This window comes from Pituophis catenifer, unplaced genomic scaffold (assembly GCF_029215685.1).
Source record: "Pituophis catenifer annectens isolate HBS135680 unplaced genomic scaffold, rPitCat1.0.hap2 SCAF_1, whole genome shotgun sequence".
Taxonomy (NCBI): Eukaryota; Metazoa; Chordata; class Lepidosauria; order Squamata; family Colubridae; genus Pituophis; species Pituophis catenifer.
Window position 1 is genome coordinate 90,471,039 of NW_027256881.1, and position 72,089 is coordinate 90,543,127.

Below are 72,089 nucleotides of genomic sequence, written 5' to 3' on the forward strand. Positions count from 1 at the left end.
ACCGTTATTTCTTTCAGTTTACCATACATCATTGGTGAATTCAAATCAAAACATTCTCAGACTTCCAAAAAATTGGTCTTAATCATTGTTATCAGTAAAAAAGAAAAGAAGAAAACCAATCTGTTAGGCAGTATTTACTTACAATTCTCCTACTCCCTCAAAAAGGCATTTTGTGATTTCAATTATATACTTTCGAAGAAAGAAGGTACCGCTATCTTCCTACTAGACTTAATCTTATGTGACAAAAAGGAATTCCAATAGAAGAGAATTGGAATCCCTGTAACTCAGGGTTGAGCCCTTGGCACTCTTTGAACTTGGATGTTTATACTAAACAGGGTGCAAACCCGGGTGAAATCCAGCAGGTTCTGACAGGTTCTGGAGAACCGGTAGCGGACATTTTGAGTAGTTTGGAGAACCGGCAAATACCGCCTCTGAGTGGTATGGGAGTGGGGTGGGAATGGAGATTTTGCAATATCCTTCCCCCAGGAGTGGGAAAGGAATGGAGATTTTGCAGTGTCCTTCCCCTGGAGTGGGGTGGAAATGGAGATTTTGCAGTATCCTTCCCCTAGAGTGGAGTGGGAATGGAGATTTTGCAGTATCCTTCCCCTGCCACGCCCACCAAGCCACACCATGCCCACCAAGCCACGCCCACAGAACCGGTAGTAAAAAAATTTGAATTTTACCACCCACGCTTACCAGCACTGATGATATTACTTAGTTGGATAATGAAACATCTTGGAAGCAAACAACAAAGCTCAGAAGGCATCAAGTTCTTCACACAAAAAAATCCTTTAGTTGTGTCCTGCTATTTCAACAGACAGTTGCCTTGGAAAAATTGTCAGGGTTCAAAATTCAACAAAGGAAAAAAATGTATCTGAAAATATTTTTCAGGAATAATCTTTCTTTATACAGTATTTAAAGATGGGAGCTGTTTGTATTGCATACAATTATTCCTTAAGTAATCATAATCCTCCCCTCCCCTCCTCAAAATAGGTATGAGACTTTATTGTTACCTGCCATAAGTGTTTTTCTGGCCTTCTACTGTCTTTAGTAACAAGGTATTTTATTTTCTGATAAATGGATCTTGTTAACAGTCAGCCTTCATTCAGTCCCAGAAAAGATGTTTGGTATAAACATAAGAGTATTTATTACATGTTTAATTCCTATTGACACAATATTGTTCCATGAAACTTGCTACAGTATAAATCTCATCCAAATATTATCTTCCACATAAACTTGGAGAAACCGTTCTTCAGTCTACCCTCATGGTCCTTGTGATACATGGGAAGGACCTTGACTGTTCTACAGCCTCCCTGTGATTTATACTGCTTATTAAAGTGCATTTTGTAGTCAAGAATTTTTTTTAAGCCAGTAAAGGTAAAGGTGAAGATTCCCCTCGCACATATGTGCTAGTCGTTCCTGACCCTAGGGAATGGTGCTCATCTCCGTTTCAAAGGTGAAGAGCCACCGTTGTCCAAAGACGTCTCCGTGGTCATGTGGCCGGCAAGAATAAATGCCAAAGGCGCATGGAGCGCTGTTACCTTCCCACCAAAGGTGGTCCCTATTTTTCTACTTGCATTTTTTACGTGCTTTCGAACTGCTAGGTTGGCAGAAGCTGGGACAAGTAACGGGAGCTCACCCCGTTATGCAGCACTAGGGATTCGAACCACTGAACTGCCGACCTTTCAATTGACAAGCTCAGCGTCTTAGCCACTGAGCCACTGCATCCCTATATTTAAGCCAGTAGAACTGGAGAAAAAAAATTAACTTTACTGAATAAAGCATTATTGTGAATAAAATTTGCATTTCAGTTACTGACTTCTCATATTTTTTTAATATGTTGTTCATCATCCAGACTGGCATAGATAATTGAGTTTATAAATTGAATAATAGAGTAAATGAGTTTTATTCTATGGGACGTTTATTTATATAATTTATCCTATGCACTGCAGATGGGGACTGCAGCCAAGAAATTAAAAGAATAATGCTCCTGGGGAGAAAAGCTATGGCAAATCTAGACAGCATACTAAAAAGCAGAGTCATCACCCTCCCAACAAAAGTGCGTATAGTCAAGGCTATGGTTTTCCCAGTTGCAATGTATGGCTGTGAAAGTTGGACCATAAGAAAGGCTGAGTGCCAAAGAATTGAGGCATTTGAACTATGGTACTGAAGAAGACTCCTGTGAGTCCCTTGGACTGCAAGGCGATCAAACTGGTCAGTCCTAGAGGAGATCAACCCTGACTGTTCTTTAGAAGGCCAGGTCCTGACAATGAAACTCAAATACTTTGGCCACCTAATGAGAAGGAAGGACTCACTGGAGAAGTGTCTAATGCTGGGAAAGATTGAGGGCAAATGAAGAATGGGACGACAGAGAACGAGGTGGCTGGATGGAGTCACTGAAGCAGTAGGCATGAGCTTAAATGGACTCCAGAGGATGGTAGAGGACAGGAAAGCCTGGAGGAACATTGTCCATGGGGTCGCGATGGGTCGGACACGACTTTGCAACTAACAACAACAATATATATATATTTATGCCTAACTTGGCATATCTACTAATCCCCACTTCCACAAAACGAAGGCCAGAAGTAGTGTGTTTCAGTGGTGGGATTTCTTCCACTTGGGAACTCAATCTGTCCTTACATTGTGGTCTTTCCATAAGCTATTAAAAATGGAGCTTTTAAAGAAAACATTAGATATGTGAACCGACAGTTTATTATTCCACTGTTTATATTATGATTTTTTAAAATTATACTATTCTGTATTATTGTACAGTGTATGTTTGATATTTATGTGTTGATAGAAGTTGTAAAATGTGAAATGTCTCGCAGACAATGATGAGATTAATCCAATCAACCAATCATTCAATTTGATATTCACTTTGCATTCAGCCACAGAACATACACAAATCTTGCTCATGCCTGTTCAGATGTATGAGTGGCTAATCAAATATAGCAGTGGTCCCCAACTTTTCCAGCTTTCCAGCAATGGTGGTGGCAGCAAGGGTAGAGGAAAGGGGACGGTTTCACATGTGCTCCCGTTGCTTGAGCAAATGGAGCTTTGCATGCTCATGCTTACTCACTGCTTGCGTAGATCAGTTCCTAACGGGCCACGGACTAGTACTAGGCTGCAGACTGGCAGTTGGGGACCCCTGAAACAGTATCTGGGGATATGGTGGCAGTATCAAAATCATGACATGAACATTATGTAAGTATTGACCAACACGATGCAATCATCTTTTATGTTTACAGCAACATGCAGTCCACAGTATATTAAAGCTGTAATCCTATAACCATGCAACTGAAAGTAAATCCCATTAATCTTAAAAGAACTTCTGAAATGATATGCATAAATGTGTATGATATTTCCCTCCCAAAAAATTAAGAACGTCCATTAAATTATATTCTATTTATTAAACAGAGTGAAAAAAAAACATTCAGAAAATGACAATTAAAAAAATGTTGTATATTACTTATAACTTTTGAAATATACATGCCAGTTGGGTTCACTTGCAGTTAATTTGCTCCTGCCTCTGTGTAAAAAAAAATAACAACAACAACTCAGGCAGAATAAAGTAACTCCTGAACACTTTCTATACTGTTGAAATCATTATAAAACTGATGGGTTTTTTATCCCATTTGATCTGTTGCGTTGATGCTGCAAACAGGCTTTTAGAACAGTATAGACATTTCTATCACATTGAAGAGAATAATAAGGCTGAAAGCTATTTGTCTCTGATATAGGTGGTCCATTAAATGTCCCTGAGATACAAAATGTGGCACAGTTTCTTCCTTGTTCCCATTTTGCTCCAAGTATCTTCTGAAAATCTTCCAGCGTGTTTACGAAGCTGTGATCTAGTCTCTCTTTTCTTTTTCTTTTTGGTACAGAAACGCAACAATGTTAAATTCTGGCTTTGTCAAAACTTGGCAAATATGTTTTCAGCTGTAAAATATCACCCACAGGTTGCTTTCCTTCATGATAAAAGCTAAGTCCTGTAAGAAGTTCCACATCTCTAACTCGAGCAACATGAAATCTCATTCTTTCTTCGACCCATAAGGATTCGGGTTTGCCAACCTGTTGGAAGAAAGAAAAAAGTATTTTAGTTCATGTTGCAGATATTTTGAGATAGCAATAGCACTTAAGACTTAGATACCACTTTACAGTGCTTTACAGCCCTCTCTAACCAGTTTACAGAGTCAGCATATTGCCCCCAACAATCTGGGACCTCAGAAGGATGGAAAGCTGAGTCAACCTTGAGCCTGGTGACATTCGATCTGCCAAAATACTGGCTGCCAGTGATCAGCAGATGTAGCCTGCAGTACTGCATTCTAATCACTGCGCCACTGCGGCTCAATATTTATATTTATATTTATTTATTTTATCGAGTACATATTAGATTATATATATAAGTATAAGCATGAATTGAATATAAAAAATGAGTACAATTAAAGGGAACATTAGGACAGGGACGGTAGGCACGCTGGTGCTCTTATGCACGCCCCTTACAGACCTCTTAGGAATGGGGTGAGGTCAACAGTAGACAGTTTTAGGTTAAAGTTTTGGGGGTTTGGGATGAGACCACAAAGTCTGGTAGTGCATTCCAGGCATTAACAACTCTGTTACTGAAGTCATATTTTCTGTAATCGAGTTTGGAGCGGTTCACTTTAAGTTTGTATCTATTGTGTGCTCTTGTATTGTTGTGGTTGAAGCTGAAGTAGTCATTGACAGGTAGGACATTGTAGCAATTTAAACATTCAATGCTAAATTTAAACATTCAATGCTAAATTGATAAATTGCTTTCAAGATGATTTGAGAAGGTTCTCCAGAGCAAGAAGGAATGTCGCTGGAAAGGTGAATCTAATAGTCCTTACTTTCAACAGCTCATGACCTATTGACCATAAGGGGGCAGCAGAGCTTAGCTAGAGAATTAAGGGCCTGTTCTGTATCACTTCTTTGTCTATCATTCTACCTCTTTTTTTTTAAAAGATAAATGATTCAGGACACTTCCATTTGCCTATATTCCCAGGAACTTATGCAAAGAGAACATGACTTGACTCTCTTGTTACTAGAACATAATTAGCTGGGTAGAATTTGCCTATTCCTATAATATATTTCCTAACGAATTAAATTCTTTTCTGCTGCAGTTAAAAAAAACCCAGGTTATTGATCATTATTTATGTCATGTTCCCACTCTCGGGAATGCTCAAATGCAAACAAAGAAACGTTGGCCTTCAACAAAGGATTTACCTTCTCCCTGTAGCAATATGACTACTTTGTATAAGTGTATCAACTACACAGTCGTAATATAGCAATTTAGCCTGCTTTTCCATAACAGCGGGAACTGAACAGTCATGGAATTATAATGTTGAAATAGGCCAATTTAATTCAGTGATCCTATCCCTGCTCAGTGTGGGAGTCCAAATTAAAGCAGCAGGACAGATGGCTATCCTCCTATTGTTTGAAAACAGTCAGTGGAAGGAAGCTCCTCCATTTTTCCTGGTAATTGCTTCTACTGTTAAACAGTTAACACTATTTAGAAACAGTTCCTGATGATCAGTTAGAAATTACTTCCTTAAAGCAATTATTCTGTGCGCCGCAACAGAACGCAGAACTACATCTTCTATGTGACATGTCCTTAGATGCTTTAAAACCATTACTATATGCTATGCCCATGATGGCGAACCTGTGGCACGTGGAGCCATATCGGTGGGCACACGAGCTCAGCTCCGGCGTGCATGTGTGCGCTGGCCAGCTGATTTTCGGGCCTTTTTGGCCCACTGGTAGTCAGGAAAAAGGCTGTTTCTGGCTTCCGGAGGGCCTCCAGAAGGCCATTTTTGCCCTCCCCAGCCTCCTAGAAAGGCTCTGGAGTCTGGGGAGAGCAAAAAACAGGCCTACCTTGCCATCGCATGCCAAAAGTGGGGGGAGGGTGGGGTGGGTTGCACATGCATGCACGGAGGGTGGGGCGCATAGAATTAGGGGTATGGGCACGCACGCGAGCGACCTCACGCACTCCCCCACTTTTGGCACGTGATGGCAAAAAGGTTAGCCATCACTGTGCTATGCTAACTACTACCATCATGTGACCACTATCTAAGGAATAAACATGCCCAGTTCTTTTAGTCTCATCTGTCACATTGTTGATTCATATTCCATTTATGAACAATTATCATTCCAATATCTTTTTTCAAGTACAGGTAGTCGTCAACTTAAAGTTAAAGGTCCCCCTCGCACATATGTACTAGTCGTTCCCAACTCTAGGGGGCAATGCTCATCTCTGCTTCAAAGCTGAAGAGTCAGCGCTGTCCGAAGACGCCTCCGTGGTCATGTGGCCGGCATGACTAAATATCAAAGGTGCACAGAACGCTGTTACTTTCCCACCAAAGGTGGTCCCTATTTTTTCTACTTGCATTTTTTACGTGCTTTCAAACTGCTAGGTTGGCAGAAGCTGGGACAAGTAACGGGAGCTCACCCTGATACACAGCACTAGGGATTCGAACTGCTGAACTGCCGACCTTTCGATCAACAAGCACAGCATCTTAGCCACTGAGCCACCGCATCCCTATTAGTCCTCAACTTATATGACCACAATTGAGCCCAAAATTTCTGTTGCTATGCAAGACAGTTGTTAAGGGAGTTTTGCCCCATTTTATGACATTTCTTGCCACCAATTGTTAACTGAATATCTCCAGTTGCTAAGTTAGTAACGTGTTAGTAACGTGCTTGTCAGAAGGTTGCAAAAGGTCATCACAGGGCCACAGGACCCTGCATCCATCATAAACACAGGAAGTCCTCGAGTTATGAGCCCAGTTGAGCCCAAAATTTGTGTTATTTTTCTCCTGTGTTTCTTTTAAATTAAATTTTATTATTTTCAACTCACTTTTTTTTGGCCAAGATCTCTCCAAAATCTAAGACTTTGAATATTTTTTATTTCACCTAGAGTATTAACTATCCACCCCAATTATCAATTTCATATTTGATATGTGTTTACTTTACCCCTATTTCCATGATTGCTACTTGCAGCCTGAATATCAAACTTCAAAAAAATCATGACAGAAATCTCTATGTGAGATCCATTGGGGGGAGGGGGGGAATGATTATCTAAGGGCAAAAATAATTTTGTGGCAATATCCCAATTATTTATATACTGAATACTTGTAAGAGCCCTATGACATAAATGCCCACATCAACCATAATTAGGACTGTGCTAATGTTGTGCTAAAGTTTATGCCAGGGCTAGAAATGAGGCTTTTTATATTAAAAGCTATGCAAAACATCCTTCGTGTTTCAAAACTTTTCCCATATATTTGTCACATTTTCAAGTCTCTGCCCACACCTATTATAAAAACTAGAAACTTGCACTTTTAAAAAACAGCACCTTTTGTGCTTTATGTTTCATATATTAACAGGTTGAACTCACTGTGCAACTTTCACTGTTCTCTTCTCTGTGAGGTAAAATGTAAGATATAACGTCAAGGGATCCTTCACATTGCAAAGGCGTCTGGGAAACATTTTTACAACTTGTCAATGTAATGAAGTAGTGAGTGGGAATCAGGACCGCTGAATTAGTGGAGTGCCTGAAATTTAATTTTAAAAGAGGGGGGAAAAAAGCAACATTTTCTTGTTAGTTGTACTGAGCATACTCCATACACCAAAGAAATATACATCTATTTGGTTAAACCAAAACTATAGCTTTAAATGATCTACTATTCCAGTAGATATAACCCAGGGGTGTCAACCTCGTGGTGTCATGTTTTCATCATGTGACATATCGTGACTTTTTTCCCCTTCACTAAAACAGGGATGGGCATGGCCAGCGTGTGATACATCCGGCCTGTGGGCCGCAAGCTTGATGGATATAATCCATCAGGATGTATCAAGCATAGGCTAACTTACACTTGACTCTCCAATGAAGTAATGCAGTCTCTTAGAGGGAACAGATCTCCCTTACTAAACTAATTCCACAAGCTATTAGTGGAATTATTTCCAGGTACATTCAAAGAACTGGTTATAAACCTTTAAAACTATATGTAATGAGGCCAAACTATTTGTATGAGAATATTTTTCCCCTTTCAGTCAGTCTGAGCTTCACAATCTTCAAGCAAATTTATTTTCTCAAATCACACTATTGAAATTAGATTTGATAGATACAGAAATCATGGACTTCTCCATTTTCTGTTCCAATTGGTAGATATCATTTTAATGATGTGCGAATTATGTTTTCAAAATCTACCTGAAATGTATTTCTCTTTTCTAAATCTTATAATTACTACTAAAATGGTGATGGACATTCTTTACAGAAAAGTGGTGTATACTTTTAATACAGCAATGAATAAGATACCTCCACATCAGGGGTGGGTTCTACTTACCTTTACTACCGGTTTGCATCGCACCCGCATGTGCGCGCTGGCTTCACTCGCGGGCGTACGTTCTTCTGCACATGTGCAGAAGCTTCTGCGCATGCACAGGTCACCTATGATGATGTCTGGGTTACTGGGCGGAGCCTCCCGCCAGTTTTACTACCGGTTCTTGTGAACCAGTCCGAACCTGGGGCAACCCACCACTGCTCCACATGATTTGAGGCATTCATACGATAGAAGCAGGATTGCACTGTTGCAACACAAGATCTACTAGTTTCATGGTTATGCGTGGATATCATGATGTGCATGTAAAAGGGGTGACAAAATACTTCTTCATTATTTGTTTCTCCTTTGATATCCCTCCCCTGCTTCTCTATGGATGCCTCCGATAAGGGCTGCCCACAACACTGTTAGAATGTTGTGTTGTGTTGTGTTGTGCTGTGCTGTGCTGTGCTATGCTATGCTATGCTAGAATGTAATGATACCAACTTGAACCAATACTCTTAGATTATTGTGAACATTGAAATAGTTTCACCCGCCAGCTTTTAAATACCATATCAACATATCTTCCATACACTTTGAAATAAAATACGTATTAAAATACTTATTTGAATGTTATTTTATTTTTAAAAAGAAAATAGTTTACACATGTTAAAATCCAATACAGTGCATTGATACATATGGAAGAAGTCACAAAGGGATTGAAAGGCTCAGTATAAATGGCTAATTGTCTCATGTCTTCAGGACATACATTCTGTTAAGTCAGAAAAACATATTCTAAAGGAGGTTTGTTCCTGTAAATTAAATTAAAGCAGTTATTTCAATACACAGTCTCTCACACACAAAAAAGCTAAGAGAGATATCTACCTACCTTCTTATTTTCTCTGGTGTATCATATAGGCCATCGTAGTCATAATCAAATATAGGACCTGTGATCACATTTACACCATTCCTGGCTGCAGCATATGATGGCAGGAGGACAGCATTAAAATATTCCCAAATCACTGAAAGAACAAGGGAGAACATCACTAAGAAAATGTCATGACCTGAAGAGAACCAAGCCCATCAGTGACATTGCTGGTTGAAGGTCTAGTTTTTTGTTATTGTTATTCTATGACCATGGGCTTATTTATTTTATGTATCAAAACGGTGTAAATTTCTTAACTATTTCCGAGTATGTTGGAACTACACAGTCCTACCCAATATTTTGTGCTTGGCATACTGGAGATCTGGAGCTTGGCATATGAGCTTTCAAGTCCAAGAGATATTTATGAATGAATTTAACTTTGATGTGCAACATCAGGACTTCCAAATATAAAGCAAACAATGACATTTGCTTTGACCGTCTTTTTTTTATAATTCTTGAATGCACTGACATTCTTTGCAGGGGTGATCTACAATCCAGAAATTCTCCTTCTCTTTTGAAAAAGATAATCAATAGAAAATATTTCTTCCACTATAAACATTTTCCATCATGGTTTTACATAAAGACTATCTTGGCTAGTTTGAGAATCGTCCTTGGAGCCTAGGCAACCAAGGAAGCACAGTGCTCAATCCATGGCCATAGGATTATCCATCTCTGCATTAAAGAACTGAAAACAATTCTTGATAGATCTATTTAGAAGTCCCTTTGAGCTCAAGGGGCTTACTCCGAAGTAAATAGAGAGATTATTTTAGCCTTCCAATTTTAGAAGTGTCTTGCTTGTATGAGTACAGAAGCTATATAAAGGAACAGAAGATCCATTTCTGTTTTGAGTTGTTAAGCCATGGTATGATCATTTGAGACTGGGATATGGTGGCTTAGTGGCTAAGATGCTGAGCTTGTCGATCGAAAGGTCGGCAGTTCAGCAGTTCGAATCTCTAGTGCTGCATAATGGGGTGAGCTCCCGTTACCTGTCCCAGCTTCTGCCAACCTAGCAGTTTGAAAGTACATAACAATGCAAGTAGAAAAATAGGGACTACCTTTGGTGGGAAGGTAACAGCGTTCCATGAACCTTTGGCATTTAGTCATGCCAGCCATATGACCATGGAGACAGCTTTGGACAGCGCTGGCTCTTTGGCTTTGAAATGGTGATGAGCACCACCCCCTAGAGTCAGGAATGACTAGCACATATGTGCGAGGGGAACCTTTATCTTTACCTATGATCATTTGAAGTAGACTGCAGATATATAGAATCAAGAATGTAGGCATTCAGGAAATTGTTATGAGGCTGAAGAATTATAGTACAATGTAGAACACCATCATCATTCATTGGACATTACTACATGTATATTATTGCAGACACAATCACAAGAGCATAACTTTAGATAATTATATTTTATTAGCTTGCATTTTTCCCATAAAAAGAAGCAAAAACCCATAATAATTAACCTTTACCTTGAAAAGCAGAATACATTGGTGCTATGTTGCTTGAGAGAAGTCCTTCATAATAATTTTTCTTATCTTCTTTAATCAGATCTAGAAACATAAAAATATATAAGCAAGCATTTAAAACTGATGTATATCAATATATCAAATGACTGAAAAACCTTTCTAGCTTTTGAAATAAATACATGGTACCAAACATTTACGTCCAAATATATTCAAGACTCAAACAGACATGTTCACTTATTGGTTTATTTATGTGCTGTATGTATGTATGTATGTATGTATGTATGTATGTATGTATGTATTTATGTATTTATTTATTGGTTCAGTTTATATGCCGCCCTTCTCCGGAGACTCAGGGTGGCTTACAATGTGTTAAGCAATAGCCTTCATACTTTTGTATATACCTGCTTAGTAGGGCTTTCGGCCCCCCCTAAGCGGTGTTCTTTTTTATACAAAGTCAGCTTATTGCCCCCACAATCTGGGTCCTCATTTTACCTACCTCGGAAGGATGGAAGGCTGAGTCAACCTTGAGCCTGGTGAGATTTGAACTCGCAGTAATTGCAGGCAGCTGGCAGCTAAGTGCTACTTAACAGCACTTTAGTCTGCTGTACCACCAAGGCTCCATTTTAATGTACAGGCCACCCAATACCTAAGCAACTCCAGGCAGCTTAAGATATTATATATTGTTACTAAATATTCTTAAGCCAATATACCAGTACAAAGGCATTTCCGAGATGGGTGAGCTACATTTCCCAGAATGACCAACTAACATGGCTATTGACCTGTTGACTGGACACTATAAATCTTGTAGTCCCAATATATTTAAAGGATACCAAATTCTGTGAAGCACTGTGTTTATCAAAGAGACCATTCCAAAATTTCCCAGGAATGTTGATAAGCATACTGAACTCACACAGGAGCAAAAGGCAATTCCCACTTAAAAGTCAACATCAGCTGCAAACAAGAGGATGCAATCTAATTTGGGGGTTGTGTTTATGACAAGAAAACATCCAATTCATAAATAACTTGTAGAATACAAAAAAGAAATCAACATTTAAATATTAAAATAAAATTCAGATGGCTGAATTTCCAAAAGCAAATATGGAACACTTCAGAATTATTTTTTTGCATATGCCTTTCTGAATTAGTGGTTTTCAATGTCATCTGGCCACTGTTACACACTATACTGTATTGAAGCTCATTCTGTGAGAAATTAAACATTTTAACATTTATGTACCACTCACAGCTGTATACGGGTATTTATTTTAACATTAAAATGCTGGTTCTTTTGTAGTTTGAATTTAAAAGATAAAGGGTGTCTTGTACCTTCTATCTGCCAATCATAATTCTATAACACTTTTTTTCGAACTTAGTAACATTTTGTATAAATATCAATTAAAGATTTTCTAAGTTAGCTATGGATTATATCCAATATTTAATTCTTATATATAAAAGAAGATTGTTCACACATTTTAAGAAACAGAAACAACAAGCTTTATTTTGGCTATTAATTAATCTCTGCCATGGCTCATCTCAAATAAACTAACTAGAATTGTACCTGGTTATTACCTTAACAGGAGAACTATAAGCTAAATTAGGGGTGTCAAACTTGCGGCCCACTGGCCGGATGCGTCATGCGCTGGCCACACCCATCTCCAGTTTAGAAAAGGGGGGGAAAGTCACAATACATCACATGATGATGTGATGCTGTGAGTTTGAGCTAAATTAACTAGTAAAACAATATAAGAGAGGAAATGGAATTACTTGGAGGAAAAAGAAATCCATAGTTAAGCTGAGAGTGCTTTTTGTAAAATGAACAAATCTGACTGCTGTTTAAGGAAATACGATGATCTGTGTAGAAGCAGCTTCTGGTGGCAGTTGCAGAAGTGTTCCAGCTGTCCTAATTAACAAAACAAAACAAAAGTACCAGTGGCTATGTATACGTATTGTATATAAAGAAGACAAAATATCTCCCTGTTCTTTTTCATAACAGACAATAAACCAGCTATATTATGAAAGAGTGTTTTGTTTTAGCTCTATTAAGTCTATATAGAATGTACCTCAGGCTAAGTTTAGATGCTTGAGGAGAGGATTTCTAAAGACCGCTCTATTCACAGGATTTATAATTTTATAATTCCTTTATATTTTCCCAAATCAAGAGTAGACTGATGTAGCCCTATGTTCAAATTGCTGTGTGCATAGGCCTTTACTTAGCAAAACACTGAGTAGTAATATGCATGTTTTTAGGATGCAATAGGACATGCCAATTGCATGGTCTTTAACAAATTCTATTTCTAATCCATTCAGAGATTCTCTGTGTGTGCATCCATTGGTATAGGCTGTGTTGCTCTCTGAATGCGAAGGGGGAAATGGACTTTAGAACTCATATAAGGAGGTTCAGAAAGTATCAGTCAAGAACATCTTAATTAAGCATGTCTTTTGCCAGGATTATCCTGAGCAGGAAAAGATGCAGCTGCTTTTAAAGTATTCCTAAAATTGCTACCTGTGCAGTCACACATACTTCCAATTACTATACATTGGAAGTATAAATTACTCAAGTATCATTATTCAAGTATCCCTGCACAGCATGCATTCATTCATATACTGAGAAATTATATTTAAAAAATAGTGATTCAATCCATCTGCCAATAACTCTCCCAAAACTAAGTTACAAATTTCTTGTTAAGAAAAGGAACTAACAAGACAGATCAAGATAAATAACGATCCTGATTTGGCTGGAGGATGATGCAAATTCAGAATTAAAAAATTCTGCAGGACATCTGTGAAGAAGCAACTGGGTTTTAAGTTTCCTGTTTTATGACTCAGAGAGAAGAATATGCTGAATTCTTATCTTGTATTTTTGCTGCAGAAATACATGCAAACATGTGGTCATAGTTGGTAAAGAGAAAAAGAAAATCAGAAAAAAATTCAACATATGTTTCTTGTATTTTATTTAAACCATTGCTGAAAACATGCACTATTTAAAAATGATTTATCACCATAGTCTTTGTTCCTCACTTAAATGAAGCCCACATCTGGCTTGCCACATGGTTGTTTTTCCGGCTACTCACTGCTTTATGTCTTTTTTCTTCAAATGAAAACTGAATTATCCACATACTGTACTTACATGTTTGTTAACAGAATAGCTACTCCACATAGGCATCTTGATGTTCTGGCTAAATCCACTGACATAACGATGGTTATGAAGAAGGCAAAACTTCTGCTTCTTTTGAAGTACACGAGGCCTACCAAATGGCAAGTTGTATTTTTCTATCTTCTTCACTACAGAAGGTAAAAGGACAAACTAGGTCTGCTATTATATAGTAACTTCCCAGTCAAGGTTTTCCGCTTAAGTTATCCATTTCTAAAAGCAGTTATAATTACTTACTTTCTGAAGTAGTAAGATCTACCTGTGGTTGAATCAGTGGCAAGCCCTAAATGTAAAGGAAAGCAGAAGATGGAAGTCATTTTTATACAGCATCAGACAGAAGAAACAAATAAAATATGTATATTTTTAAAAAGATATATAGTAAATTAAAAAATGATTGATAAATTGACGGAATGATGATATTGAGTTGCTTTGGAAAGCAAGATGGAAGGCATATAAATGATATGGATATAGAGCAAAGGTAGTATTCAGCAGGTTCTGACCAGTTCTGGAGAACCGGTAGTGGAAATTTTGAGTAGTTTGGAAAACCGGTAAATACCACCTCTGACTAGCCCCACCCCCATCTATTCTCTGCCTCCTGAGTACCAGCTGATGGGGAGGGAATGAATATTTTACAGTATCCTTCCCCTCAAGTGGGGTAGGAATGGAGATTTTACAGTATCCTTTCCCTACACACCCACCAAGCCACGCCCACCAAGCCATGCCATGCCCACCAAGTCACGCCCACAGAACCGGTAGTAAAAAAATTGGAATCCCACCACTGATATAGAGATATAGATATATGAGATGAGATGAAAATACACACACACACACACACACACACACACACACACACACACACACACACACATACAGGAGAGTGTGAGTTCTAGTTCTGCCGTAGCCATGAAAGCCAGTTGGGTGTCCTTACATCAGTCACTCTCTCTCAGCCCAACCCACTTTACAAGTTTGTTGTTTTTGTGGGGCCACCTTGAGTTATTTGTAAAAAATAAACTGTTTAATTTTTAGACATAAACTGTTTCTAGACATAAACTGTTTCAACCCCTACCCTCAAAACGACGCTATAGAGCACTGCACACCAGAACAACTAGACACAAGAACAGTTTTTTCCGAATGTCATCATTCTGCTAAACAAATAATTCCCTCAACACTGTCAAACTATTTACTAAGTCTGCACTACTATTAATCTTCTCATCATTCCCACCACCCATCTCCTTCCACTTATGACTGTATGACTGTAATTTCGTTGCTTGTATCCTTACGATTTATATTGATATTGTTTCCTGATTGCTTATTTCTACCCTATGACTATCATTAAGTGTTGTACCTTATAATTCTTGACAAATGTATCTTTTCTTTTATGTACACTGAGAGCATATGCACCAAGACAAATTCCTTGTGTGTCCAATCACACTTGGCCAATAAAATTCTATTCTATTCTATTCTATTCTATTCTATTCTATTCTATTCTATTCTATTCTATTCTATTCTATTCTATTCTAAGATTATATAGATGAGATAGATAGATTAGACAGACAGACAGACAGACAGACAGACAGACAGACAGACAGACAGATGATTGAGATAGATAGATCAGACAGACAGAATCTTAAATGAATTGTATCCAAATTTGTCCTTATATGCAACCATGAAAATGGGAGGCATTTTTAATTAAATATCACCAAAAATTCTAATTGCTATCCCTGAAGAGCAATTGTTGTTTCTTTAAGTCCTTACCGAAGATTTACATGAGCAGCTATGGCCATCAGTGGACGTCCTCTGCCCCGCCGAAGGGCATGTAGAAGGGCTGCTTTCTTCTTTGGGATGCTTAGGAATATAACTGGCTCTCTTCAGAAGGTGGTTGAGGCTTCCATGAGTTCCATTGTTAGGGGCTGGTGTTAAATGAAGAAGATCTAAAATAGTTGAGAAAATATTGAAGGTATGCTTTACATCACAATCTAAACAAAATTCTTACAATAAACATGATATGGACATAGATGGTCACTACTTATCTGTGTGCTAAATTTAATAGCAGGTTATGCCAGTTATTCCATAAAACTATAAGTATAAATAAAGCACGCTATTTAAAAAAATCCTAAGTACAAATATCTGTTATTAAAACATAATATAAATATAGACAGGAAGAGTTCAACAAATGGATCAAAATTAGACAGATGTCCCATAGTAGTTTTAAAGAATCAAAAGAGAAGTTTTTAAAGGAAAAGAAAGAGAATTAGATAGGACCAAATTCCACTTCTAATGTTACTTGGAACTGGCATTGGCAATGACATCAGAAATAATCTTTCAGCTTTTCAATATAATAAACATAACCAAAGTAAATACAGTTAGTCCTTGAATTACAACAGTTTGCTTAGTGACCGTTTGAAGTTGTAATGGCACTGAAAAAAGTGATTTATGACCATTTTTTCACACTTACAACTGTTGCGGCATCCCCATGATCACATGATTTACATTCAGATGCTTGACAACTGACTCACATTTATGACTGTTGCAGTGTCCCAAGGTCATGTGATCACCTTTTGCAATCTTCTGACAAGCAAAGTCAATGGGTATTGACTTAAGTGAACTAGGTTCGCTTAACAACCATATTACTAACTTAACAACTGCAGTGATTCACTTAACAACTGTGTCAGCCCTGGAGGCCATCTTTTTCTTTGGATCTTCAGGGCTGCCAAACTTAGTGCTGTGGAAAAACAGGAGGGGGGGGGGTTGCATGGAATTGGTGGAGATATATAGCCATAACAACATTCTTTTCTCTGGGAGTCAAGGACGTTAAGCCTGCACCTGGAGAGGTGTGATTGGGGAAACATCTCCAGTTGGGACAGTGGATTGACTGGACCATGTGATAAACATGTGGGGGCAGGGGAAGGGACTTTGACTTTGACTTTCCTTTAGGTGAGGAGAACCCAGGGACTTTCAGATCCGGGTTTCAGATGTGCCAATATGACATCTCTAATAAAATGGAACTTTGAGGAACTGTTTGCCTCGAAGTCTTCATTGGTTGGGGGTGTTACTTGGAACCCTGACAAACTGTGGCAAGAAAAGTTGTAAAATGGGGCAAAACTCACTTAACAAATCTCTTGCTTAGCAATATAAATGTTGGGCTCAGTTGTGGTCGTAAGTCGAGGACTACCTGTAGTATAATTCTAGATGAATGGTAAATATTTTCAAGAAATGTTTTGAGTTGAAGAGGTAAAGGAGGAGCAAGCCAATTTATCATACCACACATTAAATTGTAGATTTCAATATTTTCAAAGGGATCAACTTCTGTTTGAAATTTGAATCCAGGTCCAAATCCAATAAAGAGTGCCTACAACAAAAACAACACATTTATTTACTTTGTTTATTCAATTTCTATGGCCACTTAACTCAGCCAAATGACTCTGGTTGAAATTGGAATATCCAGGTGGTCTTTAATTTTAAAATTGCTGAATTCCCCAAAACAATTTACTAAAAGCTTGCTTTCAGAAGAAGAGAATGGACAGCTATTTCCCAGCTTAATAGATTTATGCAAATAGAAAAGTCATACAGGAAATCCATACAAAAGCAAAGTTTGATATAGCCTAGCTGACAGCAGATTTCCATAACAGATTTCCATAACAGTCTATACTCAACTAGAGCTACTTTTATTTCTTTGAACAATTAGAATATGTACCAAATCATACATATTTCTGTGCAAATGTTAATGGAATTGTAGGTTAACTGCTTCCGTTTTCTATCAGTATTTAGAATACATCTGCTTTGAGGCCAATTATAATGATCTACAAACAGTTTCATTCCAAGCAGTGAAGTTCATCAACTCTTTTGGAATTTTTTTTCTTATTTTCCCCTAAAAACATCTGGGTTTTTTTCCCCAACTACTGTGAATATTCTACTGCAAAGATTTGCATATTTTCTTTTTCAGTAATAAAAAACAGCAAAGTTCTCCCAGCAAAGCTATCTAGCTACTCTTTTTTCCCCAAAATATTATACTTTTACATTTCATCACAGCTGCTCAAAAGATAGCATCAATGCAAAATGAAGAGGCTTACCATCTGGCTACAAGCTGATTCATTCAACAACACAATGACTTGTTTCTAACTTAAACAAATATAGATGATGAAACTTGCAAATTTGGTATCAGCTACTGAATCACTTTCATCCCACAATATCTCATTGGCAGTTCACAAAAAGGAGCAGGTCTTGCAATTTAAGAAAAACTGAATATTGCAACTCTGTTTTCATTTTATTAAAGTGAGCAGGTACTAATAATCTTGAGATTTGCACACTAAAATTAGTAAAAATTTCTTTATGATGAAATTTATTTGACACGACATTCGTCTCATGTCAAACAACACAGGGCAGCTTATAGCATAAGAACATTAAAAAAAACAGTAAAAATTAACAGATATAAAATAACAAAGCAGATAAAAATAATGTAAGTTTTGAGCCCTTCCTGACTGTAAGTCTGAACTTATACCTTCGATGGCTATTTTTTTTTTTAATTGATTTATATGCCGCCCTTCTCCGGAGACTCAGGGCGGCTTACAATGTGCTAAGCAATAGCCTTCATCCTTTTCTATATTTATACAAAGTCAGCTTATTGCCCCCACAACTGGGTCCTCAATTTACCTACCTTAGAAAGGATGGAAGGCTGAGTCAACCTTGAGCCTGGCGAGATTCGAACCTGCAGTAATTGCAGGCAGCTAGTCTTAATAACAGGGTGCTTTAGACCACTGTACTACCAAGGCTCCTCAAAGATTGGACTCAAAGGCGGCTATAATTTTTGTTTATTCATTTAGTTATGTCTTCCTAGCCTGGTAGCTTAACCACTAGACCAAACTGGATCTCTATAATATTCTCTGTTATTTATACAAGGGCCTGAATAACTTAATTCACTTTTTATATCTCACCTTCCTCCTCTTATTTTCCCCACAACAGCAATAACATTGTGAGGTGGGTTGAGTTGAGAGAAAGTCACCCAGCTGGCTTTCAGGCTAAGGTAGGACTAGAATTCACAGTCTCCTACTTCCTAGCCTGGTACCTTAACCACTAGACCAAACTGGCTCTCTATAATATTCTCTGTTATTTATACAAGGGCCTGAAGAACTTGGTTCACTTTTTATACCTCAGCAAAGGAAATCAGACTGAATATTAGAATTTCCTGATAGTAAGAGTGAAGGTTTTAAACACTGGCAGAATGGCTACCTGTCGGGATAGTTTAGTAAATTTCTCCACAGAACAGGGGGTTGGATCGAATGGATTATAAAACCCATTTCAACTCAACATCAATATTATCATTTTACCTGCTGTTTTCTAAAGTATGAAGTTACTGTAAGTCCATAGGCAGCTCCCAAGCAAAGATCTACTGAAAGGGGCTTGGTTTTCCTTTCTTGAGGGAGGAAAGTCCCTTGAAAGGTTGGAGGAAAGAAGAGGAAAAAAAGTGTGTGGCCTCTTGCTAAGTAACAATCCCATAGGATAATGAAAGAAATAAAAGTAGGTTTGGCCTGAGAAAAAAATATGGAAATCTGAAAATAGAATCCCTGGTTAAAGAAATCAAAAGCAGCCCAGGTTCATTAAAAAGTTTGGAATATTGTTATTTACCTGCATATTTGCAAATACATTGTCTGATCCATGAAATCCACCAGTGCAATATTTGAGCTCAGATCGTATCCTGCAAAACACAGGGATTTCTCCATAACAAATAAGCCTGACAGGATCAATTAAAATAAAATCTCTTCTTGGCTTTTTTTTTCCCACATTGAGTCTTCTTGACACAACATAAGCCCATTCTCTTTTTTGGTTGCTCTGATTATAGAATGTTCTTTCTTAGGTCTGTTTACTAGTTTTCTATCCTTGGTAAGATTCATGCCAAACTCCTTCAAGAACCAGTTATTGAGCTATGTTCTTCTCTGAGTGGTTATCTATCAAACCCCACAGGGGTGGGATCCTACCGGTTTAACAACTGGTTCACTGAGTGTGCACACTAGACACGTGCTGTGCATGCATGCACAATTTGCAGGAAATTGAACTGAGAGCAAGGAAAACAGCTGAGGAGCAACAATCCACTCTGCCGCCCCAATCAGCTGGGCTTTGGAAGCAGAAATATAAGTAAGTATAACACAGGGGTGGGTGGGCAGATCGGTGGGCCCACTTGAAAGAAAGAGAGAACCGGTTCGCTCATGGCTGGAAGTCAGAGCTAACGGTTCGCCCAAACCTGTCTGAACCGGTAGAAACCCACTACTGAACCCACACATACAGTAGTTCCTAATTGGAAGATTTTGGAGCTTATATAATTGTTTAGCAGGTGCTCTGTCGCACCCTACATATATACCCCTCCTTGCTACTAGGTAGAACTTTTGTTAAACCTCTTCGGTTACTAGGACTGACACTGCAAATAAAATAAAGACACCTGAAGTCAAACAAGGCAGAACAAAAGATTATCTGAATTCACAGATGTTCACTCAAATAACTTCAGTTAAGTTAAATAACTAGTTCTTCTTCATTGTGGTCTCTGTTGTTCACAGATAACAAGCTGAAGGGGAACCCGATTCCCGTAAGATGACTAAGAAGAGGACAACTGTTCCAAAAGTGGCAATTTTTTACGAGTAGAAGCCAGTCTGTAATGCTTGATAAAGGTGGAAGGTTGAGCCCATATGGGCGCCTGGCATAATGTCAGCAGGATAATATGTGCCACTGTTGCTCTTATGGAATGAAATGCAAGCTAGAAGTGTAAAATAAGGCAGCAACAGAAATAATTTGCTCCCACTTAAATAGGAATTAAAACAAAAACCAGGAGCTTACCGGGCAAGCTGCCACTGCTGGTCCATATAAAAATGTACAGATTCAATCCGTTTATTATTGGCGTAGTGAAATCGCTTGGGAAGCATCTGCTTCAGGTATGCCTTGAAATGCTGCTCTGGGACCAAACACTGCAATGTAGAAATCACAGTAGACGGTCATATACAACACTATGCAAAACATCTTGCTCTTTTTTCTCCACCTTGTTGTAATCTACCCTCACAAATCTGCTTTGGACAGTACTCAGGGATGTATGGAGATTTAACAGGTAGAGAAATCAGCAATGACATTCCTCTTCTCTGATTAGAGATAAATATACCTATCTTTATTAAGATTATACTTTCTTTGCTTCCAACGGATGGCCCACAAGGAGCAGGTAATACATAAATGATGTTGTTAAAGCACAATTAACTATAAGCAAACATTTATTAAAATACAAAATGACAGCCATAATAAATAACCAATTTCGTTTTTACATATACGTTATTGGTTATTTATTATGGCTGTCAACGTATATGTAAAATGTTAGGTGGGTTTGTAGATGGTGGGTTTTTTGTTTGTCTTTGTATTGTATTGTATTGTCTTTATATCTGTGTTTATATTTTAATAATAATAATAAAAAAAAATAACCAATTTCTCCTTCCATATTAAGATCCGAAACCTGCTTGCACATCTTGTCTAAATAAGCAAGCTGGACCTTTACCTTTTTTAAAATATAATTGTTATTGAAGAGATTTTAACAGAATAAAAACAATACAAATATTAGAAAAGAAAGAAAGAAAATTAGGAAGCGCCATAAATAACTAAGAAAAAAATATATAAAGAAGGGTCCAATTTTTTGGCAGCTGTTTATAAATGCATTTATATTTTACCCCCTCTCTCTTTAAGGGTACATCATCTGGGCCTGTACTCTTATAAGAAAACATTTTAAGTCAAATGAAGCATAAAAGACAAAGTTCATAGCTTGTTTTAACTTGATTTGAAGCTCAAGTTATTATGATCTGAGCTCTTCGGGTACTGCTACATCCTGTGCAATGGGACAGGAACCTCAAAACTTTTCAGTGATTTTTCTCCGAGACTTTCTGTAATGTCATGCAAGAAAACTGAAAACACATCTGGCATTTCCCAAAATCTCATTAAATTGGACATTCTAATTCAAAATCTCACATGAGAATTAAAGAAAATTGCAGGATTTGGGGATCTTGCAAAGTTTTGGTCCTATAATATTTTTGTATTCAAAAATAATATTCAAAATTATGGCTTTCAATTTCTACAATTTCTAGATTTAAAAATCACACTAAGACAAACCAAATCACATTATCCTTTAAAATGATGGGTCGGAACATAGTCAAAGTGTTTTAAAATAAAACACTTCTATCCAGAATTACTTCTTATACCAATTACTGATTCTTGTTTAATTTTTTTTTCCATCGCAGAAGAAACAAACACAATATCAGCAATATAATAATATACCCCCATATCTTGCTTGATATGTCTGAAGGAGGGAAGGTATATTAGATCTGAATGAGTTGACTAATTCTATAAATGATGGGAAAAATGCAGCTAATGTAGTTTGCTGGGTTGGGCAACTATATTAAATCTAATCAATAAACTAAAATAAGAGTCATGACTTGGAGAAGATGTCAGTACTTACCGTGAGGTTTCTGACAAGGCCTCCATAATCAACTAGAAGAGTTAGATGAGATAATTAGTAACCTATAAGTTAAAAGAAAAATAAAGGACATCCAACTAAGTAGTGGTAGCTAAAATACTATATCACATTTCATCTTGTTTATCAGCTAATTAAAATATTCTTCTCTAGTACAGCCATTAGAAGGAACTCTTTACCATACAGCAGAACACAAGGATGTAACACGTCAGTATAGATAATGCTAAAATAGTTTTCTGAAAACTGCCCCATATTGAATTAATATTCATAAGCTCTAAGAGATTTCTGAATGGTCAATGGAATTGTTAAAATAATTAGAAGGCAATCTATATTATAATGTGGACTTAAAGGGTAAAACATTTTTGCTAAGGAATTGAATACTGATGGCCTCTTCCAGACTGGTTTGCCTGCACATAATAATCCCAGGTCCACACTTGCACTAGGTAAAAACAAGTAAGAGTAACTGTATGTTCCAAATTACATAAAAATATGTAATTTTCCCTGGTGTCTACATAAAGGCAACAAACAACAATTGTCTTTTTTTTTCTTTAAGATATTATTTCAAAGAATATGACTGTAGATATATATTGAGAAGATTTCAGAAATCAGTTGATCACTCAATTCTCTGGAAGACTACTTCTTCACTGCAAATCCCCAACCTCTATGAAGCTTTGCCTACTGGTAATAAAGAAATGTGGGAATCTGGAACCTGACATTGAACATTCAAATTCTGCCTTTAAACTTCATTTGCTCAGAGTTCAGCTATCAATACCTTTTATATTGACAAATCATAATTACAAGATTTCTATTTGTTTTGATCCTAAGAGATGTTCAGCATTACAGTTTTCATCTGAAGCTCTATGTCAAAGTTTCCAAACGTTTATATAGTAACACCTTTATGTTTCAGTAATTTTTTTACAGCACCATAGCCTTAAAGATCGCCCAAAATTCAGCTTCAGAAATGGATGTCACAAAAATTTTAAACATCGCACGGCATCCCTGTGAGTTTGCATCCAAGAGCCATAGTGTGGGAATCACAGGCCATGCCTACATGAATACTGATAGAGAGGAGTATTTAAATTTTTGCCGTTGTTATTTAAAAATATAAATATCATGACTTTTTTTTCAGATACAAATAAAGGGTGAAATCCAGTACTGATCATCTCCGGGAAGAAAGAGAACATATACAGTCCCCCCCACCAAAAATATACCGTATTTTTCAGAGTATAAAACACACCAGAGTATAAGACGCAGCTTAATTTTTGGGGAGAAAAATGGCGGGGGGGGGAATTTGCCTACCAGGTATTCATCTGGCTAGCGTCCTTTGGTCAGCTTCAGCACATTAGTTTGCTGGTTTTTTTATCCCCTGCTTGGGGATAAAAAACAGCTTTTAAAGCACAGCTGAGAGGAAGCAGCAATGAGAAAAACAGGCAAAGCACGGGGAGATCACTTCACTTGCTATTGCCTTGTTAAAGCACAGTGGAGACTCAAGCAAAGCATTAGCACCTCGTTAGGGCTGAAAAACAGTTTCAAAAAAGCTACATTTGGAGTATAAGACACACCCAAATTTTCAGCCTCTTTTGGGGGGGGGAAGGTGTGTCTTATACTCTGCAAAATATGGTATATGTAGCTAAATTATTTTAAAAGGTCTCCAAAATAGGAGAGAATTGTCCAGCCTCACTTCCATGAGTCAGGTAATCAGAAAAAGTTCAACCAGCAAATGCAAACATTTAATTTGATCCCACAGCTTCATATAAGACCAACATTCACACACTAAAACATCAATACATAACAAGCAAGTAATTCAAATTGGTCTAATAGTTACATACAAGAGAAATACTCATCTGGAGAATTTTGGGGTCTTAAGCGAGCTGCAGGGCCAGGTACCACAAACAGGTCTTTAACATTGCCCAAATATGTGTCCAGGTAGGCTGTTTTTTGGCAGTTAGCTTCCTCCATTCCTTGCAAGAAAAATATGAAGATTTATGCTCATTTATAAACATGGACATATTTTACTATGCACTGAGAAAAAGTAGCTCTCAAGTATAAATATCAGCAAGAAATTAGCTCTAAGACTTGTTTGTTCATATAAATGAATATAAATTATTTCCACTTTCCATATTGTTTCCAACTTCTTTATATGCAAGTCCCAATGACTGAACAAAATTTACCTGTTTAGAACCCACTTAAACAAACGATCTTTATAAATAATGAACATCCAAGGCTCTAGATCAGGATGGGGAATTATGGCCTTTTTATGACCCAGCATTTATACTGTATATGGGCTCCAGATGGCTGGGAATGTAAGCAATTGGTATTTATGCAATTTTATACCCTGATCGGCAGGCAGGGTGTAACATAGGGAGTCTTAGTCAGAAAATTGAAAACATTCATTTCCTTCCTAACTGACTGGTGCTCACTTTATGGACAACATCCTCTGAAGCTCTTCACATATAACTAAAATGAGTCATCTGTATCTCACATTAGCACTTGCATTTGCACTAAACATTGTTGGTTTGGCACATGGATTCAATTAAAGTATGATAATACTTTCTGTAATCAATCATCCAGATGGGTTAGAATTAAGTCCAGCAGTGAACTCATGAAAATTTGCTCCTTGAACAATGGTTCAAAAGACATTTCAAAAATGTTTTATGTATCCTATAATCTATATGGTTTAACAAAACTTACCATGGTCAGAAAGAAGAATAATATTAATGCAGTTGTGAAGGTTCATTTGCTTAAGCCCATCCATCAACAACCCAACCACTTTGTCTACTCTCTCTAATGCAAGAATGACCTGCAAATCAAAAGTGAAGAGAGGCAAGATCAATAAGTTAACTCACATTTCAAAAAAATGGTGGTTTCCAATAAATATTCTGCTGCCAATAGAAAGCATCTGTCAGAAATATAGAGTAGGAATTGGTTTTTCATTAGCCTCCCTTGCTCTTCAACACTTATCAAACTTTAATTCTGCTTGATATAGTTTGGAGAGCTCTTTGGAACAACATAGCTGACTGATACTTTCCATCAGCAGCAGAAGATCAGTTAGATATCACCAAATCGTTTTTCCACATCCTGACTCAAGTAAAATTAATTTAACAAAGACCACTGTCTAAGATGAGCAATTCCAGCAATGATCATTCATTGACTGCATAGCTGAGCTATGCTGGATTGCTGTTTGGTCACCCCTGTAACTGAATTAAGAAATACAAAGAGTCTTCCATAATAAAACTAAACAAACAAAGCATTGTAGACTACCCAGATATTGTAGAAACTATTCCAAATTTCCAGAAAACTTAACCAAGGAGGAGTATCACAAAAGCAAGAAACAAGAATGTCTAAAAATTAGGCCAAGGCTGATATGGGTATCCATCCCCCAAAACAGTTGTCTTTCCAACCCATGTGACAAAAATCAGATGTTATTATTATTTGTCATTTATTAAATATACATCCCATTTTTCTACCTATACAATGCCCATGGCAGCTTACAGTGATTAAAAATACAAATGATAAAATATAGGAATAAAAACAATGAAATTAAAATGAAAGCAAAATTAAAATCAATGTCATTAGAAGCGATTCAATTAGCAATTATAAGTTTGGGGAAAGGGATTTGTTTTATCATTTTCCTAACTATTAGAAAAGTGACAGCCAAACACTCTTCCTAGCCTGAGGACCACTTAAGAGAAAGCCGTTCTCACATACTAGATAGCCAAATTTCTAGCATCAAGGGACATCTTCAAAAGGGTCATTCTGGCTGATATAAATAACCAGGCAGGTTCAAAGCAGAAGAAAACAATTTTCGTATTTCGTAGAAAAAGAAAGGGAGGAAAAAGTTCTCACAGTGATGATCTTTTTCTAACCCAGGGATCTAAATATGCAAACAAAATTCTGAGTGCAGCTGAATGTTCAACAATTTTTTCCTCCATATTTAGGGATAGGCATTGGCTTTCTCCTATAAAAATTAGTTTAGTTTAGTTTAGTTTATTTGATTTGTATACCGCCCTACTCCCGAAGGACTCAGGGCGGTGAACAGCCAAACAATAAAATACATAGATACAAAAAATTTAAAAACCAGATAAAATCAAATTAAACCATTTTGGCCCAGACAAATTAAAACACCCCAATAATTTAAAAACAGATTAAAATTTACATATTAAAAAGAGGGAAAAGATTAGGCCAAGCCCGCCTGGTGGAATAAAAAGGTCTTCACAGCGCGGCGGAAGGTGCGCAGATCCGGGATCCTCCGTATCTCCGGGGGGAGCTCATTCCAGACAGTAGGTGCCCCCACAGAGAAGGGTCTCCCCCTAGGGGCTGCCAGTCGACATTGTTTGGCTGATGGCACCCGGAGGAGTCCCTCTCTATGAGAGCATACTGGCCGGTGGGGGGCTATTGGTGGTAGTAGGCGGTCCCGTAGGTAACCAGGTCCTAAGCCATGGAGCGCTCTAAAGGTGGTAACCAAAACCTTGAAGCGCACCCGGAAGACCACTGGGAGCCAGTGCAGCTCGCGCAGGAGAGGTGTTACATGGGAGCGCCATGTCACTCCCATTACCACCCGCGCGGCTGCACTCTGCGCCAGTTGGAGCCTCCTCAAGGGGAGCCCCATGTAGAGACCATTGCAATAGTCCAGGTGGGAGGTGACGAGGGCATGAATGACCGTGCGTAAGGAGTCCCGATCCAGAAAGGGATGCAACTCGCGAATCAGGCGGACCTGATGAAAAATCCCCCCGGTCACGGCCGTCAAATGCTCTTCTAAAGACAGCCGTGAGTCCAGGAGGATGCCCAAGTTGCGAGCCCTCTCCGTGGGGGCCAATGATTCGCCCCCAATAGTCAGTGATGGCGCCAACTGACTATATCGGGACGTCGGAAACCACAGCCACTCGGTCTTGGATGGATTGAGCCTGAGCCTGTTCCTCCCCATCCAGATCCGTACGGCCTCCAGGCACCGGGACATCACTTCAAGGGCATCGTTGGGGTGATCCGGGGTGGAGATGTACAGCTGTCATCAGCGTACTGGTGGTACTTCACCCCGAAATCACAGATGATCTCGCCCAGCGGCTTCACATAAATGTTGAACAGGAGAGGCAAGAGGACCGACCCTTGCAGCACCCCACATATGAGGGGCCTCGGGGTCGACCTCTGTCCCCCTGTCAACACAGACTGCAACCGGTCAGAGAGAAAGGAGGAGAACCACCGCAACACAGTGCCTCCCACCCCTAACTCTTCCAACCGGTGCAGCATGATACCATGGTCGATGGTATCAAAAGCCACTGAGAGATCTAACAGGACTAGGACAGAGGAGCACCCCCTGTCCCGAGCCCTCCAGAGATCATCTACCAATGCGACCAATGCCGTTTCCGTGCTGTACCCAGGCCTGAAGTCCGACTGGAACGGATCCAGATACGTCGTTTCATCCAGGTGCTGGGGGAACTGTTGCACAACCACACTCTCAACAACCTTCGTCACAAAACGAAGGTTGGAGACCGGATGATAATTAACCAACATTGCCGGGTCCAGGGAAGGCTTCTTGAGGAGAGGCCTCACCACCGCCTCTTTCAAGGCGGCAGGAAAGTCACCCTCACCCAATGAAGCATTTATAATCCCCTGGAGCCAGCCTCGTGTCACCTCCCGGGAAGCCAGCACTAACCAGGAGGGACACGGGTCCAATAAACAAGTCCTCAGGGGTCACAGGATCAAACTCATCCCAGGTAACATTCTCAAGACCTGCCCCAGTCCCTCCCCCTGAGACTACCCAGTCGGAGTCCAGATCTTCCCGAATCTGAGTGATTTAAATTTTACTTAAATGTTTAATGCATAAAGTTTGATCCAAGAAGTATTAAAGTGATCTCTTTTTAAAGTTTCAGGCTATCACCCAATCCTTTATCCCAATGCACATACATATAATTCTCTGTTATCTATTTGGGTCACTTACTTTTTAAAACACTTCTTAACTTTTAATCCTATCAGTGTTAATGTCTTTGGATGGTCTGAGCCTAATTATTTAATACAATTGTAAATCTGAAATCTTCTTTAATAATTAAGTTTAACGATCTTATCCGTAGTCTCCATTAAATATATTCTGCATCAAGATCTTTCATAGTTGTTTTCAATTTTTATATGTCATCATGTTATACTCCTAGAGCTGTGCATCATTTTTATAATATATGAATAATTAAAGGGGTGTTTTATTTTAAGTGAGGGGATCAAATTACACCTTAATTAGAAATTTTTAATGTTCTTAGCCTTAATCTACTATGGAACTTAATTTAAAAGAAATGCCATTATAACATCCAGTTACTTACTTCACTGCTGATTGGCCCATAACTGTGTCCTGAGGAATCTGGTTCTTCTAAATACAGAGTGTAAAAGTGTGGTCTATATCAAACAGCATTAAAATTTAATATTTTACATATAAATTAAGAGAAGAGTGAAAATATTTAAATTCAGTAATTTCATTAGAAACAACTGCATTAATAACAAATTTTGGGGTGGTTTATATAAAAATATATATTATAGTACACATATAGATAACATATGGGGATAAAGCATGATGACCAGGAGGCTGGGTCCTGAATCAAGCAACCTCTCACTAAATGGCCTTAAGCAAATCATACTCTCTCAAACTCAGCCCACAATATGAGTAGTAGTAATAATAATAATATCAGTACACTGTTTCCCTGAAAATAAGACCTCCCCGGATAATAAGCCCAATCAGGCTTCTGAGCACAATAAATAAGCCCTCCTCAAAAATATTTAAATGCATGTGCAGCCAGTCCCCGCCATTTCCTCTGGTTGCTTGCCACACAAACAACACGAGATAAAGAGGCGAGGCCGGAGGGGGGGAAGGGAGGGGGAACATGCCCCACACATCCCACATGCCCTTACCTAATAGCCACTCCCGCAACCCTAGCCACTGCGCCCCTTCTGTCACGCTAATGGCCACCGCAAAAGCCATTAGCGAAGAATAGGGAAGCGATGGCGATGACAGGACATTTGGTCGCAGCAGCGTGGCCAGGCCAATGGCATGGTGCAGGTCCTGGGAAGCAAGGCTGGAAGCGCATGCACAGCCTCAGGGCCTAACAGCTGACGAGCAGCTGTGTCAGCAGCAGCCATGAAGTGACCATGCTCATTGCCTTCTGCACCTCAAAAATAATAAGACCTCCCTGAAAATAGGGCCAAGTGCTTATTTTGGGGGTCAAAAGAAAATAAGACCCTGTCTTATTTTCGGGAAAACATGGTATATTAAAATACAGTATGCATGAGTGTTATAATTTAAAGTATGCGCATGAGGCATTCTGAACAGTTGAAAGCACTGTGAAAATGTTACCTATAGTGAAACCTCAGTTTAAAGGACTTTAATTCAACAGATTTCAGATTCAATAGATAAAATTTCCACTGCAATTACAATTGAATTATGACATCATGCTATATGACATTCTGTCCAGGCTAACAGACAAATGGGAATAATAGACACTCCTTTCACCGAAATGAACCATTAACGTGAAGTAATCAATATGTATTATATTACTACACATTCATACTCTATTACAGTATAAGCTTTTATGAGCCCTTTAAAAAAATTTGTAACAAACTTCACAACATCCACAAGCCAAGCCAAATGGTGCCAATTCAAGACAGCAATTACTATTTGTCTTTCAGTTATTTTATACATTGCTTTGAGATAGCAATTTACTTGCCTTTCTTCCTCTGGTAATTGTAGCCATCTAAGAAATGTTATTACTCTTTCTTCAAATGGTATTGATCTAAAGAGAAAATGTCAACAAAACACAGAGACTTACATGTGACATTTGCCTTAGGGCAGCTGTCATTGATTTATTAAATCTGGACATAAAGATCCAGCGTATTCTAAAAATCCAGAAAATAGATAATTATAGATCAGGATTGGAACGTTGTAACAATTATTACTTAGGTACTTTGAATCAGGCAAGTTTTATGCATCCCCAAATTAACCCAGACAGTTCATTTGGAGCTACATCTGCCACTGCAAAAATGTGGACAGTCACTAGATGGCAGTAACTCTCTGATCATCTGAATATTGTACCCTGCAGATTTTAGCTAAGAGATTCAGAAAAGAATAAGCCATGGTTGGTTTGAAATAAGCCTACCATTCAGAAAAGAATAAGATATTTCCCATACCATGGTTAGCTAATTAAGGCTTTCTTTACCTGCTATTTTTGATTAGAAGAAATATATTTTCATGCATATCTCTGAAAACTAATTGGATTATTATGAAAATATTCAGAATATTTTAAAGATTAAAATTTTATAAAACAAGAGGGGCTTTTTAAGTGCAGAAATATCTGCTTAGCATTTTCAGAGACTTGTGCTTGGAAATGCATATTTAGGACAACAGGCACAGAGATATAATTCTAGACATTCTACAATTACACCAATCCTGTATGAATGCCTGTAGCTTTACAAGCAAATACAATGTTAATTCTGGTGAAACTATTAATGAGGTTAAAATAAATTCATAAACTATAAAAAGTATGCCCCTCTTTAATGGAACATCTGGAATCAATAAAAATTGTCCCTTTTTTTCTTTTTCTTTAATACTGTATGTAAGGATAGACTCATAATGGGTGGAATATCAGAAAACCTGAAAATCCAGGTTAGAGACAGATCATGGGGAAAATTTATCCAAGTGGTTGAAAATAATCAATCGATCAACACATCATAAAGCTAATCCCACCCCTCTTTCTCCCCTACCACCTGCAAAACAAACTCAAACTTGACCTTGTAAGAAGGACATTTAGAAAGAATTACAAATTCAGAATTCTTACAGAGCCTTTCAGCGGGTTGTGTAATATATGTGTTGTTAAGCTAATTAACAACTTAGAATGTCAGCAATAATTAGCGTCTTCAAATCTATATACAAAAAAATAGCAAGTGCATCACAAAATATTTTTAAAAAAACAAGCAACTTACAATCGGCATAATATCAAAACCAACAAAGCATGCAATCCCATAGAATGTAGGGGTTCCTAATAGAACAATTAAATAAATAGAATCCATAAGATAATAAAAATGAAAATGATGTGCTAATGACTGAAAGCATGACTGAAGAATTTATTATGTGCTTAAAATATGCCCACAGATTTTCTTTGAAGCAGGTTTTTAACCTTATTAACCAACTAAAGCTAAATAACCAATAATATTTAAAATAGCAGTGGAAAGGAACAGAGGTCGTACCACAGCAAGAGCTTTCTTTTTTTTAAAAAAAAGGAAAACTATTCCAAAAAAATCCTGCCACGCTTAAAAGATTTAGCTTTTTAGAACTTTTTTCATGAGGTTCCTCCATTCACAAATTCTCACCTATTATATAATTTGTACAAGTTTGGAAAACTTCCATTGACATCAACATCTGAACCAGGCCAGAAAAACGAAGCAGATTTTAGTCCCTGATACATTGCAGTCAGCCAAATCTGTACAAAAAGATTAAAAAAAAACCCTTGTAACTGTGAATTCTCTCTGTTGCTTTTGAAACAGTATTTGGAAAATAATTTGCTGCTTTAAAAGAATTCCATGGATTTTTGCTTGCCAGTTTCCACCCACTCACTCAACCCTTCTATGTTGTAATCAAAAGGAACACATTTGCCCCTAACCTTATGCCAGTCTTCTCTTATTGAATCTTTCATTGATTGCTTATGTTTATAGCAATTTATTTTCCAAGGCTATTCATAAGAAGATGAGAAGCTGTCCGATAGTGCCTCTGCTGAGTCTTTCACAGGATCTGCTATTCTGTTTCTTCTAACAAGAGATAGATTTATTTATTTATATAATCTTCAAGAATAACTGAATATTTCAACATTCCTCTGATCAAGCCTTTTCTATTCTATACCGTATTGCATTGAGCACTCTTGATCTTGTATTTACAAAGAGCTGCTTCATTTCGGCCTTGCCTCCTGAAAGCCAGGATTCCCTTTTCAAAAATAAGTGGATGGTAAAATTAATGGAGTTGGCAAACATGGCAAAATTAATTGACTGCTTTGATTAAAGAAAATATTTTATCTAGCTTTGTTTCTACTTGGTAATCACTCTTGGATTTTTTTTGATTGAAACTAAAACAAAGAAGATTTTAACTTGGGTTTTGATGGTTGGATATGTTTATGATGACTGAGGTATTGTTTAATATGGTGCATTCTAGTTCAAGGTGTCATTAATTTATGTTTTTATCCCCATGGAAGAAAGTTTGACATTACTTTTTTCTACAGCTTTTTGTAATTGTTACTCCTTATTTTAGTTTGTTGTTGTTGTCACCACTTTCCCCAACTCCTTTTTTCCCCTTTTTTGTATTTTATATATTTTTGGAAATTTAATAAAATTTTGGGGGAAAACACAAATATTGTCATTTCCTTCTTTCTTTGTTCTGTTTCAAAAGAGCATGGCAAATTCATCCACTATAAATTTAAGATGGCCTCCTTCTGCTGCCAGGCTATCTGGCCAGACATCACCAATTTATCTGTCAATCCACAGTAGTATAAATTACTAAATAGCTCATTTTTCTTTCAACTTTCTTTTTTCTTCACTTGCTATCTTTGTCATTATTATGTTACCATTTCTCTGTGGAACAGGCAGATAGCCTTGGTTTTATCTTTAACTTTCTCTTTCCCTCATTTCTCATGTTTCCCATAGTTAGTCCCAGGCAGCTCATGTTGCTTCTCCATGCAATAAAACTATACAATGACTTTCTCTTGTAGAACAAACAGACAGCAGGCTAGCAGAGTGCACTCAGGAACACCAATTAGCAATCATAAAACACAATGAAAACTCCTTAATTTTGTAACACATTGACAGACTTAACCATTATCTCAACAGGGAACTTGTGAGCATCCTAGACTAAACTAAATCCAAAAATGTTATGGAATTCCTGGAAGTTTGGCATTTAGACAAATTAGCATCAACAGGCATATAGATTACATACCATTAAAAAGAGACAATAAGAAGCATTAAAAAAGAAAAAAAGAGGGGAGGGGAAGGGAAGGGAAGGGAGGGAAGAGGAGAAGAGAGGAGAGGAGAGGAGAGGAGAGGAGAGGAGAGGAGAAGAGAAGAGAAGAGAAGAGAAGAGAAGAGAAGAGAAGAGAAGAGAAGAGAAGAGAAGAGAAGAGAAGAGAAATACAAGATAATCTTTAACAATTGTTAGTGACTTGTCAGTGGGCAGTCAAAGTCTGCCTAATGTTGCAGACAGTATAACAACATTCAAAGACACTATATCGGACTGATCCAATAACAGCAATTGCACATAAAAGGAATCGGTGCTTCCCGGGTATTTTATCAAGTGAGCTGTTATGAGTTGGGGCTGTGAGTCCTTACAAAAGGTACAATATAGTAGAATGTGAGCTGCATTAAGTATCTTTTGATAGTTAATAACACATTGTATTTAGAATTAATACTTACTGGCTGTCCTTGGTACCACTGTGGATTAAATTTCTCAGCATTTTTGAGTGTGAAAGTAGCATTTCTCTCTGGATCATACATTTTGTTATCCACGAGACCATGGGATTCTGGATACAGACCCTGGAAGTAAGATTTGAATTAATATGCATCAACAATGATTCAACAATTGGAGACCTCAAGCTAAACACAGTAGAAGACAGAAACACTTGGAGATCCATCAAATTTGATTCCCTCCAGCTTAGTATTACAATAATGGATTTTAAATAAAATTTGCTAAAAGAAACTCTGCTTCCCTCACAATTCCACAATAATTTGGAAAGTTTCTATATACTTTTTATTTAATGTGGGGCAATTGCAAGGCCCATGAGAAGTTAAAACATTAAGACTTAATGACAATTTAAAGAGACAAGATTGGATTTAGAGTGAAAAGAGGCACAAAGAACACGTCAGGCAAACGAAAACTGGGACATGATGGTATCTACGTTGGAAACATGGAATCAAGGAGTGGGAGAAAGTTATGGAAGTTACTACTTGGTTATTTCTCCTAATGTAATGAAATAGAATTTTTACAACTCTTAGTATGCCTTCGAAGAGAGTATGGAACATGAAAAGCAAAAACTTAAACATACTCTTACCGTAGCAATGCTGTAATGATTAGGAAATGTTTTTGATGGATATACTGGCCTTAGGCTGCGAGTATATGTCCCACATTTTCCTGTTAAGGAAAAAAAAATGCAATTCCATGTTTATAAATAATGCATTTTTTCATATCAAATATTCAGAATGATTTAGAATAATACGGCATTTCCCATGTTTTTTGCAGTAGCAAAAATAAATGTTATTACACTGTTCCAAATGAAATGCAAAATGCCCATCATTCTCACTGTCTTCACATATTTTAGATACTGCTAGAAGTTTCAAATAGAGAACTTAGATTGGATTGAATTAAAGGTAAAGGGGTCCCCTCGCACATATGTCCTAGTCATTCCCGATTCTAGGGAGCAGTGCTCATCTCCATTTCAAAGGCGAAGAGCCAGCGCTGTCCGAAGACGTCTCCGTGGTCATGTGGCCAGCATAACTAAATGCCAAAGGTGCACAAACGCTGTTACCTTCCCACCAAAGCTTGTCCCTATTTTTCTACTTGCATTTTTTATGTGCTTTCGAACTGCTAGGTTGGCAGAAGCTGGGACAAGTAATGGGAGCTCACCCCATTATGCAGCACTAGGGATTCGAACCTCTGAACTGCCGAATTTTCGATCGACAAGCTCAGCGTCTTAACTAGTGAGCCACCGCATCCCTTAGATTGAATTACTGTATCACTAAATTACAGATGGAAAATATTTATTGTTCAGCCCTCCAAAATAAATAGGTTTCAAATATATTCAAGTGTCTTCTTTCTCTACCATCCCCTTGCTCATACACCTCATAATTAATCATCTTTAAAATATAAAAATTTCCATATCTGGAAATGTAATCATTACACGGTTATAACAGTTTTAAAAAGAATTGCTGAATTCAAGCAGGACTTCAGCAAGCTCATTCTTGGGTCTTGAATCACTGCTGCCCATGAAATATCCAAGTCTTATTTGGAGTTTACAAAGGATATGAAGAGCTATGAAAGGGAACACCATTTAATTCTTTTTCTCTGCTTGCTATTGCTCAGAGTAGGTACTCACTTAATTTGCTAATAACAGGAAGAAGTTTGCCCCAAGTTTGCAAATATTCAGCTCGGAATCCATCCAAAGAAAATAGTAACACTGGAGGTTTTGTAAATCTGAGTTGGAAACATAAGGACAGTTAAGGTAAGCATCTTATCATTATTTGTTTATTTTCTACATGCTATAGATTTAAGGCCTCTTCCACCATGTGACCATAAGCATGCTGCAGAAGAAAGGATGAAAGGAAAACCACATCAAAACTCGCTATTCATCTACATCAGCTATCTTCAGCCTGATGCCCTCTAAAACCTGAACCTCAGCTGCCATAACAATGGGAGCTGCAGGAGTTAAGAACCACATTTTTTATAAACTCTAAGCTGGGAAAGCTACAGTAACAAAGGCTTTGCCAATTTACACAACATTCTACCTGAGAGGGAGGAAGTAAGTTTCTTTATGTAAAGCAAGTATCTTTCATCAGATCTTCCCCACAAACATGGACAGTGGGGAAAGAAGAAGCTATAACAGCAATTATGGGGATGAAAAATATAATGTAAATTCGTGCACACGGAAGTAATGTCCTTGCCTGATTTACATGGAGGTAAATCAGGCAAGGGCAGGTAGTCCTTGGTTAACAATGGCAACTGGACTGGAATTTCCATCACTAAGCAACATGGTCACAAAGTGTGACATCACATGACTGCACCATTTAGTGGCAGCATTTCTGGCACTTCCGGTTGACATTATTAAGCGGATCACATGACATTGTAAAGTGTGATATCATCACATGGTCACCGTTTGCAACTCCCTGCTGGTTTTCCCATTGTCTTTGCTTTTGGGAACCTGGCAATGAAAGTAGCAAAGAGCAATCATGTGATCCAGGGGTGGGTTCTACCTACTTTTAGTACCGGTTCGCAACGGGGCCGCATGACGTCGGGGTCGGTGGGTGGAGCCTCCCGCCAGTTTTACTACCGGTTCTATAGAACCAGTGTGAACCGGGGGCAACCCACCACTGATGTGATCACAGGACACTGTGATGTCACAATTGTGAGCTGGTTGCCAAGTGCCTGGATTGCAATCATGCAAGTGTCATGATGCTGAACTTTTGAGGACTAGTTATATGTACCACTTGTTCAGCACCATCATAAGTTCAAACAATTGCTGAATGAATGGAAGACCACCAGTTACAGGAATAAATTCGTATTTTTTTAAAAAAAATATTTTTTATTAAAGATTTAGTTTTGGGGTGAATTATTTTTCATCAAGATTCTTGCAAGAGACGTTTTGATACCACATTATCATCCTCTCTCCACTGATTTTTAGAAAGTTGCAAAATCCATCTTAAATTTCCTTACCCTTCTGGACACTGGTTTTCACTGATGTCTTCGCATTTCTCTTCAAGCCAACTTGTCTTTCCTTGTTTGTTTGTTTGTTTAAAAAAAGAAGTTTATTACATTATTTTGTTTTTCAAAAGAGTAAAACCTATTTGATACTTTATTAATTGCGTAGTTAGGAAACTATTACGTTTATCTTATTTCTTAACCTCCTGCTAATTTCACATATATCATGAGATTTCCAAGCCTTTTTTAATCACAAGCCAAATGGGCATTGCAGCTCTAAAACTATTTTTGGATCTCAAGTTTGATATCACTATAGTTACATATGACATCTACAATAAAAAGGTCATTAGGTGTAGCCATTTGTATTTTTGTTTTGTTTTTTAAAGAAAAAGCTATAATATTTAAAATGGTTATCTCAAATTAGTGGTCTCTATTGCTTATTAATGCAGAAAAGCTACACAGGTGCAGTCTTTAGAATTTACTCCATCCACTGGCCCTCTAATAAAAATATGCTGCCAAGCCACTGTCTTTTCCTTAGCCCAGTTCCGATCTGAGACAGAACATGAGAAAACTAACTGGAGAATGAGATACAAGGGAGCAAACATGAGAGGAGAAAGGACTCAGCTCCCATTTCCTAAATTCCACATCTGATGCTCCCATTCAAATGCTTCTCCTTCCTCCTCCTCCTCCTCCGCTAGGAAAGAACAGGAGCATGGCTGACTATACTGAAGCTTGCCATGTTCTTAGAAAGGAAGGTCAGGACTGTGAAAATGAATTCCCTTGATTAAAGGAGCTTTGGACTGAAGATTTAGGATATTTCTGGACTTAGAGTGAATGGCAAATGGCAAATTGATATCCCACAGAGAATGCACACATCCTTGAGAAGCACCCATCATTTCTGAGGGCAAGTTTATTCCACTTGTTAATTGTTCTCACTGTTAGAAAATTTCTCCTTAATTCATGGGTGCTTCTCTCCTTGATTAGTTTTCATCCATTGTTTCTTGTCCTGCCCTCTGGTGCTTTGGAAAATAAGTTGACCCCCACCTTCTTTTTGTGGCAGCCCCTCAAATACTGGAATACTGCTATCATGTCCCCCTAGTCCTTATTTTCTCTAGACTAGCCAAACCCAAATTCTGCAACCGTCAGAGGACAAGCAGAAGCAGTATGCTCCGTCCCATATTTGGGCAGACCAGGTTGCCCTGATAAAAAACACTTAGTCAGAGGACAAGCTTACTATGTATGAACTATCAGAGCAGATGCTTACTATATATGGAGTCAGCAACAAAACATTATCCCTAAGCTTAAAAACCAAATGCTTGCTATGGTACATAAAATAAGATACCAGTTAACTCAGCTCCCACTGAAATCAGCCAGTTTCTGGTCACACTGTAACCAACTTATCCCAATAATTTCAAGAGTCTTGGTAGTACAGTGGTCTAAAGCACCCTGTTATTAAGAACAGCTGCCTGCAATTACTGCAGGTTCAAATCTCACCAAGGCTCAAGGTTGACTCAGCCTTCCATCCTTTCTAAGGTAGGTAAATTGAGGACCCAGTTGTGGGGGCAATAAGCTGACTTTGTATAAATATACAAAAGAATGAAGGCTATTGCTTAGCGCATTGTAAGCCACCCTGAGTCTCTGGAGAAGGGCGGCATATAAATCAAATTAAAATAATAATAATAATAATAATAATAATAATAATAATAATAATAATAACAACAACAATAATAATAATAATAATAATTTCAATAGATTCTGAGTTTGAATAGACCCTGACCTGTGCTTTCTTTAGAAAAGAATGTTTAAAGCAGTCTTTTAAATCATAGCTCTTGACCTAGAAACTAACTCAAAATCCTTGAAAAAGTAGAATAAACAGTAAGTAGAATAAACAGTCCAATGCACTGCTGCTATTGGAAGAAAGAAGAAAACAGGGAGTTTTACCTTGGCAAACAGAGTCGTAATTGACGCAACAATTATTATTTTTCACACAATCATCCGAGCAGGAACAATGATATTCTGGCCGGTTCTTCTCACCACATCGAAATTTGGTGCAGGTCCATATCTGAACTGTAACAGAGAGATACTATTTGAAATTAAACATGTCTGGGCTGGATAAAAACAGTACGTGGAATTGCATGTCAAATTATTACAAGGCTACAAAACAAAAAAGGAAAATTTTCTTTTTGTATCTTCTGCACTCAAGGAAATATTGAGCAAGGATCTCATGGGTAAAGCCACCAGTCTGGGAGAAGACCTAATGCCATCATTTAAGTTATCCAACCAATTTAAATTCCCAATATTCCTACCAATGTATTTCTCTTACTCCCCAATCCATGCACTCTCTCAATATTTTAAACATTGAGTAGAGACCTGAACATGGTGAAAGGGACACGGTGGCTCAGTGGCTAAGATGCTGAGCTTGTTGATCAGAAGGTCGGCAGTTCAGTGGCTCAAATCCCTAGTGCCGCGTAACAGGGTGAGCTCCCGTTACTTGTCCCAGTTTCTGCCAACCTAGCAGTTTGAAAGCACATAAAAAATGCAAGTAGAAATATAGGGACCACTTTGGTGGGAAGGTAACAGCGCTCTCTGTGCCTTCGGCGTTTAGTCATGCTGGCCACATGACCACAGAGACATCTTCAGACAGCACTGGCTCTTCGGCTTAGAAACGGAGATGAGCACCGCCCCTAGAGCCAGAAACGACTAGCACGCATGTGCAGGGGAACTTTTACCTTTGGAGACCTTGAATTCATAGGTTCTAAACATCTAAAACAGATCTTTGAATCATTTTGGACTGATCAATGCAGGGGTGAAATGCTCCCGGTTCAGACTGGATCGCCGATCTGGTAGCGATGGTGGCGGGTGGTTCGGAGAACCAGTAGCAAAAATCCCTGCGGCCCCCCCCCCCCATGCCCAGCTGAGCCGCACCATCATCAGAGGCTTTTTCTTTTTTTACTTTTAAAAGCATATTTTCTACAAACTCTTCTGACGAAAAAATGCTTTTAAAAGTTTTTAAAAAAGCCTCTGATGATTGCACGGCTCAGCTGGGATCGTCAGAGGCTTTTCAAAGCATTTTTTCCTGCAACCTCTTGGCCGAAGGTTGATCCCAGCTGAGTTGCCTGATCGGCAGAGAGGTATTTTTTAAAAAGTCTCTCTGACGATCCCAGCTGAGTTGCCTGATCGGCAGAGAGGCTTTTCAAAGCATTAGAAAAAATGCTTTGAAAAGTTAAAAAAAAAAAAAGTTGGCCACGCCCACCCAGTCACATTACCCACCACCACCAAGCCACGCCCACAGAACCAGTAGTAAGAAATTTTACATTTCACCCCTGAATCAATGTGGAATTGGAGAGCATATTACTGGCACTGGCACAGAATGGTTTGCCATGGGGTAGAGGTCCTCTCTTCAGAAAATAATGGCCATGGTGGGTATGGCCAGCCATGAAATATTGAATTTATCAGAAGAGAAACTGGTAAGAAAGGTCCATTTCTCCCCTTATAACCCACATCTTCATTCTGACCTCTACTAGGAATATAAAAATCAGGCAAAATATGATTCAATATATTAATTCAATTTGGTTTTCCATCAGTTCTGACTGAATTTATTCAACTGAAACATATGGAAACATACACAATTGAAACAGATAGAAATAATGATTGAAATCCAGAAGCGCAACTCCTTGAAACACTCAGCTGGAATGAAATGAAAGCAATAAAACAAAACTTTAAAAAAAATTGCTTACCAGGTTCCGTACAAGCTTCCTGAAAATCTAAACAGCAGTTTCCAAGTTCAACACATTCCTTGTCGCAGCGGCAGGTTCCAAATGTTCTTTCATAGCAACGACCCTTGCAAGTTTTCACTGAAAATTTTAATATTTACTCAATGTTACAGATTGCACACAATATTCTATTTCAGGGTGATTTAGCAGCCACGTGCATGAAAGTATGGATTGCTCTTTTAGTAACTCCCTTTTTGTTAACCCCCTATGAAAAGTAAATAGGCATTCTCAGTCTAAAAGAATATAAATGCTATTGAATCTGTCTATGAATATAGATGTGGAAGCAGCATTGGAGGCATGCACATTGTCTAAATTTCATTGTCAACAAGTGGAGACCATATAGACTGGGGGTGTCAAACTCAAGGCCTGCGGGCCGGATCCAGCCTGCAGGGTGCTTAGATCTGGCCCACGGGGCAACCCTGGAAGCAGTGAAGGCCAGCACATGGTGCCTCTGCCAGCGTGGCCCTCCCAAGCTCCATTTTCACTGGCAGAGGGTTGCAGGAGGGTGTCGCAGGCAAAAACAGAGCTCAGAAGCATGTTTTCACTAGCAGAGCACTCGGGCCGCCACAGGCAGCCCCGACACAAGTGACGTTGAGCTGGCCATGCCCACCCTGGCCCCCCGAGGTCAAACACAACCCTGATGGCTCCTTCAATGAAATAAAGTTTGACAACCCCGATATAGACCTATTAGATCTAAACTTGCCTATTCTCCCCCAAAGGATTAATTGAAGCCTTTTCTTGATTGGTTTGAGTACAGCTTCATTTACTCATTCCTTCTGAATTGTGGGAGGAGGCCGCTTAAACTTAAAATAAGGTGGTTTTTTTTTTTTTTTTTTGCTTTAATTTATATGCCGCCCTTCTCCGGAGACTCAGGGCGGCTTACAATGCATTAAGCAATAGCCTTCATACTTTTGTATATTTATACAAAATCAGCTTATTGCCCCCACAAACTGGGTCCTCATTTTACCTACCTTTGAAAAGATGGAAGGCTGAGTCAACCTTTTGCGAGATTAAAAAAAACAAGAGAGAAAAGCATTTCCATGGAAAACTTTGATGGTGGTTTAGCAATAGCTCTTCCTTGACCCCATTCAAGGCTGAGTATATTTAGTCATATGTGCAAAATAATGCCATGGACCTGGCATGGGTGCTGTGGGATTTATTTCAAGGATGTATACATAAAAATGTAATTGAAGGTTGTGGTCCTAACATACTTACCAGTAACTTGCATGAGATCAAAATCTCATTTGATTAATTAACTAAGGCTCTTGTTAATTAAATAGTAGCTCAGATAAAAATATTACTAACAGCATTCATAATTTGTATTGTACTGAGTTCCTAATGGAAAAGTTTTGACAACTAGGCACATTCGTGTTAAACCAGAGGAAGCCCAGTGAAAAATTCAATTGCCTAAATTACTTTATTCATGCCTGGGTTATCCTTATATATAAATTCTTGCTTTTATGTAGGTGTTTCAAGAAGTAGGATGTACCTTATTTTGGATCTGGTTCAGGTGACAAGCCGTTACTCAGTATGTACAGAGGACCAGTGTGGAATGCTATGAATGTAATCTTTGGGGACGTGGAGATATTTTTAAAACTCATATATTTATTCTTCTATTAACATTTTTACAACTTACCATCTCTTGTACAGCTAGGTTTCAGTCCAAATATACATCCTAAGATTATTGTAAGCACAATGACGCATAATACCTAGAACAGAAAAGAAAGTTTTCTCAAAAAAAAAGAAAATCTACTACACTAATTATATTCATCAGAACTCACTAAAGCAATGGGTTGATTGGCTGGTAAAAGATAGCACATTTTTTAAAAGTAAAGTCAACGTAACACACATAAGTTTACCAAATGTTTATTGCTACAGCTCTGGAAAGATGATATTGAAATATAGTATGGTGTTCTTTGAGACTGTCTATCAAACAAGAATTTGCACAGTAATATATTTCACAGTTATTTGTTTGATTTTGTTTTAAAGTGTTTTAAAAGTATTCTTTCCTCTTTGTTTTACTTTTAGTAATTCAGAAAGAAATTCTAAAGAAAAAAATAACCATTATTTTGATTATTGGTTATAATCAGCATATTCTAATAATCTTTTTTTTTCATCCTATTTTCAAAAAAAATTCCACTGTAACTTTATTGTTTCCAAAAGTGATTAAGAAAATAGAGAGTTTGGTTGAACTAAATGTTTTATAAAAGGCTGCACATTATAAATTGTGAGAAGTTTCTTGTGTAGTTCAGCTGTTCTATTCATGAGTAGACCACAAGACTTCCATCATGCAGTCGTTTCCTGAACAGCAGCTGTCCAGGCTGCAGGTGGATGATCTCTCAGTCTCTCTTTTGTTTGAAAAGGTTTCTCCTGACAAAAACAATCATTGGCTGCTATTCACTATTGCAGCATTGTCCCTACTTCTTTGGGGACATCTATAGAATCTCACTGAAAGCCCAACTGTATTGGACTTCCATAAAGGAAGGCCAATGATGGAGTTCTCCAATATAATTAGATCAGTGTTTCTTAACCTTCGCCGGTATGACTAAGCATAGCTCATAAAATCATCTGCTACAATGTCCTACCTGTCAATGACTACTTCAGCTTCAACCACAACAATACACAAGCACACAATAGATACAAACTTAAAGTGACCCGCTCCAAACTCGACTGCAGAAAAGATGACTTCAGTAACAGAGCTGTTAATGCCTGGAATGAACTACCAGACTCTGTGGTCTCATCCCAAAACCCCCAAAACTTTAACCTAAAACTGTCTACTGTTGACTTCACCTCATTCCTAAGAGGTCTGTAAGGGGCATGCATAAGAGCACCAGCTAGGGATGCCTACCATCCCTGTCCTAATGTTCCCTTTAATTGTATTCATGCTTATACTTATATATATTATCTAATATGTACTCGACAAAATAAATAAATAAAATAAATAAAATTTAAAATATTGCAGACTTCAACTTCCAGAAGTCTGCAGTCATCTTGCTGGCTATGAAATTCTAGGAGTTGACGTCCACACATAATGGCAAGATTGAGAAACACTGATTTAGAAGATTGCATGATGCATAAGGCTGGCCTAGAGAATACTAGAGAATTATACTTCCGAATGGCAGAGGTTAGCCAAACATTTGCACTTTGAAATCCTCTTTCCAAGCTTTCCTTTCCAAATAATTTCCTTTCCAACTAATTCCCACAACACTGTCAAACTATTTACTAAGACTGTATTACTGTATTCTCATCCTTCTTATTACCTATCTCCTCCTACTTATGACTGTAACCTTGTTGCTGATATCTTTATGATTTATATTGCTTTATGTAGTTTCTTAGTATGATTTGATTGCTTATTTAGTATCCTATGACTATCACTAAGTTTTGAATCTTATGATTCTTGATGAATGTATTTTTATGTACACTGAGAGCTTATCCACCGAAGACAAATTCCTTGTGTGTCCAATCACACTTGGCCAATAAAGAATTCTATAAAGGAATGAGCAGGTCGTTAGAATGATGTCATGCTGGTCCTACAAATAAGACATCTTTTTTTCTTCAAATACACTTCATTAAATATATCAGTTTAATATAGTTTTTGAATCTCTTTTTTCTTCATGTTTTATGTTGAGGAAGGCAGGTTATCCGGTATTATCTCAAAATAATTTCTAGTATTGCTAAAAGCTATCATTTAAATCTTACCCTTGAGGGGAAAATAACATGGGTTTTGTTATTTGTTAACTATCATAGTTACTTTGTATTTTAATTTGATTTATTTTCTCTCTTTTAAAATGATGTTCAGATTTATTAGCTATTAACATTCCTAAACTGATAAGCAAGCTGGAGTCTAACTCCAGATAAGAAAAGTTTTTTAGTACAACTTGGGGTCTGGCTTATCTCTTTTCTGAATGCTAAACAACTCATTTTCCTTACAACGACGCCCCTTCTAATGTCAGACCTCATTTTAATGAACATGTGTGATATTATGGGATGCAAATATGTAACATGTTTGACTACATGTAACTGACTTTCTATGCAAAGGGGAGGTTACTTTTATTCCATCCAATCAACTTTCTTCTTGCATTTTCTTTGTGTTAACTATAAAAAGAAGGGAAACATGGGGCTCAAGATTCTCTCTCTTCCTTTTTCTTACAGAGACCCACTTGATCAGGGTACCCTAATAAACTGCTTTTAAATGATCTTCCGACTCAGTTGCTTATTGGGAAGGTAAACTGAGGCAGAACCTAGAGCCAGATTTGACTTTCACTCTTCAACTAAAATAAGAAACAGATTTGGTATCATTGACTACAAAGAGATTATTCTGAAGGGTGCCAAATATTGAACGGGAATACTACTTTATTTGACTGAATAATAAAGAGGTGGGTTTTTTCCTATGGAGGAAGAATGATGGTGCAGTGGTTTAAAGTGCAGTACTGCAGGCTACTTCTCCTAACTGTCTGCTGCCTGCAATTTGGCAGTTCAAATCTCACCAGGCTCAAGGTTGACTCAGCCTTCCATTCTTCCGAGGTGGGTAAAATGAGGACCCAGATTGTTGGGGGAAATATGCTGACTCTGTAAACCGCTTTACAGCTCTTTACAGTGCTGTAAAGTGATATATAAGTCTAAGTTCTATTGCTATTGCTATAAGTAAAAGAATAAAATCTTCCAAAAACCATAAGCAGAAAATAAAAATACTGGCTCCTCTCTAGCATTCCCATGTGGATAGTGTCATACTACAAATGGGTATGTATTGTTTGCCCCAGTGCAAACTCTGGAGGGAATCATTGTGGTTAGAAAAGAAACAAATGAAACTTTCCCTGCAGTCAGGAAGTCTTGTGGAAAGGACCTTGTTCCCATGGAACTACACTGATTTATGTTCAACAGCAAACCACAGACAGGCTAGTTCACAGCACCGCAAACCTCAGAACATTACAAAAATATTCTCATGTTTACAGCAAGTTGATCAGTGAAGGGCAAACGTGAAAAGATATGGCTAGCTGTCAAAGAGGGAAAAAATTAATAGGCAAGGTTAAGGCAAATGGCTTGAGATGGACTATTTCAAAAAAAAAAAAATTCTGGGATATGCAATTTAATATGGGATTTATGACTACAGTTGAACTTGAACCCAAAATTTCTGTTACTAAACAAGGCAGTTGTTACTCCCATTTTATGACCTCTTTTGCCACAGTTGTCAACTATTGCAGTTGTTAAGTAAATCACCTGATCATTAAGCAAATTTGGCTTTCCACACTGATGTTGATGGTCGGAAGCCAGCTGAGAAGGTTATAAATGATGATCACATGACCCAAGGACCATGCAACCACAATAAATACATGCCAGTTGTCAAGTGCCACAATAAATACATGCCAGTTGCCAAGATCACTTGGCCAGTTGCCAAGTTATCACATAACCATGGGGTTGCTGCAATGGTCAAGAGTGTGAAAAAACAGTCACAAGTCACTTTTTTCAGTGCCGTTGTAACTTTGGTCATTAAACAAATAGTTGTAAACCCAAGGACTACAACTATTTCTAAAATAAACAGCATGAAAAGCTGCTTACAAAAATCCAGTCCTACAGAAGCTTACAATACAGAAGCACCAATGATGTTTCTTGTAAACAGTATTTGAATAACCATTTTCAATAGCGATATAGTATTGCAGAAGTTTCTCTGTGTTCAGAGATGGAAAAGGGGAATTAAATTGAAATAGTTGACCCCTGGTTTCCATATATCTCCATAAGTCCAAAGAACAGCATCTTATTAACAAAGACTGTTTATATATCTGTTTGAGACTGCATATACAACTATAAATAAAACAGTCTTCAATGGAAGAGATCCTAGATGCACCTGAATGCACGAAAACCTCTCTTCATGCTATTTATTTACTCTTATTTACTTCCAAGATTTTCATTGCCACTTCAGAGTAAATTATTTTCCACGAAGACTTTTGAGCTGTGATTGTACTCTACAATAAGCAAATATGAATTTAGTTATATTTGCAAAATATAAAAATTCCTAATGCATCTTTTATTATAAAGCAATACATTTGGATAAGATAAGGATTTCTGGAAAAGAAAATCTCAAAAACTCGATCTGCAGATCTAAAATAGCTTGAAATTAAATTTCATTGATAACTGTGGAATTTTATTCCAGGTAAAAGTGGTGTAAATCAATTATACCACAATTCTGAGTGAAGTTCTTTTTTAGCCCAATGCCATTCTCACTATATTTGTTTTCCTGCCAGAAAAACTGAGGCTGTGATTCCAGCAGCAGGTACTTAAGAGCAGGGAGTGGAGTGGAACATTCTGCTCTTAATTGTAGTGGAAGATGACAGTTCATCATCAGTAGTACTGGAGAAAGAATAATTTGCAAGTTACGCTGGGTTTTATAGAGAGAATGGTGAGAGGCCCCATCCAGTCCTTTGCTTTGTGCAGCAAACTATCTTGCAACATTCCTGTGGTTGAAAAAGCCTCAGTGGGAAAAGTACACAAAAGAAAACAGTAACCCAAACATTTACAAAAACTAGATTTAACCAGGAAATGCTGGAGCTGCATTAAAGAAGAATTACAAAATACAGATTTACTTAATTAATTTATAGGCTATCCATCTCATGTGCATGACTCGTGGTAGCTAGCCATTAAAATAGAGTAAAAACAATGAAAAATTAAAAACAAAAGAAATAACATTCTTCTAAAAACAGCAGATCCTGAAGATGAAACTCAAATACTTTGGCCACCTAATGAGAAGGAAGGACTCACTGGAGAAGAGCCTAATGCTGGTGTAGGAAGTTAGCACCCACCCCTTTCCTGGAAGAGTGAAATATTTTAGGAAATATGAAAAAGGCAGAATATTATATTTCCCTGGATGAGAAATATGAGAAGCATATTTTACAGACAAAGCAGCTCCCACCTTCCTGCCCCCCACCCTTTGTCAATGGGCCATTAAGGCCTGGGCCAGTCTACTCTACATAACAAAGATCTACCTCCTTCAGGCAGAGCCATAGTAGGAATTGCCAAAGATAGGATTAGCCCTCTACACAATAGCAGCAGAAACCACATGTGACCTGGGAAGCACATGTGAGCATCAGCCAGCAAGGCCCCCATCCCCTGGGAGTCTGACAACCAATCAGGATACTCTTTCAGGGCCCCAAGAAATGCAGAGCCAGAGAGAGCATAAAAACCCGAGGATTTACTGTATCTGCCCTTTTCTGTTCAGGAACTCAAGCCATGTGATCCTGTCCACCATTAAACCATCTTTCCAAGCAGTCTCCATGTTTCCAGTGTCTGTTTCCCCACTTGGAGCAGAACCTAGAAGGATGTTTCTTCCAACACTGGGGAAGACTGAGGGTAAAAGAAGAACTGGACGACAGAAAATGAGGTGGATGGAGTCACTGAAGCAGTAGGCGTGAGCTTAAATGGATTCCAGAGGATGGTAGAGGACAGGAAGACCTGGAGGAACATTGTCCATGAGGTCGCAATGAGTCGGACACGACTTTGCAACTAACAACAACAAACAGCAGAAAACAGCAGTCAAGAACGCTCACCAATTCAATACAAAACAGGCTCGCTCATACTGACAGGCCCCGGGCTTGATGGAAAAGTCCAGTTTTTGATGCCTTGCTGTGTCAGTTGACATTAGAGCATTAGACTAGGCTAGGGCAACTGAAACTTTGTGACATAGATAAATTTACAAATAAAAAACACATATAAAAGATAATTATGCCTTTGAGTTATATTCAAATCCCACAGTTTTCTTGGAAACAACCCAGAAATGGTATCTCTCATTTCTATTAGTGAATTTTAACTGTGCTGCTTCCTACTGAGGCAGTGAAGACCACAAAAGGAATCATATTGACACCCAATTAAGCTGTTTTTTTAAAAAACCCAACAATATTTTCTCTCCCTTCCTCCCGCTCTCTCTCTCTCTCATTTTTAGATGAAAACAAATATAAAATAAATAAATAAACTATCTTCCTCAGAATAATCCTTGTTCACTGCTACTCAGTTTCTACAGTTTGTCTTGTAATCTATCTGAGTGCTATCACAAACTTTTTGGCTCCATTCTTTTTCTCTTCCTCCAAGCTAATGTGGAAAAAAAACGGTGAAGGAAAAAGAAGTCAAGCAGAACATGACAGTCAAAGTGGAAAAATATCAGAGTTTTTTCAACAGCCTCCATGGAGATTTAGGTTAGTATAATGATTCTACGTTTCAGAAATCATTCAGACTATCAATAAAATTAGTGAATATTTAGATCCTAATCTGCGATATAAGGATATTTGCAATCCTTATATAGACCACAACTGCGATATAAGGATATTTGCAAGAGGGATCTAAAGGCCTTGGGAATGGACATTAATGACTGGGAAACCTTGACTTCTGATCATTCAGCTTGGAGGCTAAAGACGCAGCATGGCCTTCTCCAATTCGAAGAGACACTTGTTCGGCAGGCTGAGGCAAAGAGGCAGTCCTGGAACCAGCAAAATCTGGGGGCTGGGCAGGGGACAGAATGTATCTGTCCTCAGTGTGGAAGGGATTGCCACTCTCGAATTGGCCTTTTTAGTCACATCAAATGCTATTTCAGGACCTCTCTCCAGAGCACAATACCATAATCTTTTGAGACTGAAGGTTGCCAATGATGAATCTTGTTTTTAGACCTTGAACTCTTGTAGCTATTAATTGATACATAAGAACCTTCCCACCATTTGAATTCATTCAAGGCTGTTTCGGTCTTGAACTACATGTCATTATGTTTTTCTTCTGAAGTTTTATGTCTTCCCTGAATTATTACTCATTTCTAAAGAATGTCATATAAACAGAATTAAAAATATACATCAACTAGCTTGGTTCAGATGACATAGTACAGAAATCTATGGTTATAAGCCATACTTATCTTTAGGACAAATCAATGGGTGTGAACAGGGGTGGGTTCTAAAATTTTTTACTACTGGTTCTGTGGGTGTGGCTTATTTTGTGGGCGTGGTTTGATGGTCATGTGACAATTCTTTAGGATTTAGCAGAGGTACTGGTCTACCAGGCTTTTAACTGCTTGCAGAGCTGTACCGGTCTACCCATTTGTTTTTGGAGCGTCCTGGTCTACCCATTTGTTTTTCAAGTGTCCTGGTCTACCCATTCATTCTTGGAGCGTCCTGGTCTACACATTTGTTTTTGGAGGCACCGGTCTACTCATTTGTTTTTGGAGGCACCAGTCTACCACCACACTGCCTTTTAACACTGATCAGCTGTAGGGCGGCCCTTTGAAGCCCCGCAGCAAGAGTTTAAAAAGTTTTTTTTCCTTCTAGCCATCAGCTGGGACTCAGGAGGCAGCGAATAGATTGGGGGTGGGGCCAAATAAAAGGTAAGAATAAAGTGGGCGGGGCAGGAGGGCCCAGCTCCCGAACAAAGAGAACCGGTTTGGTGATGTCATATCGTCACCGCTACTGGCTCGACGGAACCAGGCCGAACCAGGAGGAACCCACCACTGGGTGTGAACATGCCAATGGAACACATGTCTTCTTCCTCTTCCACTACCATCCAAATCTCTTAGAAGGTTGCTTAGTTAACTTGAGGTATGCAAGTGCAGGAGAAAGTCCTGTTTCTATGAACCAAAGTAACTAGACAGATGTGGCCTAAAGGAAGCCTAACATTGCACTGTGTCTCAAATATTGTGATTACTGAAGCATTCCTGAATGACTGATGATTTCCACCAACATCCCCTACATTCCCTATTGTCAGGAAACAATATGAAGTGCTATATATGTTTCAATAATCTTCTATTCAGGTAGTCCTTGACTTACAAACATTCATTTAGTGACCATTTGAAGTTACAGCGGCATTAAAAAAAGTCACATGACTGGTTTTGACACAACCGTTGCAGCATCCCCGTGATCACATGATCAAAATTCAGTTGCTTGACAACTAGCATGTATTTATGAAGATGTCCTGGAGTCATGTGGTAACTTTTTGCACCCCTCTGACAAGCAAAGCCAATTTACATAACAACCGTGTTACTAACGTAACAACTGCAGTGATTCACTTAACAACTGTGGGAAGAAAGGTCATAAAATGAGGCAAAAGTCACTTAACTCTCTTCTTGGCAATGGAAATTTTGGCCTCAATTGTAACCATAAGTAAAGGACTATCTACACTGAACAAGAATGGAGTTTGCAGAAATACATTCAGAGGATGCGTGGAATGCATACTGTATATGTAGGACCAGATGAAGATTACTGAGCTCAGTACAAAAGTGTATACAACTTAAGCAAATGCACTTAATTAGAGAGTTTCATATGGCTGAAAATTTGTACCAGACTGGCCTGTATGAGCCAATCTTCTAAAGGGAAGATTCTGTGCCACAAATAAGAGCTCTGGGTTTCTTTGGTACTCAATTGTAAAGCAACTTCTGTCCTGAGGCAAATTTAAATTGCTCCCAGTGGTCACGCTGTCAATGTTCGAAAGGATATGCTGACATTAGAGAATGAACTCAAGAAAAAAAAGGTCATGCAATTGCAAAAGTGAAAAGTGTGTGTGACTGGGGGGAGGGGCGGGGGGGTGAGGAGTTGGAGACTTTACATCCGATTTTGATAGGATTCAAGACCATAGACAAATCTAGGCATTCTAAGCCTAACTCAAATGTAAGTTCCTGTGTTCAAAATTTCAGGTATATTTTCATGGCACTGGAAAGCAAACAGAGAAAAAATAACAAATGAATATGTATGAACGATTGCTGAGATTCTTAAGAAGCAGAGTGTTCTGCTAAAGTTACAAAAGTGTTGTTTTTTAAAAAAATTGTTTATATGCTTGCTGCTCTATCCTGGGCTTGGCAAGGCATTTAATTGAATAAATCAAGTTGCCTATTTCTAAGACATCGCCGCCTTAAACAGATTTTAAAATAGTGTGGTAATTAACCCATTCTAATTTTATGTTTCTTTCCTTCACACAGCCATAGTCAGGCCCTTTACAAAGATCACAATACCTCATAACATTTCAGTTTGTTGAGATGTTTGAATCAAGTACCATAATTGTTCGTTACTACACAGAAGGAAACTAGTTGAGATAGAGAAATTTTACCATGAACAAACTTTGAGGCCTACTACCTTATTTCCCCCAAAATAAGACTTCCCTGATAATAAGCCCAATCGGGCTTTTGAGCGTATGGCAATAAGACCAAACACTTATTTCAGGGTTCAAAAAAATATAAGACAGGGTCTTATTTTCGGGAAAACACAATAAACATGGCTCAGACAGGATGAAACCACAATACAATACTTGTGGAACAGAAACAGCCAAACCAGCAATAACTCTAATGACATATTGAGAAACTCACAGATGGGAGATAGGAAGCGAAGAGCTTTTTTTAGTTCTTTCTATTATTTTTAATTTCCATGTGGGTATTGTTCTCGCTGACAGGTATCAGCCCTATTCATTAGGCTTACTTTTGCGGTGTAATTATGGGTGTGCTTTTAATTGACCCAGGCTTAGAACTGGAAAAGCATTCAGGACATTTGAGCTGTGAAGAACACTACTTGAAAGAAATCAAAATCTCTGCTTGATACCAGTAAGTTCCCTTTCCAAAGCAATCTTCTGAAGACCCCCCAGGCAGATACATTTGGGAAGATTGAGCCACTTTGTTAGTCAGCAACAGAAGTGTTATAGCATTTACCCAGCCACCGATTTCTTAGTGTGACAAGATCTTAATTATAAAGGCAACCTCCCTGGTTGCTCTCCATTTGGTTTAAGCCCTTTAGACAATAACTGGGGTCAAAGCTTGAGCCTTGTTTGCAAATTAAGAGATTAAGGAAAGCTAAAATGATTTACTGCCCCATTCTCCTAATTCTGGGATGATGATACTTTCCCCAATTTTTTTTTTAAGCAGAAAGTTAATCTTAAAAGAATATCCTCTCTAGAACAATATTGACTGCAGCTGGGCTGGTTTTTTGACTCAAAAAAAAGTCAGATGGATAGGTCAGATGGATTTTCCTCCACGATCCCACATCTGTTCCAAAGAAGACAGGCGCTCAACCCATAACATGAGGGTGGGTCAGAAAAGTCCTGCAAAAGGGCGGACATAAGGAATGCAAATTTGAAGTATGACAGGGGAGAGCAAGTGCATCTGCAGAATGAGGTCATATTAATTTTCTTAATTCAATTATTTATACATTCTCTTTATTTCATCCTGAATTGTGGTGATAAATCCATAATATAGCTCATCTTCAGACCAAAGAAGTTAAAGTAAAGGACACATAGACAAAATCTGTCCTACTGCATTACTTAATCTGAAGCAGCTGTTCTTCTAGTACTGAAGTTGTAAAACCAGCAACAGGATAATCCCAATTAAATGTGAATTAGAAAGATGAAAAATTCCATTTCTTAACTACAAAGTACAAGTACCAAAAGGCAATTAAAGTGTAATTGGCACTGGAAAATACGAGCCTGTTAGATCCAACATATAGCGTGCATTTATGTTTGTTTTATGTATTTTAGAAACTGCACTTCTCCCTTACAGATTTAACTTTGGGTGGTATACAAACAAAATGTTAAAAACTGAACATAAAATAAAATTAAAATAGAAACAAAAATAGTAGAATTCAACCATAAAAGGTAATTAAAAGGCAGGGAAGGAGCCTTCAGGGCACAAACAAGACCCACAGGAGCCATATGTTCCTTTTTGAACCCCAAATGAACTGGTAGATTCAAGTCTTCAGATATTTTTGAAAGGTCAAGAGAATGGGGGCCCACCTCACCTTTGGAGAAAGTATATTCCAAAGGGCATAATGTGTATAATGTAGGCTTCTTCAAGTGATGCCCCACCCCAATGGCCATTGGGAATTCATTGGGAATTCTGGCTCCAGAAGAGACTTCTCCATCCAAGATTCACTTGCTTGTCTCAACAAGGGATATGTTTAAAATAGTTCATGCAATGCTACCTCTTGGACATTATTCAGGACATGATTAAGGATGGTATATATAATACTTTGCACCCGAGAGACCAAATCATTGAGTTTGTTTGAACCCTTCCCTAACTAGACCCCTTACTGTTTCTGTCATCCATGTACAGTAGTTCTTCTGGAGAAGCTGATACCGAAGGAATTGCACTCTGCACATCAATGTTTCTCAACTCTTTTTCTTCCTTCTTTTAAAAATTATGGTGGAACCCCAAAACAGTTTATGTTCGTATAGGTTATATTTATCAATATTTACCATATGAAAAATTAAAAAAACAATGCATTCACTGCACTTCTGCTTCTCACAATGGTGTGATGGGATTTTAATACTGTTATTATTTTTCAGCATATGCTAGTAAATGATTTTTTTTTCCTGGAACCCTGAAAGAAGCTTTCATGAAACCCTGAGAGAAGTCAACACTATAGTCCACACTCCTAGGACTGCACCTTAAGAAACACTGCTGTACATGTTTAGAAGCCTGTTTCTATGTATTATTTACAGTTACAAATGTTTTTAAGAAGAAATCAAGGTATCGAAACCCCATCTGATGAAATCAGCGGTCTTGGTCCCCAGAGATAGAAAATAACTTGCCCAAGGCCCAGAAAACTTTGTAGTTCCTAAAGTCAGAGGTGTCTATAATCACATCACAGATCAACTTTCAGTGACCTGGCCTCTTCCAGATTTGTTACACTACCTGGGGAAAGTTTCTACTATAAACAGGAAGGTATCAAAGGGCACAGCAACAAGAGAGTTGTTTTAAGTTTACACACAAACCAGACTGTTGTGATTACCGCTGAGTCCCAACAGCGGTCCAAGGGAATCAGACAGCATATTTCCTGCCAATCCTACCCAAAGAGTTGGACCTTCTCCACGCAAAATGTTTCTCCGTGCGCTTTCCTTGAAAAGCCCGGGTAGCTTTCTGTTGCCAACCAATTGGGCCAAATTTTTTTTTAAAAAAAATAAAAAAGAGCCTGAGTGGCACAGCAGACTAATGCAGACTAATGCTACTGTTAAAGGTAGTATTTAGCTTCCAGCTGCCTGCAATTACTGCGAGTTCAATTCTCACCAGGCTCAAGGTTGACTCAGCCTTCCATCCTTTCTAAGGTAGGTAAAATGAGGACCCGGTTTGTGGGGGCAATAAGCTGACTTCGTATAAAATATACGAAAGTATGAAGGCTATTGCTTAACGCCTTGTAAGCCGCCCTGAGTCTCTGGAGAAGGGCGGCATATAAATCAAAAAAAAAAAACCTCCTTAAGCAAATTTGGTCGATTCCGCATCCTTTTCAACCCCCACCTTTCCCTTCTCTGACCTCAGAGAAGCCCGCAGCCAACTCATCCTGAAGTGGGTCACTTGGAACCCGGCTAAGACTTCCAAGTGGAATCCAAAAGCTTCCCTCCTTTCGGGTCTTCCGAAAGCGCGCAGCTTCCTTACCAGGGAGAGGACTTTGTAAGAGGGGTCCTTGTTTTTCCCTTTGAGCACCCCCGCCGTGGCCGCTTTCTCCGGCTCCTCCGACACCTCCAGAGCCGGCAGCATGGGCACCGCGGCTGAACTTGGCGGCTCTGCCCCGTCCGGGCGGAAGCTTTTCCCTTGGCCGTTAGCAGCGCCTTCGCTCGCCATCGTCCCCGCCGCGCCTCGACTCGATTGGACTGGATCTCCGCCTGCCGCAGCCTCGGTTTAATAAGCTGCTGTGAACCCACCTCTTCTGCTTCGGACTTTTGAAGACTCCGGATGCTTTGGTTTCCCGCCTTGGTTCTGCCTCCCCCGCCCACCCTACCCCACCCGCGCTCTCGGGGGATTTAGTGGGTTCCCATTTGCTTTGGCAGGCGGGCGTCTTCTCCAATGGGGTGGGTGGGAAGAGACAAGCTGTCCCTTTGCAAGAAACCGAATAGATGCGGCACCCTTAGCGTTACCAGCATTTGTACTAGAATTATTGTAGCATAGTTAGAAGGGGTAATCGCCTGACTGGAATATTAGAGGCTTAGCCGGAAGGTGTTTGGGGTTGTTTACGCGCGGGGTTGAAGGTCCAGCATTTCCCCTGTAATATTTTGTGTGTGTGTGTGTGTGTGTGGAGAGAAGAGAAGAGAAGAGAAGAGAAGAGAAGAGAAGAGAAGAGAAGAGAAGAGAAGAGAAGAGAAGAGAAGAGTGGAAGGAAAGTTGGGAGAGCAGCCGCCTTATTTACACAAATTTTCCAGAAGGCAAAGTCACCGCTTCATAGTCTAGACTGAAATGAAATCTATGTTCTGGAGGCTCACGAATGCTTAGTACTAATGGCTTGCTATCTTGGCAGTTCAAACATGAAATTTAACCACCCACCCCTTCAACTTTTTTGCTATAATCCTTTGGCCGGTTGAAGTAAAAAAAAAAATCCTCTGAAATCCCCTGTATGGATAAGGTCAGGCTGTCCTTTAGTTATAGGCAGCCATTGCCCAAGATGGTTTGTGTGGGTGTAGGTTTTCCTCTTCTAATTTTATTTACTTATTTGTAGACACAGAGCTGGAATCGTGTTCTGCTACTTCATTGCATTTTGTGTTATTCTCTCTCCTCCTTTTTCTAGATACAGTTGCCTAGCAATTGAACTCCTACAAGCTCAATTGTTTCTCAATCCATTCATGTTGAATTGTAATCATTTTACATTCAGCAAGCCGAATTGTTATATTTATTAATTAGATGTGGTACTCCACTGCTACCCAAAATACTCTTTGGTTCACATGCACCAGCCCTATAAATACAGTCATGGTAAAGGGAGATAAACACAAAACCAACTAATTACATGACCGTCGGTAAGGCTGATAGCATCAGCCCATCTCCTATAAAGCTCTCTGAAATAACTCAATTTTTAATAGCCTGCAGACAACCATTAAATCAATAAACCTAATATTAGAGTGGGAGCAAATCAAATTTTGTGGGAGGCTCTGCTATTAAAAAAAATGACTTGTGCAGGTTGGAAATGCTTAATATTTGCATGACAGAACATCAAGTTGTACCTAGGGCCAAAGACCAGACTGATAATAACAATATTTTTTTAAAAAAAATCCTGGATAAAAGCAATGGGAAATCACTTCCATATTATTTTTAGAAAGATTGTGACTAGTTCACTTGTCCGTAATCAAGTCCTTCCTGAAGTAGATATCTTTATATTTAAGCTGAGGTCTGAAATATCTTCACTGAAATGCAAGCTTTTACTTGTTTATAACCAATAGGCTGAAGATGGATATAATTTTGGTTTCTTCCATAGGCACCAACATTGTTTCAGGCACTTTTACATTTAAAAGCATTAAATTGCACTCAAGTGTCTAATTTGTTTTTTTTAATTTTTTTAATTAATAATACAAAATTAAAAAAACATTGGACATAGATATGACATCACTAATTCCAAACATCTTCCGTCACTTTACAGTAATATTAGTACTCATATAAACATATAGTTCTTAAGCTTTGTTCACTATTTAAGCATAATATGATATGATATTAATACTTTTCCCCTTATTTCTGTATATTTATTTATCTCTTAAATATACATTTATCTATAACAACATCTATATTTTTGTTCTAACACTATACATTTGTCTTGGCTACCCTCTTGTTATCTATCCAATCATAAAATTGTTCCCAGATTTTATAGTACTTAGTTTCGCTTTTATCCTTGAGTTCCAAAGTGAGTCTGTCCATTTCTGCGCAGTTAAAGATTTTCAGTAATGTTTCCTCTTCAGTTGGAATATCTTTCCATTTTTTAGCGAAGGCTATTCATGCCGCTGTGAGTATATGCAGTAATAAATAATTTGTATCTTTCTTATATTTTCTTTCTATAATTCCCAATAAGAAAAATTCCAGTTTGACCTCTATATCTATTAGCAAAATTTCTTCCAGCCAGTTCTTTAGTAAATTCCAAAATTTTTGCATCTTTGGGCATTCCCACCACATGTGGTAGTAATTCCCAAGGGTCTCTCCACACTTCCAGCATATCGAGGATTTCCCCTTATTCATTCATGCTAATCTTGGGGGGGGGGGAGTGCCACCTATAGAACATTTTATAGAGGTTTTCCTTGTAGGAAATTGCTAGTGTGATTTTTAAATTTAAAGTGTCTAATTCTTTATGTGTTAGCATTAGATGCACATTGCCATTTGTGCTATGCTTTACTAAATGACATGGAATGGACCAGTGGAGCACATTTAACAAACAAGATTTTTCTACAGTACAGAAAAAAAATCTCCCTGCAGCACCCCAGTAGTATTTGTCAGCCCTCACAGAGTTGGAAGGGCTGTTGAAAGTGAATGATCTTGTTACATTGGCATACCTTTGTTTTGACTCTCTCTACCAGTGGTTTTCTCCTACAGGAGAGATGTAAATACAGTTTTCCAGAGTACTGGCATCTTTTTTAAAACGTATTTTTAGCTAACATCCTGTTCACTCTTCCTCTATTTTTAAGTCACCTACAGTGTTATTTTCAGAAATGCATTTTACTTGAACTTCTTTCCCAAAGGTACTAAAAACAATGAAAGGAGAAAATATTTGTCTATGGCTGAAACTCTCTGAACTTTTGCAGATATTTCTAATGCCAGACATTTGGATTGTAGCTAATACAATTTGTTTTAGTTTTGGTATGTTACAAAATGACATTCCTGGATGTCCTGGATGAATATGCAGAATGTAAAGCTTTTTGAGTCAATACCGTCCAAAAATGTTCAGCATTCCAAACATACATTAAAGATAACAAAAAAAGCTTTCATTTTATAAATTGTTAATACTAGTTTACTATTGGCTTTGATGTTTTTACAGACATGGAATGGGGTTTTGCTCATGTTTACTTATCTGGAAGTAAGGTCTTTTAAACACTTTTAAACTTGTTACTCCATACATTTATTTCTCTATAAGTAGCACTGAGCACTGAAAAATTTGCTTGTGATGGGAGCACAGATTTATGTTTCTCTCTCTCTCTCTCTCTCTCCCTATCAATTGGAGATGATGAATAACATTAGGGATAGAGGTTGGAAATTTCTTAGTGGACAGTGGAATGATAAAAATGGATACAACAGCATCATGTATGAGATTTTGTAGGGATTTCTGGATTTTTTATTAAAAAAACACAGATCTTTGTTTGTTTGTTTCAAAGTGGTTTACTTTTTAAGCTTGTTTCAGGTTTACATGACAATGTTCATGTGTCAATTTTCAGCCATCTACCAGTGAAATTTGGCAATATGGAGTTTGGGTGTGTGTGTGTAATAGAATGATGTTGTTGGTGAAGTCTGAGTTGGAATGTTGCAAGTATTTAGGTCACCAAATCCGAAGAAAGAAAAATGGAAGAAAGGGAAACTTAAAGTGAGGGCAGATTTTTTAAGGCATGTGAAGAATGCCTTAATGGAGGCTTCTTTTGCCACTGAGTTTTTGGCATTTGTAACATAACTTTAATATTCTTATACTTTATAGAGGGAGGAACTGGAGAAAAAAACTAGGAAAAAAAAGGAAATAGGAAAGGAAGGAAAACCTTAAGGAGGTACCCTAAATCTGTTTTTGGGTTTGTTTATTTTTGAAGCAAGCATCTTTCCTGGATGGAACTCTTCTGCATAATTATATGCCGTGTAATATTTGCAACTTGAAGCAGATTTCCTCAGTCTAGTAGTCTCCAGATAATGAGGGGATTCAAGATTATGGGACTTGTAGTCCAACACATTTGTTGAGTGCTAAGTAGGGAAGACAGAACTGAGAATAATACACAAAGAAATATTGTTTTTTTTCTCAAGGACCTTTGCGTTATGTATCGTTGAACTTTTAAAGCATTAATTAAACGTTTTTTTTAAAGTGTATGTGCACTATGGATTTATTGTCCAAAAGAGGGCTTGATGGGTGAACTCTTGTTGTTCATGCAAACAATAACATTGGCGGCATAGACTGCAATATAAATTCAATAAATAAATAAATTAAACATGACTGTTTCAACTCTACAAATGGTCTTTGAAGACAACCATACTCATAAAATGAAGCTGAGGAAATTAAATATGACCATTTAAATTAGACTATCCCAGTCCTCCAGCTCATTTTGGTTATAAAAACCAAAGGTTTTTACCAATAGCCTCCCACCGGCCAATTCACTCCCACAGAGAGGGGCTCCTCCAGGTGCCATCGGCCAAACAATGTCAGCTGGTGACCCCCAGGGGGAGAGCCTTCTCTGTGGGGGGCTCCTGCCCTCTGGAACGAATTGCCCCCCAAGATGCGGAGGATTCCCAACTTACGCACCTTCCGCCAGGCCCTCAAGACGCTTTTATTCCAACAAGCCAGGCTGGCCTAATTTTTAAATTTTAATCATTAACTTTTAACTTTTAAATGTCCAAAACGGGTAGTTTTATTTTAATTAGATATGGGCCAAATCATTTAATATTTCTTAAATTGTTTTTTAAATTTTATATCTGTGTGTTTTATTTTGGCTGTAACCGCCCTGAGTCCTTCTGGGAGAAAGGCGGTATATTAATTAATTAATTAAATAATAAATAAATAAATAAATAAATAAATAAATAAATAAATAAATAAATAAATAAATAAATAAATAAATAAATAATAAATAAATAAATAATACTATCCAGCAGGAAAATGATAAAAGATGTTGTGTGGTTTACAGGCTATTATGGATCAATTGCAATATTAGAAAGATAAATATGGAGAATGTAGCAACCTACATTCCAGCTATGTGACAGAGACAAAAACAAACCTCTGTACTTTGTGTTCTCGGCTTTTAACCTTTATTTAATAACTGTAAATTCTAATACTTTTCATATTTTTAGATTTATGCTTTTATGCCACTGTAAGCTTCTGAGACTCACTTTGGATAGTGAACATATGGCATATAAATTTAATAAATAAACAAACAAATCTGGCATGCCCAGGATAAAATGGTTGCCCAAGGCAGAACTAGCTGTAGAAGGGGAGAAATGTGCCAGGCATTTCAGCCAAACAGAATTGAGATTGCTGCTAGAATTGAACAAAATGCTGGAGACTGTTCACTCCAAAGGACTTACGAAGGCTCAGTTGAAGCTGGAAAACTTGGGTGGGAGTGCATTTGCAATGGGCCTGGAGTGGAAGACAATATTCTTTCTTGTTGAACTCAGGAAGTGTTGGGAGGCCCATACTAGGCAATGGGCCTGCTCAGAGGCAAAGAAACTTCTTTGCTCTACTCTAGTTTGGTATAAACCAAGATATAGTCAGAATGACTCAATCACCAAATCCAACCAGCATCATGAGATCAAAAAGGGAAAAGAAACTAATACTGTGTAGGTGAAAAGTGAATGTATAGAGTATGGTTGTCCAACTATTTGGCTTGCCTGGGCCACATTGAGTGAAGAGGGATTGGCTTGGGCTGCATATAAAATATATAATATAGTTAATCTATATAAATCATATAATAATATTTACAATCTTGTGGTGTCGCATTACTAGCTGTGCAGGGCTGCATGTGGCCTATGGGCCATGGATTGAACATGCCTGATATAGTGTCCTCAGTTAAAAAGTATTTGGCATTTACTTCAATATTCAATTTACTTTCAATATTTAATTGATTTTAGGGATAAACATACTAGGGAACTAACTTAAATTCAGGAATAATATAAATTTAATACGAAGCTTTCTTTTCAAGATCACCGAAGATACTATCCAAAAGAACTAGGATTTCCTAAGATACAGTTATTGTAATTGAAACCTCTATAAACAGTTGGAAATAGTACCATGAGAAATATTAATTTTCCCACTGTATTATTGGAAACATTTTTTTTTACAGTGACTGCGTTGGGAAGGTTATGAGTAATAGAGCCTTTAAAAGGCATTAGAAGCTAGTTAAAGTCATGAAATTAGTTCTTATCCTACTAGGTTTTTAAGGTTATCTTTTGAAAGTGTCTGTTTTCAGATGTGGGTGACCCTCCCTTGAACTGAACTCTAAGTTTCTGTTTATCAAGTACACAGTATGTTTCTTGGAAAGTATTTCAAAAATTCATTCTTTCAACTGGATTCTTCAATTATTGACAATTGTTTGACCTTTGTAGCACTGGTATATCTTCTTTGAGCCAGAGAACCTCCATTTTGCTAGGGAAATTAAAAAAAAAAAACCTCCTTCATTTTACTATTAGATGTCTTCCCTTTGGGCCTCAAGTCCTTGCCCTCAAATTCCTGGAAGGCTATCTGATAGCCTTATCAAGGAATTTGTACCAGACTAGCAGATGATTCAAGGTTAACTTCCCCATTCCTACTGCAGATAAATTAGCTAGAAAGTTATGCATACTTAATTACCAGCCTTATCAGCCATAGGAGCAGAAGGGAGAGAGTTATAACGTTTTAGTAATGAACCCATCTTCTGGGAGGGGCATCCTCTGCCAGGGGTGTGAATAGTTCATTTCTTGTTGTCTATTGCTTGCTAACGATCACCTTCTTTTGTTTTCCAAAAGTGTATAAAAGCTATTTTGTGTATTGGGGCTATCAATTTGTGATGTAGTCTGGAGAGCACACCTGTAGGTGTGCTCTCCAGACAGTATGTGCTGTACCAGGTTGCAGTTTCCCAAGTTGTGTGATAATTGGCTACTTCACACCAGGGAAAAACAAATTCAGCATTGGGTCAACTTGCAGTTTGGTCAACACTCTTGGCAACGTCTTATGTTTTTGCTTTAACTTGTTTTTTCTCAAATGACAAAGAACCAATTTCTGCTATCACGGAAAATACGTTTTTTTACATAGAGCAGGATATAAGGCAGTGATGGCTAACCTTTTTGCTGTCACGTGCCAAAAGAGGGGGGAGGTGGGGGGGTCGCACACACGCATGCCCACACCCATAATTCAAAGCCCCCTCTGCATCCCACCCCCGCGCATGCGCACACGACCCCCCCGCGCTCTACCCGCTTTTGGCATGCAATGGCAAAAAGGTTACCGATGGGCCCGTTTTTCGCCCTCCCCAGGCTCATCACTTTCAGATCTGTTATGAAATGTTCCGAAATTTGTTATGAAATGTAAAAAAAAGCTTTCTAGTTGCTCCTACCCAGCTTTGGCAATTGCTACCTCATGTCAAGCAATGTTTTCTATATTCCAAATGCCTGAATATATCCTACTGTGGCAGTATAAAGCAAAGAACTTGTGGGTGCTCCAACATTGGAGATTTTTTAAAGATGAGATTGGACAACCACTTGTTGGTGTCCAACCACTTGTTGGTGTCCAACCACTTGTTTGGTTGTACCAACCAAATGGTATAGGGTTCCCTGCTTGAGCAGGGGGTTGGACTAGAAGGTCCCTTCCAACTCTGTTATTCCGATTACCTTATTGAATCTTTTTTTTAAAAAACCTTAAATAGCCAAATTCTTATATAGTATCAATGCTCTTGACAGATTTCAGATAGCCTTTAAAACCTGGTTGAGTTTGAAACGCTTACAAAAGGTAAATATCTCACAAGATTTCATTATGGGCACACATGCATGCACACTCACCCATGCATTTACACATAAGCACATAGGCTTGGAATCAGTACAGATTAGGACTAGAAACCAGGAAACTGAGTTCAAGTCCCATCTTAGGCACTAAGCAAGCTGAGTGACCTGGGGCCAATTACTCTCTTTCAGCCAGTGGTGAAATCCAATTTTTTTTTACTACTGGTTCTGTGAGCGTGGCTTGGTGGGCATGGCTTGGTGGGTGTGGCAGGGGAAGGATACTGCAAAATCCCCATTCCCTCCCCAATCTGGGGCCAGCCAGAGGTGATATTTGCCAGTTCTCTGAACTACTCAAAATTTCTGCTACCAGTTCTCCAGAACCTGTCAGAAACTGCTGGATTTCACCCCTGCTTTCAGCCCCTAAAAAGAAGGCAAGGGCAAACCACTTCTGAAAAACCTTGCCAAGAAAATTGCAGAGATCAGTTCAAGTAGTCACTAATAGTCAAAAATGATTTGAAAGTACAAAATAAAAAAACATAGGCAAAAAACACCTGAAAAGAGTTGAGCCCATTTTTGTGAACGATTTTTACTGATATGCTTCCCTGAACTGATAAAAAGCTTTTTAAAATATCCCATGGTCCTGGAATAAAATTTCTCATTCGCTTAAAAACAGAACTTTGTGCTTGTCTCCTAGTCTAGAGAAATTTTATTTGTGAAAGTCTCTTGTTTATTTACCCCAATCCTACTTAATTCTAATCCTATATACATCCTTGAAGTAGGAACTTTGGGAGGTCGAGGACAAGGGATTTATGCTGGCAGTCAGAGAAGGAGGTCATGTGGAAACTTTCCACCCAAGCTATCTGAAATTCAGACATGTGTAAAAGCACTCATTTTGACTAGACTTGTTGAATTTAGTGGCAAACACATTTTTCCTGTGATCATCAGAGAGTGTAAATAGAATCAGATGTCATGGTTTTAAGAAAACCTAAGCAGTATAAAAAGTACCTACATCCATTATCTAAAGCATTCTCCAAGTCAGTACGAAAATTCATGCTGGCAGGGAATTCTGAAAGTCATAGACTCAATGCATCTGTTGTGTGTCAAACTGGGAAGAATGGTTTGTATTAACCAAGAAAGGTCATATTGCAGAAAACAGTGTGGATTCAGTCTATATTTCATCCTCACATAACAACATTGATTGTAAAACAGGGATCCAGTTGGGGGTGAAATTCACTTACCTTCCCTACCAGTTTGCAAATGTGCGTATCATTGTCGACGCAAGCTCAAAGCCTTCTGCGCATGCACAGAGGCTGAAAATCATCGCAAAAAAGGGATGTCATGACCTCCATGCAGGTGGGCGGGGCTTTGCTACTGGATCACGCGATCCAGATAGAACCAGCAGAATTTCACACCTGGATCTAGTTATCTTGTTTTGATGTTCAAATAACAGCCTTTGAAAAGCCATTGGGTTGTCACCGTTTTTAATAACTAAATGTTACCTGTAACTGTGCAATGTATACATTGCACAATTACAGGTGCAATGTATATGCTCATCTCCAGACACATGATAAGGATCTTTGACCTTATAAAAGCTTTTTGCTTAGTAATCTTTGTTTTGGAGAAAATCCTTTCTTGGCATTGGAATGAGAGACGCTTGTTTCAAATTCATTCATTGGCTATAGCTAAACTTTCATGGTTTATTAAGTATAGCATTCCATGAAGCTACTGTATGTAGAAAAACTGACTACTGACTGTACAGTGAAGACAATTGTTCTTCAAATACTGAACTGAAAAGTTCAAGCATGGGTTTTTTTGTATCATATTCAAATATTTGCAGATAAATTGGATTCAGACATATTCAGAAAAAAAAAACTCAATGCCAAATCAGATTCATTAGTTCAGCATAACTGGACTACTATGCAAAGCATAGCAGCCTCAATTTTACAGTTAGATGGCTTAATTAGGAAATAACCAGATCTTGCATGAAGATTATTTGGCAACACAACCAAGAAACCATTTCAGATGCTGCAGTTTTTGCCAATCTAGCAATAAAAATATTGCCACAGTGAACCAGACTGTTTTGTACTAGCAAAGAGAAAAGACTGTTAGCTGTAAACTCCCATACTTCAGTAAAATACTACAAATTTCTTTGTTAGTTTAGTTTATATGCTGCCCATCTCACTATCAAGCAACTCTTGTATGCAGGAGTGAACAGAAACTGTGCAATGTGGACTTGTGAGTTATCAAGCTCAAGTGAGTACAAAATATAATAACATGACATTCTGGCTGTGCCAATATGAGAGATGTTGTGAAATAAATTTCATTAATATGCTCAGTGATTCTTTGACACTTTCAGAAATAGCAAATATATTTTGTATACATAAATGAATGAGTATAAGACAGCTTTTTAAAACTTAATTTTGAAATTAGTTTTATGCTCAAATAGCAGGCACAAATCAATGAAACTGGAGGCTAAGCATTTAAGACTAATTGTTGTTTTAAAAAAAAAAAGATGTAATCCTTTTATTTTCTATGGGAGAGACCACCTAATTACCGTAGTTCAAAACTAATAGTTCTGTGAGCCTGCCCCTCATTTTGATCAGGGAAAGCAAAGAAAGGTTCATTATAAATTGAGTGGAAAACAGATATAGGTCTACTGTATGTATCAGAATTTAACCATTTCCTAATATTTTACCTATGGAAAATCCCCCTATGTTTCTTTCCCTCCTCCAGGAGATAAGTGTGATGGAGGAAAGTAACTTGCTTACCTAGATCATTTTTCTCCAATCTGGCCATCCTTCAGATTGTGGATTTCAACTCTAGAACTGGTGATGTACAAAATATCTCAAATGCAAATTATTTTGAATGTGAAACAATCCATTTCAAATGTGGAACAATTTATTTAAAATAGGCTGGTTCAATAATTTAAGCATTATTTCAAACTCAAGGATAGTTCTGGATGAAGCTGTATCACTTCTTCCTCTGGGAGAATTGCCCAGAAGGGTCTTCTATTTGAAATCATTTTAAGGTTTTCCAGCATTTATTTAATCTTGTTTAATCTTATTTTCAATATGCATATGGATACAAGGAGAGAGAAAACAAATACTTCCACAATAGTGGTTTTTTATTATTATTATTAATAGCACTGATGCTAAGAACCATTTCTCTGGAATAGCCCTAGATTTACATTCAGTCAACTGGGTTTACAAATATAGGCAGAAATGTTTTCAATCGAAGGGTTTCTGAGAGAGGCTGTTTGAGCTCTGAATAAAAATTCAGACCAGTAAGGAGCTCCACATCACGAACACGTGCTGTATGAGTCTGCACTCTTTCTTCAACCCACAGATTGTCTGGTGATTTGTCCTGATAAAGCAAGCAAAAATAACATTTGAGGTCTGTTTTGGCAGACAGTTAAAGCAGCTTACCAGTCTTCTAAGTTTGAAATGAAAAATGTTATAATTTTTTCACATGGAATAGCATATCAAGTGCTAGAGTGTATTCACAGAGCTAATAGATCATTATTAGATTTTTATGGCCTACACTGTTTGAGATTTAGATGAGCATACAATGCCATTCTAGTATAACTGGTGGAAACACAAAGTGCCTCTCTGCTTTTTGTCTTCAGTAAAAATGATAGTTAAAATGACAAAAGGAAATCCTTATAGTTTCATCACATTGTACACCCCCCTTTGTCCCAATTCCAAAATTAAAGCTTAAGAAAATATGCTGTGAACATTGACCAAATTCTTTGGCAATAATATTCATTTCATTGGAAAACAGAAGAGGGCACAATGAAAAATAGAGCTTTATCATATACTAGTAGTCGGACAAAACTGAAGGCAAATAAAGTAAAGGAATATTGCAAGATAGTTGAGACCCAAAAATCTATTTTCTAAGTTAGTTGTAGTTACAGAAAAAGTTATTTCTAAATGTTATAGTTGAAGGGCCAGCTATTCCAGTAGTACTTGTGAAAAATAATTATTTAATAGCATTTGAATGCAAGCTTAATATGAGCATACAATGTGATGTTACTGCAAAGAAAACAAATGCAATTTTAGCCTACATCAACAGAAGTATGATGTTCAAATTACAGGAAGTCACCATTTGACATAGTTCTTTGGTAAGACTCACATTATCCACTGTGTCCTATTCTGGACAATACACTTTAAGAAGCATTTAGAACAGATGTCTCCAAACTTGGCCCCTTTAAAACTTGTGGAGTTGAAATCTGCAAGTCTTAAAATTGTCAAGTTTAGAGACCCCTGATTTAGAGAAACTAGATCAGATTCAGAGAAGAGCAACAAAGATGACTGGGTGTTTGAAATTAAATTGTATGAAGAAAAATTGTAAGTGCTGATTGCACTGAGAATAGAAGTCAGAAGGGGAGAACGGTAATCCTCTTCAAGCATCTAAAAAGATGTAAAGATTTGTTCTCTCTCATTCCAGAGGACAAAGAATAATAATCTTAATTAGAGGAATAAAGTTATAGAAAAGTAAATTCTGACAGGGTGCTACAGAAAACTTCAAGACAGTACAGCAACCAATTTAGCAGTGCAACCAATTGCCTAGAGAGGGGGTGGCCTTTCTTTCCTTAGAATAGAACAGAATAACAGAGGGGACCTCTGGAAGGGACCTTAGACATCTTCTAGCCTGACCCTCTGCTTAGGCAGGAAACTCTACACTACTTCAGACAAATGGTTATCCAATCTCTTCTTATAAACTTCCAATGTTGGAGCATTTACAACTTCTAAAGGCAAGTTGTTCCACTTATTAATTATTCTAACTGTCAGGAAATTTCTCCTTAGTTCTAAGTTGTTTCTCTCCTTGATTAGTTTCCACCCATTGCTTCTTGGATGAAAGCTTCTGTCTGGAATGCTTTAATTCTATTCCTTTCCTGAATAGGGATTGGATTTAGTAGCCTAAATGGCCCCTTCCAATTGTATGATCTATGATTTTTTTTATTTAAGTGGAAAATGGACCAAAATGATATTTCTCAGTTCTGGAGTTTAGAAGATCTAAAGCTATTTATATACATTTGTAATTGTAGTCCTTATTAAAGTATATGCATTTCCCACTTAGTATACTCATTTCCATTTAATATTCTAGCGTAGATTCCTGTATTGCAAACAAGAGTTTGGGCTAAGCAGTTTGTTTTGATTAAGACCATCTGCTGCATTTGTAACAGAAGTGTAATGTAAATCTTCGACTAGATTTGTATTTTAGCTTCTTAGCCACTGTTTCATAACAGATCCTAATCCTATTTCCTGTAGGCATAGAGAAGGAGGAGGAGGAAGAGGAGGAGGAGGAGGCGGCAGCGGAATCAGACATTAAAAATCTTAATATATTTTCAATTCAACTGTATTTAGCTGAAAATACTGTTGAACGTAATGATTATTAAGACAATGGTCTAATAACCCAGTATATCAGAAGAATCTATAAGCTAGGTCCATTGGTGAAATCCAAATTTTTTTACTACAAGTTCTGTGGGCATGGCTTGGTGGGCGTGGTGTGGCTTGGTAGGCATGGCAGGGGAAGGATACTGCAAAATCTCCATTCCCACCCCATACCAGGGGAAGGATACTGCAAAATCCCCATTCCCTCCCCAGTCCTGGGGGAAGGATATTGCAAAATCTCTATTCCTATCCCACTCTGGGGCCAGCCAGAAGTGATATTTGCCGGTTCTCCAAACTACTGTCAGAACCTGCTGGATTTCACCCCTGGCTAGGTCCCATTGTGGAAATTTTTAAAAAATCCTAAATTTGTGAAGAGACAAGGCAAAATGTTTAGAAATCAGTGTTACCACACTTACAGCACAGCTCTCTGAGTTGTCAGGACGATGTGGGAGAATAAAAGACAAAACTTCCAAAGAGCCTGGTAGACAATTCAGTGAAGTGTTGGCTCGATTCTCACAGCTAGTAAGCACAACAAAGTAATGGGTTGGGATAGGAATCTTTGTATTGTTTACAAATCTGCAAGAGAACAAGAATGTTGTAGTTGTTAAATGAATCAATGGTCTGCTATACATATGATTTTGTTGAAAACTAGAAGTAAATGCTGATTTTGGGCAAAGTCATAAAAGCAGTAACATGACTGTGGGATGCTGCAAATGTAGCCCGAAGTGCAGTCATGTGACTTCAGGGGCCTCCTAACTGTCAGAACTTCAAATTGGGTCCTAAGGACCTCCCAAATAGTTCAGTCAGTATTTCAAACTTCACTAACTGACCAGTCAAAGACTACCTTTAGACTACCCATAGAAATAAATCATATTTGTGAGATTAAAGATAACCATTTAAATTTTACTGCCTTAACAACAGTAAACTTGATTCTGTAAAACTGCCTGGATGAAATAATCTGTGGAATGATGTGTAATGTCATGTTCATTGGGAAAATTGCTAAAGCCAGTTACATTCATTGCATATGAAATTATTCTAAGCAAATAAGGAAATTTAAGATATTGGTTTACTTTTAAGCCTTTTAAATTTACTTACTGTTTGATTGTGTCATAAGAATCAAAGTGTCCATCATAATTATAGTCAAAAATAGGCCCACTGATGACATTTAATCCATTTCTCTCGGTAGCATATTTTGGAAGTAGGGTACTATGGAAGTAATTCCACAGTCCTGTAATTAGGAGCACAGCAAGACAAAATCAAATGTAAGAATGCCCATTTTCCATTGCAAGTTGATAGAGAAGCTGTTGCAATATTTTCAGGATCAGACTCAATAATGATAATAAGAGTTAGAGGTTTAAATATATTTCTCTTTAATTATAACAGGCATTCTATATTCACTGAATATTCACAGATAGAAGCAAGGAAAATGGTGAAGGTGGCTCCTTATATATACAAGGGGTGGAGCCAAGAATGGGAGTGGTGAATTATGAATACATTAGGAACCAAAGAATAAGTTAACCCCCGATGTCCCATATATACATTATTTACACATTAGGGAATAAGGCATTTACATCTCACAAATCCCCCTCTAAATGCCGGTTCGCTATACAACACCAATTACATTCAGATTCAGGACAATATAAGACATATAATTTTGATGTTAAATATTTGTGCTGTTTAGAAGGTAAAGGCTTCGTCAATATGTCAGCTAATTGTTCAGAGGTATCACAATGCACTGCTTTGATAAATCCATCTTGAGACAATTGTCTCACATGCTTAAATTTTATATCTATATGCCTGGACCTTTGTCCAATGGCATCGGATCTGGATATTTCAATGGCTGCTTTATTATCTTCATGCATAACAAAAGGTAAAGCAGGTTTTTTCCAAACATCTGAAATCAAATCATTAAACCATACAAGGTTATTTGCAGCTTTGGACAAACAAACATATTCCGCTTCTGTGGTCGAAGTGGCTACCAGTTCTTGTTTACCAGTGTACCAGTAAACTGGACAGTCATTTAATAGAAAAATATAACCAGAAGTGCTCTTTCTGCATGATATATCTCCAGCCCAATCCGCATCTGCGTAACATGTAAGTTTTGGTTCTTTACCATTACTAGGTTCTAATACTAAGCAAAAGTCTAATGTACTTTTCAGATATCTTAGAATTCTTTTGACTGCTTCCCAATGATACATTGTTGGTTTGCTAACATATCTTGACAATAAGTTGAGTGGTAATGCAATATCTGGCCTGGTCCAATTAGATATATAAAGAAGTGAACCTATGACTGATCTATAAAATGTATTATCCTTGAATTCAGGGGAAGATTCATCAGTGTTTCTAAGGAAATCAGTTTGCATAGGAGTGTCACAGGGTTTGGCATTGTTTAAATTGCATTTGTTCAGAAGTTCAATGATTTTATCTTTCTGAGTAAGTTTGAATCCCCTTCTAGTTTTGTTAATTTGTACACCAAGGTATTTGTTCACTTTACCTAGAGATTTCAACGAGAAATGTTCGTTTAGCTTATTTACAAAGGTTTCTCTTCTCTCCTTGTGTTTTCCTATATATAAAATATCATCTACATAAATTAATACAAATTCAATATGATCATCACTCTTTTTTACAAAGAAACAGTTATCAGCAGTGGTAGCGTTGAAATCCATGGTCTTAAGTACTTTTACCAAACAATCGTACCATCTTTTGCCAGATTGCTTTAATCCGTATAGACTCTTGTTCAATAGCCAAATTTCATTCTTATTAGTGTATTGACTGTGTGGTGCTCTTACATATATTTCCTTATCTAGTTTTGCGTGTAAATACGCAGTCTGTATGTCATATTGAAATACATCAAGATTGAGTGCAGATGCCACTACTAGAGCTGTTTTAACACTCTCTGTTCTCACTGTGGGGGAGTATGTGTCAGTGTAGTCCTCCGGATATTTTTGTGCATAACCTTGTGCAACCAATCTAGCTTTGTATAGAGTATTGCCTCCTTCTAGATTCTTAATTTTATAAATCCACCTGGTACCTATAATCGTTTTATCTTTAGGTGCAATCGCAGGTGTAAACACATTTAATCCTTGCAAACTTTCCATCTCTTTTTTCATAGCTAGTTCCCATTTTTCCTTTTCTTCACGAGGGAGTTTTAATACTTCCTCATATGTATTAGGTGTCATTTGTTCACCATCCATATGCATTATGTAATCTCTGTATTTATTTGGTACTTGATTTCTATTGTTTCTAATAGCTCTTTCGGGTTTGCTATGGTTATCATGCAAATATCTTGCTTCCTTTTTTGTTAATGTGTCTGTCTTTATTTTGTGCTGACTATTTGTCCAAGTTTTGGTTTTGTTTTTATTTTTGTTGATATTTTGATTTTCTATTGTCCCTTCCTCACAAGATTTTGTATCTTTGCATTTATTTGGAAATATTTCATTAAGATGTAATTTAGACCAATTGGCCTGTTCATGGAACACAGCTGTTCTGGAGACTATAAATTTGTTATTATTATCAATGAATCTGTACCCTTTGGTGCCAGTTTCATATCCCATAAATCTTAATCTTCTGGATACGTTTTCTCCCTTTCTTCTCAACTGCTTAGGTATGTGTACGTCTGCAGTGACTCCAAATATGTGCATGTGTGCTAATTTGGGTTTCCTATTATACATCACCTCATATGGTGTTTTATTCACAATACTGGACCAGGTTCTATTTTGAGTGTAATTTGAATAATGTAAGGCCTCTGACCAAAATTGTTTGCCTAAACCAGCATCCTCTAATGTGCACCTAATCATGGTTTGTAGTGTGGAATTC

General features: G+C 37.9%; 2 protein-coding genes across 2 annotated transcripts in view; both read right to left on the reverse strand.

Annotated features, from left to right (window-relative positions):
• Positions 1 to 3,390: 3,390 nt before the first annotated feature.
• Positions 3,391 to 55,116, reverse strand: LOC139308832 (ectonucleotide pyrophosphatase/phosphodiesterase family member 1-like). Its single transcript, XM_070932707.1, has 25 exons — positions 54,922 to 55,116; positions 42,190 to 42,262; positions 40,518 to 40,634; positions 38,722 to 38,847; positions 36,796 to 36,856; positions 35,462 to 35,559; positions 34,421 to 34,500; positions 33,786 to 33,905; positions 31,704 to 31,813; positions 30,065 to 30,130; positions 28,670 to 28,742; positions 25,056 to 25,164; positions 24,194 to 24,325; positions 22,350 to 22,381; positions 20,699 to 20,826; positions 19,499 to 19,568; positions 17,138 to 17,225; positions 15,632 to 15,807; positions 14,114 to 14,159; positions 13,853 to 14,007; positions 12,490 to 12,625; positions 10,732 to 10,812; positions 9,226 to 9,358; positions 7,415 to 7,571; positions 3,391 to 4,071 (listed from the first exon to the last, which is right to left on the reverse strand). The coding sequence occupies exons 1-25, from the start codon at positions 55,105 to 55,107 to the stop codon at positions 3,898 to 3,900; spliced, it is 2,727 nt and encodes a 908-aa protein (XP_070788808.1). The 5' UTR covers positions 55,108 to 55,116; the 3' UTR covers positions 3,391 to 3,897.
• A 10,644-nt stretch (positions 55,117 to 65,760) lies between these two features.
• Positions 65,761 to 72,089, reverse strand: part of LOC139308833 (venom phosphodiesterase) — a 78,175-nt gene continuing 71,846 nt past the window's right edge. The window contains exons 23-25 of the mRNA XM_070932708.1: positions 69,369 to 69,501; positions 68,690 to 68,849; positions 65,761 to 66,243 (exon numbers count right to left, since the gene is read on the reverse strand). Of these exons, the coding sequence (XP_070788809.1) occupies positions 66,070 to 66,243; positions 68,690 to 68,849; positions 69,369 to 69,501 (467 nt within the window). The 3' untranslated portion in view covers positions 65,761 to 66,069. The remainder of the gene's footprint in view (positions 66,244 to 68,689; positions 68,850 to 69,368; positions 69,502 to 72,089) is intronic.

Bases quoted from the DNA above. Each gene is read 5' to 3' on its own strand.
- LOC139308832 (XM_070932707.1), bottom strand. From the start codon at position 55,107: ATGGCGAGCGAAGGCGCTGCTAACGGCCAAGGGAAAAGCTTCCGCCCG. The intron at 25,165-28,669 runs GTAAGTAACTGG...TTTGATTTGCAG, and splicing joins ATGGGCCAATCAGCAGTGAA to GTCATTCTTGCATTAGAGAG. The intron at 4,072-7,414 runs GTGAGTTCAACC...TTCTTCCAACAG, and splicing joins AGAACAGTGAAAGTTGCACA to GTTGGCAAACCCGAATCCTT.